This window comes from Syngnathoides biaculeatus, chromosome 14, assembly GCF_019802595.1.
Source record: "Syngnathoides biaculeatus isolate LvHL_M chromosome 14, ASM1980259v1, whole genome shotgun sequence".
Taxonomy (NCBI): domain Eukaryota; kingdom Metazoa; phylum Chordata; class Actinopteri; order Syngnathiformes; family Syngnathidae; genus Syngnathoides; species Syngnathoides biaculeatus.
In genome coordinates this window covers 2393671-2465759 of record NC_084653.1, presented here as the reverse complement: position 1 = coordinate 2465759, position 72089 = coordinate 2393671, and positions in this window count along the sequence as shown.

The window sequence follows — 72089 nt, the reverse complement described above, 5'->3', positions numbered from 1 at the left end:
GATATGCTTCTTACAGATCCACTCCTTGGTTTTCCTGGCTGTGTGCTTTGCATCATTGTTATGTTGAATGACCCAGCCACAACCCATCTTCAATGCTCTGACTCAGGGAAAGAGGTTGTTCCCCAAAATCTCACAATATATGGCTGCAGTCATCCTCTCCTTAATAAAATGCAGTCGTCCTGTCCGGTCTGCAGAAAAATACCCCCAAAGCATGAGGCTACCACTACCGGTTCACAGTAAGGATGGTGTTGTTGGGATGGAACTCATCATTCGTCTTCTTCCAAATACGGTTAGTAGAATTATAACCAAAAAGTTCCAATTTGCTCTTATCTGACCACAACATTTTCTCCAATGACTCCTCTGTATCATCCAAATTGTCATTGGCAAACTTAAGACGGGCCTTGACATGTGCTGGTTTAAGTAGGGGAACCTTCCGTGCCAGCATAATTTCAAACCATGAGGTCTTAGTGTATTACCAACAGTCACATTGGAAACGGTGGTCCCAGCTTTTTTCATGTCATTGACCAAGTTCTGTCATGTAGTCATGGGCTGATTCCCCAGCTTTCTAAGGATCACTGAGACCCCACAAGGTGATATCTTGCATGGGGCTCCACTCTGATTGAGATTGACCGTCATGTTTAGCTTCTTCCATTTTCTAATGATTGCTCCAACAGTGGACCTTTATTTCACCAAGATGCTTGGCAATTATTCCGTGTCCCTTTCCAGCCGTGTGGAGTGGTCCAATTTTGTCTTGGTTGTCTCTGGACAGCTTGTTATTCTTGGCCATGTTACAAGTTTCAGTCGTACTGATTGTATGGGGTGGACAGCTGTCTTTATGCAGCTAACGACCTCACACAAGTGCATCTGATTCAGGATGATACATGGAGTGGAGGTAGACTTTTAAAGGCAGACTAACAGGTCTTTGAGGGTCAGAATTCTAGCTGATAGACAGATGTTCAAATACTTATTTGTAGCAGTACCACACAAATAAATTGTTAAAAAAATTATATATTGTGATTTCTGGATTTTTCTCTTCATACTATTGCTCTCACAGTGGGCATGCACCGACGATGAAAATTTCAGACCCCTCCATGATTTCTAGGAGGGAGAACTTGCAATACAGCAGGGTGTTGAAATACTTCTTTTATTTACTGTATATGTGAGCCGTAATTCCGAGGACGAGGCACCGGTTTACACATCTGCTGATTGCGGCAGGTGCACGCCGCATCGGGGACTAGCACACCCATGATAATAAGCCTCTGGTTTCCATCTTTAACACAGCTAAAGGAGTGCCCACCATAGCCACTGTTCGATTGCAAAGGTTGGCCTTGTTCCTGAGTGCTCACACCTAAAGCATTGATACAAGAGAACACAACATCATGGGAATGCTGACGAGCTTTCTCATTTGCCATGACAACTTACACAGCCAGTAAAGACTAAGGAAGCAGTGGACATGTTCCAGATAACACATGTGGATTCCCCACTAGTCACAAGTGAGGAGATCGCACAAGAGACATGCTGTGACCCTGTCTTGTCCAGAGTCTACAAGTTGACACTGAAAAGCTGGCCACGCCAGGGTGATTCATCCTTACCGGCCTATTCCAGTCACCGTAAACAGCTCACAGTGCATCAAGGATACATTTTGTGGAGGGTGAGGGTAGTTATACCACAAAAGCTGCACCAGAGGGTTCTCACTGTGTTACATGAGGGACACTCATGGCATGAAGCTTTGTATGGTGGCCTGGAATCAATGAACAGCTAGAAGACGTTCCCAAGACATAACTGGTTTGGGTTTAGTTAGCTAGGTTATAGTTAATACATACTCGTGAAAACCAACTTTAGTTTAAATGGTGATCTCTATGCTGGAACAGAGGAGTGTTATGTATGGCATATTGGGATGTATTTTATTTTATTATTGTGCATTGATAGTAATTGTGTAACATGGAACAAGCGCATCCGCACTGCCTCAGGCTAATGAAACGGCAACATCTGTGTCTGTGCTTATTGTGGCACATCTAAGATTGAATGTGTGTGTGTAAAGTAACAACGGAGTAAGAACAAAGACAACTGTGAACTGATTACCAGTTATTCGCTTGAGCCATATGGATTATTTAATTAACCTTTCACACTCACATATAATTCTATGGGTTTGAAACTTCAGTTGACCAAAACTGACTGTGACAACATTTCACCGTTGGACCCTAAGTAATGCTGCTTTTTATGGACACCTTTTTTTAAGTTTAAATGAAGGGTACTGCACTTGGCTAGGGTTGTCTGAATGAGTATGGGATTGTGAAAAGTTTACTAATCACTGGGATAAAGCATTGGAGCAGTAATAAAAAATAATCTATTTTATAAAATCTTCAAATATGTTATTTACGGTGCAATGACGTTTAATAACCATTTTTTCTTGGCCTTTAACTAGTTTTACAAGACTTCAGCAAATCTGGAGGTCATGAAATATGGACTTATTTTCTGACTGCACATGTTAAACTAAGTGACCAATATTTGCAGCCATTGCAAATATACTATCTGTGTGTTCTATCTTTATCCACATGCAGTAAAATGCATTACTTAGATATCAATTATTAAACCTTGCAATTAGACAAATGGGACATTTTTTGTTGTTTTTACAATTGTATTTTTAGCCGGCTTTATTTTTACTTACCTTTACTCTAGAGAGACCAGCACGATGGCCAGCTATTAGAAGAACATAAATGTCACAAAATGCTTTGAGATATGTACTTCTATTTCCAACACATACTATACAGCTTTTTTTCTGCAAATGTTTTCTATTTTTCCATCTGTTTCTGTTATTCTAGATCTCCGAGGCAAGCCACTAAAATGTGAAACGGAGGCATCCCAACAATCTCAATATTAATACTTAATACAGCAAAAATTCTTTTATGCACACTTTTAAATAGTTCAGAAGTTATTCAAATGGAATGTTTTTTTTTTCTTGGTACTTTGATTCAACCCAGTCATGTGTCATCCTATGAAAAGATTACTTTTGAACATGTCCAAAGAGATGACCAAACTTTTTTGAATTCTCTGATAAACACAAATCAAGTCACTGACGGTCCAAAAAATCCTACATTTTCCACGTGTATACCAAAAAAATTGATAAAACATGTCAAATGAAACACCTAATTAACCAGTGTTGCCTGGTAAAATACGTTTAGTATATTTCTATGTCATATTGATTTCAATGTTTACTGTCCACTTTATGATTCTGATATTTATTAAATGAAGTGTGTGTGTCCTTAGGGAGATCTATCTATCTATCTATCTATCTATCTATCTATCTATCTATCTATCTATCTATCTATCTATCTATCTATCTATCTATCTATCTATCTATCTATCTATCTATCTATCTATCTATCTATCTATCTATCTATCTATCTATCTATCTATCTATCTATCTATCTATCTATCTATCTTTAACAAATGTTCTTTTTTAAAAGAATTTTCCAGAAACCTATCTACAGTATATATGAATTAAAACCAAAGGAGTCAAAGTAGAGTAATTGGGGTACATTGTTTGGCCCAAAAACATCATAAGAATGGCAGCTCTGTTGACACAATTATCTGGGCTGCAGTGCTCGCCACTAAGGATGCCGTTGACTGAAAAAAAATTAAAACAACACAAACATATCCTGTCTCTTTCCCTTTTCTTCTGCTAGGCTTCTCATCAAGTTTAATCTTATTAGCTGTGAGAATGTAGAATAACACAGAAGGGGGCAAACTGCACTCCCACAGACCCTTAAATCTATTAACCTTTCTAGAAACTCATATTTTTATTCTTCTCTGTCGACCTCTCAGTGGCTCCTCAAACCCCAAGCCCCATAATGCCACATGAATACCACAGTGGGGAAGAAGCTCCATACCAAAGTAAAACACACAGGTTGTCCCTACTTTGCTCCCCAAGCTGACAGGGTCTGAAAAAGGTGAGTTTTGTCATCCTGACGAGATTTAATAAAATAAAGAAAGTAAACAACATTGAAAGTCAAGGCAATTTTAACAGGATTGTAGTTGATGGTTGAGCAGATTTCAGTAAATGGCAACATGAGCATAAGTCTTCTGAAGAATGACCAGCTTCTGAAAGTCTCCTGCAAGATGGAGAACCACACAAGACCAGCAGGTAGCCCCTTGATCCTTTATGTATGCAACATTGGGTGGGAAAGGCAGTAGGGATTGATGTTTTTTTTCACGGTTGTTACTATGGTGGTGGGAACCTGCTGCTGCTCTTTCTGTAAGTCATGAAGTATTCTGTTGGGCACCTCTGCTATTTGACATCTTGGGTTGAATTTATCAACTCCTGTGTACTTTAAGCCAAAACTGAAAGAAAAAGAATACAGGAAAGCTATCCTACTGTGACACAACAAACCCGTCTCAAATGGTAAAACACCACATGGAACATTCACCTCTGAAATTTAAGAGGTGATGGCTAGTTGTTTTCCCCATGTTTTTTTTTTCTCCTTTACACTCCTGTGATTTCCCTGAAACTAACTGCAGCAGCAAGCAGTGCTGGGTAACCTACTTTGAAAATATTGTGAGCTGAGCTAAAATTTACGCTCCCCATCACAGAAACACGTAACTAAACTGGCATCTATTTTGTGTTAGTTTGTTATTGTATTGTATTGTGTGTGATAAAATTGTCTTCAGCGCAATACTGTACAACTGCTCTGTTATATTTTGCTGGTTTAAACAAGTTCAGGGTGTACCCTGCCTCTTGCCCGTTGACAGTTAGGATAGGCTCCAGCACTCCCACAACCCTTGTGAGGATAAGCAGCTAAGAAAATGGATGGATGGATGGATGGATTATTATAAGCAGCACATAAGTATAATATAATTTGTGATCGACCAGGACATGATCAGAAAAAGAAAAAAAAAAGATGCCAGCCTATCATCCATCCTGTCCCTTGATTCAGGTGTGCCCAATATGTTAATCGCATCAATGGACTAACAGTTGGTTTGACTGTATTGTAGTATAGTATTGGCTTTTTCTGACATGTGTCACTGCACATGTGTACATAAACGTAGGTAGATCGTAGGACGTTGGCTGGTTGAAAAGTAGATCTCGGGGTAAAAAAGGTTGGGCACCCCTGATTTAGAGGTGATCTTAATGCTGCAAAGGTTCTCCCAGGTTTGTTCCCAAGTCCAGAATAATTTTTCTTTTAATTTCACTCCATTGAGCAGATGTCCACCAGAATTGTGTTTTCTTGTCGATTCATCCACTGTAATTCTTTTTCTTTTTCAATGATGAGGAAAATGAAAATCCCTTTACCACTTTGTTTTTGGAATCTTCAATTCAGATAAGATTTTTAGTGGTTCTGACTAATTTAAGGCAAATTACGTTTATTTGTATATAACAGAGGCGGCACGGTGTAGCAGCTGTGATGCATTGGACTGACAGTTCTGATTACTGGGGTTCAGGTCCCGGCCCGCTTACGTGGAGTTTGCACATTCTCCCTGTGCCTGCGTAGGTTTTCCTCCAGGCACTCGGGTTTCCTCCCACATCGCAAAAACATGCATCAATTGGAGACCCTAAATTGCCCTTAAGTGTGATTGTGAGTGTGACTGTTGTCTGTCTGTTGCCTGCAACCAGTTCTGGGTGTACCCAGCCTCCTACCTGATGACACCGAGGCTTGGCTCCAGCACTCACACAATCCTAGTCAGGATAAGCGGTTCAGAAAATGGATAGATGGATGGAATCAGCAGCTCCGCACCTGTGCTCGGCCGGCTCATTATCACTCATCATGCCATGTATTTAAGCCTTGTGTGTTGTCTTGCTAGCTGCCAGTTTATTGTTTGAAACTGCATTAGTCTGTGTGAGTATATGAGCTTCTTGTAATGTATTTGCCTTGTTGCCATGGCCCAGCATTCTTGTGCCACCTTAACATGTCAAGTCTTGTTTTTTTTGCCTACTAGTCACCCGACTTCATTTTGATTTTTTTGGACCTTGCCTTTTGCCAGGTGTTTTTGTGCCTTTGCCTTTTTTAACTGCTTACCTGTGTATGACCTCTACCTGGAATAAAATCATCCTCACCATTGTGTCACTGCCTCAGAGTCCTGAATTTGGGTCCAACCCATTGTTCCATGCTTGTGATAGAACAAAGTGGCCAGAAAAGGACGAAGCAGAAAAATGTGGCATCGCTGGTCATGCCGCCCTTCTGCCTCCCAGCACACTCAGGCTGTCAAGCAAGCGTCCCCTCTCTGAGTGGGCTGTGTCTTTTTGTCCTCTCCTTCCTTGTCACGTGTGTTATCCATGTGTTATGAGTATCTTCCGCACTTGACCCGTTGACTGCCATATGTGTTATTAGACACAGATTTTTCTGATTTTGAGAAGGACCTTGACTTATGTGACCGCCTGCCCGATTCTGAGTCAGATATAGATTTTGTATTAAGAAATAGGGAGGGAGGGTTTTTCCTTGACCCTGACCACCATCTGCCTCTCGCTCATGTCTCAGCAGAGCCTGACCCCAGACGCTACTTGCTCATGTCTCAGTGGTGCCATATCCCCAGCCGCCTCCTACAGCCGCCTCTAGCTCATGTCACGGCAGAGCCTTAACCTCAGCCACCTCTCGCTTATGCCTCAGTACAGCTTGACCCACAGCCAGCTCTCGCTCATGCCTCACTGAGCCTTGCCACCATCCGCCTCTCGCTCACGCCTCGCTGAGCCTTACCACCAGCCGCCTCTAGCTCATGTCTTGGCATAGCCTGACCTCCATATGACTCTCGTTCATTTCACGCCAGAGCCTGACCCCCAGCTGCCTCTCGCTCATGCCTTGCTGTGCCTGACCACCAGCCACCTCTCGCCCATGCCTCGGTGGTGCTAGACCCCAAGCCGTCTCTCACCCAGTGCTCGACTCTGAGCCGCCTCTCGCCCATGCCTCAGCAGTACTCGACCCTGAGCCACCTCTTGTCCCTGCCTTGTCAGTGCTAGACCCCAAGCCTACTCTCACCCATAAGTCGGCAGTGCTCGACCCCAAACCTCCTCTCATCCATTTCTCAGCGGTCCTCAACCAGCAGCAGCAGTAGCTGTCACCTCTTGACCATGCCTCAGCTGTGCTGGACCATCAGAAGAAGAAGCCCTTGCCTACTGAAAATGCCCTGGAGCTCCGGGGCTTGATTAGCAATAACAGACCCCGCCACCCAACCACGCCTCGGCAGTGTGGGAGCTTCCGTTGCCTCTCGAGCATGTCTAGGTGGTGCAGGAGCTGCCGCCACCTCTCACCCATGCCTTCGTGGTGTTTGACCTTGAACCACCTCTTGCCCATGCCACGGTGGTGCTTAACCCCGAGCTGTCTCTCACCTGGTGATCAACCCTGAGCAGCCTCTTGCCCATACCTCGGCAGTCCTTGACCCTGAGCCACCTCTTGTCCCTGCCTCGGCAGTGCTAGACCCCAAGCCTACCCTCACCCATAAGTCGGCAGTGCTCGACCCCAGGCCGGGTCTCGCCCATGCATTGGCGGTGCTCAACCAGCAGAAGCAGCAGCCACCAATTCTCACCCATTTCTCGGCGGTGCTCGACCAGCAGCAGCAGTAGGAAGCAGAAGCCCCCGCCTATCGACCATGCCCCGGCATTGTGGGAGCTGCCGTTACCTCTCGACCATGCCTCGGTGGTACAGGAGTTGCTGATCCCTATTGACCCCACCTTGGCGGTGCTCGACCAGCAGCAGCAGCAACTACTACCTCGTAACCATGTCTCGGCGGTGGTCGACCAGCAGCAGCAGCAACTACTACCTCTCAACCATGTCTCGGCGGTGGTCGACCACCAGCAGGACCAGCCACCGCCTCTTGACCATGCGTTTGCAGTGCAGGAGCTATCGCCGCCTCTCGACCATGTCTCAGCGGTGCTCGTCCAGCATCAGCCTCTGACTCTCTAACCCTGGGACCCTGGTGTTTGTCATCCTAGCCAACCGCCCGAACTACTCAGCCAAGCACCACACTTTGAGTGGACTGGACGACCACCAGATACACTGGGATGGGGTTTTGTGCCCTTTTCCGGGACCCCATCCACCCGCCCCTGGTCGGTAGTTTGTTTTTTGTTTTGTCACATCTGGGATCCACACACTGGGAAGGGGTCCTTCAGGGGAATGGCCAGGCCACTGCTCTGTGCGCAGCTGCTTCTGGCAACAACTCCTCACCCGCAGCTCATTGTCACTGATTATGCAATGTATTAAGGCCTTGTGTGTTGTAGTATTGGCTGCAAATTCGTTGTTTGAGACTGCATTAATTTGAATGAGTATACAAGCTTCATGTAATATATTTGCCCAGTTGCCACGCCCATGTGTTCCTGTGCCACATTAGCCAAGTATAATCAAGTCTTGTTTTTTGCTTTATAGTTATCAGACCTCATTTTCATATTTTTGGACCTTACCTTTTGCCATTTGCTTTTGTGCTTTTATCCTTTAGAACTGCTTACCTGTGGATGACCTCTGCCTGGAATAAAACCACCCTCAACATCGTGTCAATACCTCAGAGTCTTGCATTTGGGTCCAACCCCTTGTCCCATGCTCATGACAGATTCAAGTGGGCAACATTTCACATACACATACATTCACATACAGTGAAGAAAATATGTATTTGAACACCCTGCTATATTATATATATAATGACTTGACTCGAGACAACTAAAGTTGCCAGTTTTATGACTTGCAGCTTCAGACCTTGTAGCTAAAAGACTTGACTTGACTTTGATTTGAACGACATGACTTGAGAAGTCATCTGTTTCAGAGTTGGAACGTTCCATTTTAATCAAGACAGTTTGCCTAGGAAGAATCCATTTGGGGGATCCTTCGTGTCAGCCTAGCAACCTTGCGCATTTGACCCGGTGAAGTAGATACCTGCATGAACACCAAGAGAAGGAGGTCAAAAGATTATAAAATATACTGTAGATTCAAGGAATATGCCCATCCATCCATTTTCTTTGCCGCTTATCCTCACAAGGGTCACGGGGAGTGCTGGAGCCTATCCCAGCTGTCAATGGGCAGCAGGTGGGGTACACCCTGAACTGGTTCCCAGCCAATTGCAGGGCGCATAGAGACAAACAACCACACCTAGCGGCAATTTAGAGTGTCCAATTAATGTTGCATGTTTTTAGGATGTGGAAGGAAACCGGAGTGCCTGGAGAAAACCCGCGCAGACATGGGGAGAACATGGAAACTTCACACAGGTGGGGCCTGGATTGAACGTGGGTCCTCAGAACTGTGAGGCCAACGCTTTACCAGCTGAACCACTGTGCTGCACCTGAATATTCAATAACAGACAATATTTTTATTTATAACAAAAAAACAAACACAAGGACTTTTTTTTCTGGTCCAGTGGTTAATGACCTATAAAAAGTTATTCTTGAGGCGGGAGATAAACTATGAAGATAAATATATGATGTACATAAAAAGACAGTCACTTTGTTTATCAGTACAATAAATGATCAAGAAATAATGCATACATAAAAAACACTATATGTTGTTGATGAATTTGCAAAAAGAGAAATAACCTGCATGGTTTGTATCTCGTGCATTCAAGACACAATAATAAGGATGTATAACTTCATCCATCACTACAAAATTCACAAAGACAGGTAAGCTAATTTAACAGTTTATCTACCTGATGAAACGTTAAGTTTCATAGAATAGTTTGGGACCCCAAAAAATGTGTTTGTGAACGTTTTAGTGCAGCTCAGTAATGTAATTAAGGGTGTGACACATGAACAGAATACTCGCGGGCGAAAAGATTCCCGAAGAATGGAGGAAAAGTGCACGAGTTCCCATTTTTAAGAACAAAGGCAATGTTCAGAGCTGTGGGAATTATAGAGGAATAAAGTTGATGAGCCACACAATGAAGTTATGGGAGAGAGTAGTGGAGGCTAGACTCAGGACAGAAGTAAGTATCTGCGAGCAACAATTTGGTTTCATGCCTAGAAAGAGTACCACAGATGCATTATTTGCCTTGAGGATGCTAGTGGAAAAGTACAAAGGTCAGAAGGAGCTTCATTGTGTCTTTGTGGATCTAGAGAAAGCCTATGAAAGAGTACCAAGAGAGGAACTGTGGTACTGCATGCGTAAGTCTGGTGTAGCAGAGAAGTATGTTAGAATAGTACAGGACATGTATAACCCAGCAGAACAATGGTGAGGTGTGCCTCAGGTGTGACAGAAGAATTTAAGGTGGAGGTGGGACTGCATCAGGGATCAGCTCTGAGCCCCTTCCTGTTTGCAGTGGTAATGGATAGGCTGATGGATGAGGTTAGACTGGAATCCCCTTGGACCATGATGTTCGCAGATGATATGGTGATATGCAGTGAAAACAGGGAGAAGGTGGAGGAACAATTAGAAAGATGGAGACATGCACTGGAGAGGAGAGGAATGAAGATTAGCCGAAGTAAAACAGAATATATGTGCGTGAATGAGAAAGGTGGAGGGGGATGAGTGAGGCTCCAGTAAGAAGAGATAGCGAGGGTGGACAACTTCAAATAGTTTAGGTCAACAATCCAGAGCAATGGTGAGTGTGGTAAGGAAGTGAAGAAACGGGTCCAAGCAGGTTGGAACAGCTGGCGAAAGGTGTCTGGTGTGTTATGTGACAGAAGAGTCTCTGCTAGGATGAAGGGCAAAGTTTATAAAACAGTGGTGAGGCCGGCCATGATGTGCGGATTAGACATGGTGGCACTGAAGAAACAACAGGAAGCAGAACTGGAGGTAGCAGAAATGAAGATGTTGAGGTTCTCACTCGGAGTGAGCAGGTTGGATAGGATTAGAAATGAGCTCATTAGAGGGACAGCCAAAGTTGGATGTTTTGGAGACAAGATTCGAGAGAGCAGGCTTCGATGGTTTGGACATGTTCAGAGGCAAGAGAGTGAGTATATTGGTAGAAGGGTGCTGAGGATGGAGCTGCCAGGCAAAAGAGCGAGAGGAAGACCAAAGAGAAGGTTGATGGATGTGGTGAGGGAAGATATGGGGGCAGTTGGGGTTTGAGAGGAAGATGCAGGAGATAGGCTAAGATGGAAAAAAACATGACACGCTGTGGCGACCCCTAACGGGACAAGCTGAAAGGAAAAGAAGAACAAGAAGATTGCATGTCTGTGATATTATGATTATGGGGATAAAAAAAAAGTGTGTTCTACCATCAGTAAGTACAATACAAATTGTGCGTAGTTACAGTGTATATGTGAATATAATTTTCACGCAACTCGATCTGTTTACTGATATGTCACCATTAAAACATCAATTGTTGTGTCAGCTCTCTGATGAAGCGATCTGCACTGTTTTTAAAACTGAGATCACAGGAGATGAAACATGACTTTCCATCCATCCATCCATCCATCCATCCATTTTCAACTGCTCAGGTCGTGGGGGAACTAGCTTCATCAGGGATAACCAAACTTCACTTTCCCCAGCCATTTCATCCAGCACTTCCAGAGGGATCCTGAAGCATTCCCAGGCTAGCCGAGAGACATCATCTCTCCAACATGTCCTGGGTCATCGCCGGCGTCTATTTCCGGTGGGACATGCCTGGCCCACCTCACCAGGGAGACGTTCGGGAGGCATCCAGATCAGATGCCCCAGCCACCTCATCTGACTCCTCTCAATGCGGAGGAGGAGCGGTTCGACACTGAGCCCCTCCCAGATGACCGAGCTTCTCACCCTATCTCAAAGGGAGAGCTCGGACACCCTGCAGAGAAAACTCATTTTGGCCGCTTGTATCCGGGACCTTGTTCTTTTGCTCATGACCCACAGCTCGTGCCCATAGGTGAGGGGAGGAACGAAGATCGACTGGAAAATTGAGAGCTACACCTTTCGGCTTAGCTCCCTCTTTACCACAACGTAATGATGCAAAGTCCACATCACTGCAGACGCTGCACTGATCATCCTGTCGATCTCCTGCTACATTCTTCCCTCACTCGTGAACAAGACCCCAAGATAGGTCTGGATTTCATCCCCGACCCGAAGAGGGCATGCCACCCTTTTCCGACTGAAGACGATGGTCTCAGATTTGGAGGTGCATTGCTCCTCCTGAATCCGAGATCCGGCTTCCCAACGGACCTATACCAATAGACCTTACCAGGGAGGCTGAGGAGTGTGATCCCCCTATAGTTGGAACACACCCTCCGGGACCACCCGCTACCAATCCAGAGGCACTGTCCCCGTTGTCCACGCGATGTTGCAGAGGCATGTCAACAAGGACAGCCCCACAACATCCAGAGCCTTTAGGAAATCCGTAGGACTCACATACACCCCCGGGGCCCTGCCACCAAAGACCTTTTTAGCCACCTCGGTGACCTCAAACCCAGAGATAGAAGAGCCCTCCTCAGAGAACCCAGATTCAGCTTCCTCATGGGAAGGCATGTCGGTGGAATTGAGGAGGTCTTTGAAGTTTTCTCCCCACCAACTCACAGCATCCTGTGTTAAGGTCAGCAGTGCCCCGTCCTCAGGATACACAGTGTTGACGATGCACTGCTTCCCCCTCCGAGACGCTAGACGGTGGACCAGAATTTCCTCAAAGACGTCTTGAAGTCATTCTCCATGGCCACACCGAACTCCTCCCACACCCGAGTTTTTGCCTCAGTGACCACCGAAGCTGCATTCCGCTTGGCCAGCCAGTACCTATCAGCTGCCTCAAGAGTCCCACAGGCAAAAAATGGCTGAGAGGACTCCTTCTTCAGCATGACAGCATCCCTCATTGTTGGTGTCCACCAACGTGTTCGGGGGTTTCCGCCACGACAGGGACCGACCACCTTACGGCCAAAGCTCTGGTTGCCCACCCCAGCAATGGAGGCGCATAACATCATCCACTCGGAATCAATGTCCCCCAATTCCCCTGGAACGTGAACAACACTCTTTTGGAGGTGGGATTTGAAATTCCTTCTGACAGGGGAATCTTTCAGCTGTTCCCAGCAGGCCCTCACAATTTGTTTGGACCTGCCTCGTCGGACTGGCATCTTCCCCACCGTCGGAACCAACTCACCACCAGGTGGTTATCAGTTGACAGCTCTGCCCCTCTCTTCACCCGAGTGTTCAAGACATGGTCGCAAGTCCGATGACACGACCACAAAGTCGATCATCGAACTGCGACCTAGGTTCTCCTGGTGCCAGGTGAACATGTGGACACCCTTATGCCTGAACACGATGTCCGTTATGGACAATCCGTGATGAGCACAGAAGTCCAGTAATAGAACACCACTTGGGTTCTGATCAGGGGGTGGGTGGGGGCGTACTTCCCATTCACACCCTTCCAGGTCTCACTGTCATTTCCCACATGTGAATTGAAATCCCCCAGCAGAATGATGGAGTCCCCAGAGGGAGCGCTCTCCAGCACTCCCTCAAAGGACTCCAAAAGGGTGGGTACTGTTAGAGTACCACCCTGCTGTTTGGTGCATAGGCACAAACAACTGTCAGGACGCTTGCCCCTACCTGCAGGCGGACGGAGCCTACCCTCTCATTCACAAGGGTAAACCCCAACGTAGAGGCCCCGAGCCGGGGTGCAATAATTATACCCACACCTGATCTGTGTCTCTCACTGTGGGCAACTTCAGAGTGGAACAGAGTCCAACCCCTCTCAAGAAGTGTGGTGCCAGAGTCCAAGCGATGCGTAGAGGCGAGTCGGACTATATGTAGTTGGAACTTCTCGACCTCACGTACCAACTCGGGCTCCTTCCCTGCCAAAGAGGTGACACTCAATGCACTGTTTTCCTCCCAAATCCCAAAAATATGCATTCAATGGACACTCTAAATTGCCCCAAGGTGTGATTGTAAGCGCGGCTGTTTCTCTCTATGTGCCCAGCAATTGGCTGGCAACCAGTTCAGGGTGTACACCACCTCCTGCCCGTTGACAGCTGGGATAGGCACCAGCACTCCTGCGATATAATCGTTTTTCAGGATGGACTTGTTATTCTCCCACTTCAGACCCTGAGAGACTGTAAATTCTAGGCCCTTAATGGTCTCGACTGTTGACACAGGGCTGTTGGACAATGTGAGGGGCAGCTGTGTTGAAGGATGCATCCTGAAGTACACGATCATCTCTAAAGTGTTTAGCATGTTCAGCTCTAGGTGGTGTTGGCTGTACCACAGCTCCAGCCTTTCTACTTCTTGTTGATATGCAAACTCATCACCATCTTTGATGAGCCAGATGACTCAATGTCAGGAGTTTGAGAGGTGGGTGCATTAGGGGGCAGTCTTTTGTGTAGAGAGAGAAGCACAGTGGAGAGAGGATGCAACTTTGGGGTGCCCCAGTGCTGATGGTATGTGTGGATGAGGTGGGCTCATTGAGCCTCGCCGGGTGTGTCCTGCCCGTCAGAAAGCTCTGTATCAACAGGCAGATGGCAGGGGAGGCGTTGAGTTGAAGAAGCTTGGATGAGAGGAGTTTGGGTATGATGGTCTTGAACACAGAGCTAAAGTCCACGAACAGGATCGTTGTGTAGGTCCCCACGCTGTCGAGGACTTTATTGGAGGAAGTTCAGTCCCATGTTGACTAAATCTTCCAGAGACCTGTTTGCTCGGGAAGCAGACTGCAGGACATCCAGCAAGGGACATGTGATGCTTTTGAGGTAGTCTAACACAAGGCATTGAATGGACTTCATGACCACAGAAGTCTAGGCGACACGCCTGTAGTCATTCAGATCCAAGATTACAGGTTTCTTGGGGACCAGGATGATGGTGGAGTGTTTGAAGCAGGATGGTATTTTGCACACTTTCTGTTGAAGATCTTTGGAAAGACTGGAACGAGTTGGTCCATGCAGACTAGTTGGGAAAACAAGGTCTAGGCCTGCCACTTTGTAAATCTTTCCTTTTTTTGAAAATTCTTCTCACATCCTGTTCGTGGATAGTCATCACAGAAGCCAGAGATGTGATGGTGGCTGTGGTGTGCCTTGGTGGGTGTAAAGTGTGAAAGTGTCCTTTTCAAATCTGCAAGAGAAGCTGTTTGCTTCCATGACAGGCACCACAACCACCTCACAGCCACAGCTCTGGTCAGCCACCTCAGTACTGGAAGCGCAGAACATGGTTCAACTCAGAATCCCAACATGCAGGTACCAGGCGTTCGTCTTCAAGCCGCACCTCCAGACTTGGCTCCAGAAATATTTTTTGGTATTTTAGTGACTACTGTGCGTGTTTTGTTTATTTGTCATTATTGTTCACATGATTTTGGGTACATGTGTAAGTCTCAAGACATTAACAAATTTCCCAACACCTCATCTAAGGTTTTATGATTGTTGAAAATGTCACCCAGGAAAGGATGACATATCCATCTCTTCTTCTATTTCCTGTGTGAAAGGGTGATTATAGTGGAGTCAGAGTGTGCCTTTTTCCCAATTTAAAACAGTTCCCAGGGATCTTAATGATATGTATGTGGAATTGCTCAGTCAAATAAGGACAAAGAATAAAAACACTTTTTTTCTCTGCTACAAAATCCAAGCCGCTCAAATGTTGGCTGTCTTATAAGCTACTCCTCATCAAGCCTCACATACTGCTGGTCTGGCTCTTCCTGTCTCCTCTTCCGCCTTGTTCAGTAACAATTGTTTGCAACCACCAGGTGCCAGTTACTCCCCCAGAAGCAGAATACAGAAAAGGTGGTGCCCTTAATTTAAAGAAAATGGAATCCTTTTATTTCACAGAGGCAGAAATTTACCCTCTTATTTTCTACCTTTCATATGACAACTCTACTCCAGGGGCCCCTCCTCCCATCCACACATCTGCTAAGACTGAAAATTGCCAGAGAAGGCCTGCTTCTCCTTAGAAAGTGGGCTGATACTAGAATTTCTCTTAATAAAATAAACCAAGAGAGCCTCAGACCCTGGATAAATAAGCGGAACATTTGGCCTGGGTAGAAACCAGTGCTTGCTGTCTGAATAAAGTATTTGATTGTATCTCTTCCCCACTGATTAAAAGGATGAATAAAACATAAATACTAATAATCCCTCTAAAATGATCCAAACAAAAAAAAAAAAGAATATTTCACATGGAATGAATCTGAGAAATAATTACATTAATTTAAAACATTGCTGTTCTTTTCATATGGTAATAAAATTGATTATTTAGTTTCCCCTGCAGTGAAGAATGTTCTTTTGTGGGGAAAAACAATAGAAAAGGACATGATTGTGAACAGGGGGCAGCAGCGTTTATAATACCAGTAACTCGTTTCAAGTAATGCAATTTAACTGATTACCACTTCTTTTGGTCCAATGATAAGTAAGGGATTACATTCATATATTTACTCACAAGCGCTCCAATTAATGAGTTTTAAAGTTGGGAACGATGCTTGAGAGATTTTTAATGTTATTTTTTGCTTTATTTTGTGAGATCAAATTTCAGGTATGAGCAGGCACTAAACTAAGCCCCCATGGAAGTTAACCGACAAAAAATACAGAGCAATAAAAATAGAAGGCCGTTGTGGAACTTCAGTTCATTAACAAACAGCATTCAGGACAGATTAAAAAAAAATTGCTTGGGTTCATGAACTATGCTTCTGTTCATGAGCAGTCTTGGCATCCACACGAAATGCTCAGATGTGCCTTCTCTCACAAGACGTGTTTGCACTGAGAGACATTCACTTCGCATTATCACGTAGAATGACTGCACTTCTTGCAAACTGATAGGTGTGAGTGAAAGGTTTTACAATGTTTAAAATTAAACACCGTTACATTTAGTGTATCATACATATTTTCTTTGTTGCTGTTCTCCTCTCTTTATGAAGGAAAAAAAAGCATATATTAATTTAATAAAATGATTTTGAAATAATTTGTAGGAGCTCCAAATATGATTACAGAGAATAATTTGTGAAACATGCAGCAATATATACGCCTAGCTTATAAAATACCAGTAGTGTCCACTGAAGGCCTTCAAAGCCTTCTCTACTGGCTTAAAAACTACCAGAAGAACAGACCTAAAAACTTAATGCAAAAATTATTTAATTACAGGGAGTCCTCGGATTAAAACAGTCTCGACCTAAGACGTTTCGACATTACAACGCCCATCCCCATCTGGCATTTTGTCTGGCTAATGCTTGTTTGTGTTTGTGCACCAGGAGTATCTTTGCATTTTATGCCCTCCTTTTTAGACATTATTACCCCAAAGAAGAAAGCTGTCTTTAAGCAATGCTTCTGCAGCCAAAAGAAAATCCATTACCATGGTAATGATGCTCAAGATCATAAAAAGATTGGAGAAAGGAGAGACACCAACACCACCAAGGCTTCAGTCGGTCGACCGTGGTCACAATTATTCAAGACAAAGCCTATATTTTTGCGCATGTGATGAAGGGTTCCGTTCCCCTTGTCGAATATAATGATCACAAAACAAAGTTCTTTGATACTTGTTGAGATGGAGAGGCTTGAGGACCAGGTTCCTTCGTAATAGCTAAGCACAGGCTCCCCTTCTTCTTCTCCATCCACTTTTCAGCAGTAATGGTAAGTACATCATCTTGTTTATTTCAATGTATTTGTCTTTATACAAATGTTTTTGTCCGCCCCTTTTATTCATGCACATATATTCTGTTTTACTTCGGCTAATCTTCATTCCTCTCCTTCCCAGTGCATGCCTCCATCTTTCAAATTGTTCCTCCACCTGCTCTCTGCTTTCACTGCATATCACAATGTCATCTGCAAACATCATGGTCCAAGGGGATTCCGGTTTAACCTCATCTGTCAGCCTATCTATTACCACAGCAATCAGGCTCAGCGCGGATCCCTGATGCAGTCCCTCCACCTTTAATACTTCTGTCACACCTACGGCCCACCTCACCACTGTTCTGCTGCCCTCATACATGTCCTGGACTTTACTGACATTTCTTCGCCACACCAGACTTACGCATGCAGTACCAAAGTTCCTCTCTTGGTATTATGTCATAAGGTTTCTCTAGAGCCACAAAGAGACAATGTAGCTCCTTCTGACCTTCTCTGTACTTTTCCACTAACATTCCCTGGGCAAATAATGCATCTATCGTATGGTACATTTTGTAGGCATGAAACCATACTGTTACTCGTACATACTTACTTCTGACCTGAGTCTAGCCTCCACTACTCTTTCCCATAAATTAATTGTGTGGCTCATCAACTTTATTCCTCTATAGGTCCCACAGCTCAGCAAATCGCCTTTAGTCTTAAAAATGGGAACTAGCACACTTTTCCTCCATTCTTCAGTCATCTTCTCTTCTATGCATGTACACTGTATTGTCTGTGCCAAAGTGTAATTTTAAAATTACACACCATTATATCATGCACTTTATACTTTGGCTTCAGACCAGACCTTTCCCACTTGAAAAAAAGAAAATCTCATCCATTTTCACAGCTTTTTCTTCGATTATTGACATACTCCGACAGTCATTGCATCTGAAAACAAGCATTTCTTTTTTAGCTTTCTCCATTGTTATCGAAAGTAAACATAAGCAGCGTATCTAGCTCATCTTTGCTCTACGTTGCCCCGGCTGCGTTACTAACTAGAGCAACAGTGGTGGACGCTGTCATTATAAAACACATTGACGGGCTGCATAAGTACTGTAACATTTGTAATTATGAGTGTACGTCTTTAAGAGCGGTAGGGTGGTGTAAGGTAAACTAGGAAAAAGAGTGTGTGGCAGAGCAGTGGTCGTTGTTAGAGAAAGTTCCGTGTGCTGCCTAAAATAAACCAGTGGCTTCTACTTTTCAATTTTTTTACAGTCTGTATGTGATTTTTGCCATTAGATGTAGCAACTAGTCATCCCTCACTCATTGAATCACATTGCAAAATACAAAAAACCTAATATCTGTATGTAATAGTTTCAATTTGCATTGGATTTTTTTTTTGCCTGCCACACAAAATATCTGTGCGGAGAGACCGCGTCAGCGGTGCGCAGTTGCGCATGCGTGCAGTTTAGAGGGAACATTGGCTGACGTCTGGGCAGGAAGCCAGGAGCATGACAGTACCACCCCCCCCCCCCCCGCCCTCAACGGCCGGCTCTGGATGACCCAGGAGCATCAGGTTGAGCCGCGTGAAAGTCCCTGATGAGGGAGCGGTCCACGACGAAGCGGGAGGGGATCCAGGAGTGCTCCTCCGGACCATATCCCTCCCAGTGCACCAGGTACTGGACCCCCCTTCCTCTGCGGCGGGAAGACAGCAGCTGGGTTACAGTATACACCGGCCCACCGTCCGCCATGCGGGGGGTCTTGGCCAGAGGAACCAGCGACGAAGTGCAATTCGGACGAAGTCTGCTGACGTGGAAGGTAGGGTTAATGATCAGCGACCGGGTTAATGATCTTGGAAATCGGGAACGGGCCAACGAACCTGGGAGCCAGTTTGCGGGATTCCCTCCGCAGCGGGAGATCTTTGGTGGAGAGCCACACTCGCTGTCCCACCCTGAGCTCTGGTGCGGCCCTTCTCTTGCGGCCCGCTGCGGACTTGTAGCCGCTGCTCATACGCAGAAGTGTGAATTGCGGACCCCTGTCCGACACGATGTCCTGGGGTAGCCCGTGTTAACAGACGACCTAGTCCAACACCATCTGCGTTGTCTGCTTGGCCGACGGGATCTTCGTAAGCGGCACGAAGTGGACCATCTTGGAGAAACGGTCCACTACAGACAGCACAACTGTGTTCCCTTGGGAGGGCGGCAGGCCGGTAACGAAGTCCAGCGCAATGTGTGACCACGGGTGGAAGGGGATGGACAGCGGACGCAACTCGCCTACAGGTCGTAAGCGAGACGACTTATTGGCTGCATTAACCGGGCAGGCATTGACAAAGTCCTTCACGTCCTTGCTAAGGTTGGGCCACCAGAACCTCTGTTCGACCACTGAACGGGTCTTCGCCATACCCGGATGGCAGACCGTCTTGTTGGTATGAGCCCAGTTGACAACGTCTCCCCGCAGAGACTGAACGACGAAAAGGCGGTCCGACGGACAATCCGCGGGCGGCGGAGCCTCTCCCAGGGCCTCCTTCACCCACGACTCGACCACCCAAGTGAAGCCGGACACGAAGCACGCCTCTGGCAGGATAATAGCGTCCTCTGAGTCCGTGCGCCCTCCCTCGTGGATCCGTGAGAGTGCGTCTGGCTTGCCGTTCTTGGAGCCTGGGCGAAGGACAGAGTAAAGCGGAAGCAGGTGAAGAACAGGGCCCACCTGGCCTGGTGGGCGTTCAACCGCTTCGCGGACTTCAGGTATTCTACGTTCTTATGGTACGTGAAGACCACGAATGGTACTTGCGAGCCCTCCAGCCAGTGCCGCCACTCCTCCAATGCGGTCTTGACCACCAGCAGTTCCCGATCTCCCACGTTATAGTTCCTCTCTGCCGGGGTCAGCTTCCTAGACAGAAACACGCACGGGTGGATCCGTCCGTCCCTGGGACTCCTCTGAGACAAGATGGCTCCGATTCCTGAATTAAATGCGTCAACCTCCACCATAAATAGGTTATCTGGGTCCGGAACAATGACAATGGGCGCAGCAGTGAAACTTGCCTTAAGCCAGCTGAAGGCCTCCTGGCAGGTCCCGGACCACGCGAAGGCGGTGTGTGGCGAGGTGAGCGCATGCAAAGGAGCGGCCACGGAGCTGAAGTTCCTTATGAACTTCCTATAGAAATTAACGAATCCTAAGAACCTCTGTACGTCCTTCCTGCTGGCGGGGGTAGGCCACCGCAGCACCGCGTCGACCTTCCTGGGGTCCATACGTATCTCTCCTTCCGCCAGAACGAAGCCCAGGAAGGACACGGATGCCCGGTGGAACTCACACTTGTCCATATTTACAAACAATTGGTGCTGCAACAGACGTCGGAGCACCTCTGACCTGTTGAATGTGAGAGGTTAGGTCTGCCGAAAAGATAAGAATGTCATCCAGGTATACAAAGACAGATTTATTCAGGAACTCCCGAAGCAGGTTGTTAATGAAGTTTTGAAAGACGGCCGGGGCGTTGGTCAATCTGAAGGGCATCACAAGATACTCGTAATGCCCCGTGGGAGTGTTAAAAGCCGTCTTCCATTCGTCACCCTCCCGGATCCACACCAGATGATACGCGCTGCGCAAGTCCAGCTTGGTGAAGATCCGGGCTCCTTGGAGGAGTTCAAAGGCTGTAGCTATCAGGGGCAAGGGGTACCTGTTCTTGACTGTGATGTCATTCAATCCTCTGTAGTCGATGCAGGGTCGCAAAGTGGAATCCTTCTTCTTAATGAAAAAAAACCCTGCACCGCACTGGTGAGGATGACGGGCGAATGAGTCCGGTTGCCAGGGACTTCTCCTCATTGCCTGGTGCTCCGGTCCTGTCAAAGAGAACAGTTTCCCTTTGGGGGGTGAGGTACCCGGGAGGAGTTCGATGGCACAGTCAAAAGGCTGATGCGGCGGCAGGGATCTTGCTTTTGACTCCGAAAAAAACTTCCTTCAAATCATCAAATCATAGCAAGAGGGTACCGTGGCTAATTCGGAGGCGGTGCTCAGCTCAGCAGCTTGGATCTCTCCATCCTCCCCGGCGGCGCAACACTGCTTGTGACTGTCCTCACTCCATGCCATAATCCGACCCGTGACCCAGTCAATGTGGGGGTTGTGCCTCTTGAGCCACGGGCTCCCCAGGATTATATCACTGTTGCTAGAATTGAAAACGTGGAAACTAATGCGCTCCGTGTGCGTGTCCGGAAAGTCCATCCATATGGTTTGCGTGCGGTGTGTAATGCGGCAGAGGAACTTGCCGTTGGCAGCGTAAGCAATACGAGGACGCTGTGTGGGAAAGGTTGCCGCCCGCAACGCTTCGACCACGCGAGGATGTATGAGGTTCGCATCCGCATCCAGAGTCAATGAACGCGGTCACTAAGCACGAGTGAGTGTCTGTACCGACTGTGAGGTTCAAAAGCGATCGCCCCGACTTAGCGCCAGTATGCCCCACACTCACCGGCGTCGACATCCCAAGGTCGGGGCGCTTCAGCCGAGCCGGACAGCGGGCGATTACGTGTCGCAGACGTCCACAATAGAAACAGCGCCCTTCTTGTCGCCGACGTAAGCGCTCCTCCGCTGGGCTGCCGAGCCCCCCCACTTGCATGGGTTCCGACGTAGAAGGCAACGTGGGTGGGCGGGCAGCGACCGTCTCCTCCTCCCTCAGGCCGTCCATCTGACCCTGCACGGTCAGGCGCTGATCCACCTTGAGGGCCAGTGCGATGAGGGCGTCCAGCGAAGGCGGAAGATCCATGGCAACGAAGTGGCCACGGATCTGTGGGGAAAATCCCTGATAGAAGGCGTCATGGAGGGCCTCCTCGTTCCACCGGCTCTCGGCAGCCCGCATCCGGAATTCAATGGCGTAGTGAGACACGTCGCGACGGCCTTGGCGAATTGTCATGAGCAAGGACGCCGCCTGGCGTTCCGGAGCCGCGTACTGGAATACCTGGGTGAGCGCGCAGACGAACCTCGTCCATGAACGGCAGATCTCCAAGTTGCGACTCCACTCTGCAGTGGCCCACGCCTCCGCCCTCCCCGTCATGTGGGAAATGACGAAGGCGATACGGGAGCGGTCCGTGGGAAAAGCGGACGCTTGCAGTTCAAAATGGAGATCACACTGCGCCAGGAAGGGCTTGACGTTGCCGGAGTCGCCTGAGAACCGTTCTGGTCGGGAGAGTGGAGTTATTCTGGCACGGGAGGGCTCCGTAACAGGCGGAACGGCCATCGTCGGCATAGCAGCCGCGCTAGCTTGAGAGGCTAGCCACGGTTCCAGCCGGGCACAGAGCTCATGGATACGTTGATTAGTAACCTGGAGAGCAGCCTCCTGCTCGACCAGGCGTTTGCCCTGGACTTGCAGCGAATGACGGATGGCTTCACAGTCGGCTGGGTCCATGTTATGACCAGATCGTTCTGTCACGAACGGGGCTCGAGGGTGGACCCAAATGCATGACTCCAGAGACAAGCAGGCAGTATAGAGGAAGCCTTTATTCGGTCCAAGGTCAGGGATTAGGCAGGCAGTCCAAACAAGGCAGAAGTAATCGTGCGGCAGGCTCAAGAGTGGGGTCAAGGGACAGGCGTAGGTCGGTACACGGAGAGCAGAAGTCAGGCGAACGGGAGTGCGGGAATGACGCATCAAGGATGACGATCTGGTGAAGGACAAGTCGTCCCCCAAGTCCTATATATACTGGGAGGCACCAGCTGGAACAAGGTGCAGGTGTGCTCAGACTAATTGGCCTGCCACACCCAGCCTGGGCAGGAAGCCAGGAGCATGACAGGAAGCCAATGTAAAGACTTTAGAATTGGAGTTCATTCCTCTGACTGGGGCGGCACGGTGGATCAGTTGGAAAGTGTTGGTCTCACACTTCTGAGGTTGCGGGTTCAATCCCCCACCCACCTGTGTGGAGTCTGCATGTTCTCCCCATGCCTGTGTTTTTCTCCAGGTACTCCCATTTCCTCCCACATCCCAAAAACATGCAGCATTAATTGGACACTCTAAGTTGCCCCTAGGTGTGATTGTGAGTGCCTCTTCACATTTGCTCAATTTAGCTTTTAGAATCCAATTTTCTTTTTCTACAGCACCGCCAGACTGGCAATGGTAATTATAATGTGTTTTGAGGTCATATTGTTGTCTATCCGAAACCTGAGTCATCACTTCAATTACAATGTGCTTCCCATGGTCAGAAGAAAGCTTTTCAGGAATTTCCCATCTGGGAATAACAACGCTTTTGCCACTGTAGATGCTGAACCATGCTTCACTGGAAATACTTAAATTCATTTTGAAAACATATTGATCATAACTAGACAATATTTCATGTCTACACAGGGTGTTCATTCTATAACATCCATCATTACATGTTAGAATGGCCGTGTAGGTGGTGGATGTGCCGCCTGTTGTGTGAGTGGCCGCGTTTTACCAGAATTGAAGTGAGCACATGTGAGGCAAGATTTCCAAAAAAAACGGCTGTGAAACCGGAAAACCTTTTTTGTAAACCATTGGGATAGCACTGCAGAAAGCTGTCACAAGCATGCAATAAGGGGAAGAAGCCAAATGCAGGACTCTGAGGCAGTGATATGATTTTGAGGGTAGTTTTCAGTACGGCAGAGGTCATACACAGGTGAGCAGTCAAAAAAGGTAGAAGCACACAAACACGAGGCAAAAAGGCAAAGTCCAAAAATTCATAAGCGAGGTCCGATAACTACAAGGTACAACATGAATCATAAATAAGCCTTGACTAGGTGGGACAGAAACGCTGTAACTCGGGAGATAGAAGAAGGTTTCATACTTACGCACAATGTTGCTATGTCGTCCACAATGAACTGGCAATTAAACCTTCTTTTTCTACTTTTCCTTTCAAGCTTGTCCCATTAGGGGTCGCCACAGCGTGTCATGTTTTTCCATCTAAGCCCATCACCTGCATCTTCCTCTCTAACACCAACTGCTCCTGTAGTTTCCATTCTAACACTCACTGCCTTCATCTCTACCCTCACAACATTCATCAACATTCTCTTTGGTCTTCCTCTCACTCTTTTGCCTGGCAACTCCAGGCAATGTCCATCCTCGCTATCTCTTCTCCCGAGAGCCCCACAATTCCCCCTCCACCCATCTCATTCACGCACATATATTCTGTTTTACTTTGGCTAATCTTCATTCCTCTCCTTTACAGTGCATGCCTCCATCTTTCTAGTTGTTCCTCCACCAGATTGCTGCTTTCATTGTACATCACAATATTATCTGCAAACATTATGGTCCAAGGGGGATTCCAGTCTAACCTCATCTGTCAGCCTATCCATTATCATAGCAAACAGAAGGGGCTCAGAGCGGATCCCTTATGCAGTCCCACCTCCACCTTAAATTCTTCTGTCACACCTACAGTACACCTCACCACTGTTCTGCTGCCCTCATACGTGTCCTGTACTATTCTGGCGTATCTCTCAGACACACCAGACTTACACATGCAGTCCCACATTTCCTCTCTTGGTATTATGTCATAAGGTTTCTCTAGAGTCACAAAGACACACTGTAGCTCCTTCTGACCTTCTCTATACTTTTCCACTAACATTCTCAGGGCAAATAATGCACCTACAGTATGGTACATTTTCTAGGCATGAAACCATACTGCTACTCGTACATAGTTACTTCTGTCCTGAGTCTAGCCTCCACTACTCTTTCCCATAACTTCATTGTGTGGGTCATCAACTTTATTCCTCTATAGGTCCCACAGCTCTGCAAATCGCCTTTAGTCTTATTAATTGGGAACTAGCACACTTTTCCTCCATTCTTCAGTCATCTTCTCACCCGCTGTTATTCTGTTAAATAAGTTTGTCAAAAACTCCATAGCTACCTCTCCAAATTGCTTCCATACCTCCACAGGTATGTCATCAGGACCAACTGCATTTCCATTTTTCATCCTCTCTCGTGCCTTTCTAACTTTCCCTTTCCCAATCATTGCATTTCCTGGTCCTTCACACTTGCCTTTTCTACTCTTTATTCTCTCTCATTTTCTTCATTGATCAACTTGTCAAAGTATTCTTTCCATCTATTTAGCACACTACTGGCACCAGTCAACACATTTCCATCTCTATCCTTAATCACCTTTACCTGCTGCACACCCTTCCCATCTCTATCCCTCTGTCTGGCCAACCTGTAGAGATCATGCTCTCCTTCTTTCGTGTCCAACTTGGTGAACATGTTGTCATATGCCTCTACTTTAGCCTTTACCACCTCTACCTCTGCCCGATGTTGCATCTCAATGTATTTCTTTGTTCTCTCCCAAGTCTTCTCAGTGTCCTACTTCTTCTTCTGTAACCTCTTTCTTCATATGATTTCCTGTAATTTGGGGTCCCACCACCAAGTCTCCTCCCCTTTCCTACCAGGAAACACCCCAGGTACTATCCTGCCTGTCTCTCTGATCACTTTGGCTGTAGTAGTCCAGTCTTCCGGGAGCTCCTCCTGTCCATCGAGAGCCTTTCTAACCTCTTTCCGAAAGGCCCCAGAACATTCTTCCTTTCTCAGCTTCCACCACATGGTTCTCTGCTCTACATTTGTCTTCTTAATCTTCCTACCCACCACCACAGTTATCCTACACACCACCATGCTATGCTGTTGACCTACACTCTCTCTTACCACTACTTCATAGTCAGTAACCTCCTTCAGTTTACATCATCTGCACAAAATATAATCCACCTGCATGCTTTCACCTCGGCTCTTGTAGGTTACTCAATGTTCCTGCCTCTTCTGGAAAAATGTTCACTGCTGACATTTTCATCCTTTTTGTAAAGTCCACCACCATCTGTCCTTTAAAGTTCCTTTGCTGGATGCCGTACTTACCCATCACTTCTTCATCGCCCCTGTTTCCTTCACCAACATGTCCACTACAATCTGCACTAATCACAACTCTCTCTCTGTCTGGGATGCTCAGAACTACTTCATTGAGTTCCCTCCAGAATTTCTCTTTCAAGTCTAGGTCACATCCTACCTGTGGGGCATAGCCGCTAATCATATTATAAACAATACCCTCAATTTCAAATTTCAGCCTCATCATTCGATCTGATACTATTTTCAACTCCAAGACATTCTTAGCCAGCTCTTCCTTTGAAATAACCCCAACTCCATTTAGTTTCCTCATCTACTCCATGGTAATATAATCTTAAACCCTGCTCCTAACTTCAAGCCTTACTACATTTCCACCCGGTCTCTTGGATGCACAATAAATCAACCTTTCTCTTAATCATCATGTCAACCAACTCCTGAGCTTTTCCTGTAATAGTCCGAACATTCAAAGTCCCAACACTCAGTTGTAGGCTCTGTGAATTACTCTTCTTCTCCTGCAGACGAATCTGCTGTCCTCCTCTTCTTTGTCTTCGACCCACAGTAGTTGAATTTCCACAGATACCCTGCAGGTTAACGGTGCTGGGGTGGGCGTCGTCAACCCGGGCCACGACCCATCTGGTGTGGTATTCTTTAGATCAGGGATCTCAAACTGGCAGCCTGGGGGCTATTATCAACCTGCAAGATAATATTTTGTGGCCCCACCTTAATATCAAAGTTTAAAGATCATATGACCCTTGAGGTTGTTTTTTTTTTTTTTTTTTTTTTTTTTTTTAATGGATTGCTCTTTTACAGTTTTGTGTCCGGCATTGTTAAACCTACTGATCATGGTGGGGTGTTTGGCTCTCGGGAATGATATAGATTGGGCTCTCTGGGTCCATAGCAGAAAAAAACATCTTTCAGTCAGTGAAATTTACAGCACCAATGCCATTGAGTTTTATTAGTACTTTTGCACACAATGTGTTTCCACCAGTGGCCTTGATGATCTTATTTTGTGTCAAAAAAATGTAGGAAATATATTTGAAAAAATTGGATTTTCAAAAAAAAAAATTAAAATTTAAACACCATGAGTGTATCTGCGGTCCAGGCTCAGCCAAATTTTGCCTTCAGCAGCCCCAAGGTAAATTGAGTTGAAGACCCCTGCTTTAGATGAACGCTGATATTTGTTTGGCACAGTTTTACGACAGATGCCCTGCATGATGGAACCTTCTGCATTTATCCGGGCTTGGAACTGGCCTACAGATTGTACTTGCTTGTGCCCCCATAGGGCTGCAACCCCAAAACATAAGTGTAAATAGCCTTTCTAAGGTCATGCAACAGCTTTTCCATTGGATCGAAGTCCAGACATTAACTAGGCCACACCAAACCCTTTTTTTTTAAAGCCATTTAAAGCCAAAGTCAATTGACTTGCTTGTCTACTTCTGGAGTGTTGTTCTGTTTAAGAAACCTTGCGAACTTCAGCTTGAGGTCACAAATGGATCTCCGAATTTTCCTTCCAGATTTTACAGTGTAAAGAGCCGACTGTATCACTCTTTCAAAATCTTCCATGTCATTCAGGGGAAAGGCAGGCCCACACTATCACACGATCACCAACATGTCTGACTGTTGATCTGATATTCTTTTTCAAAGATGCTGTTTTACATTTAGGGTATATGTAATGAGAAACACATCAGAAAGTAAAACTTTGCATCACCAGTTCATGGAATATTCTCCCAAAGTTTTGTGTAATCATGTTTTTTTTTAATTAATTTGTTTATTTATTTATTGCAAAAGTAAGTCAAGCGTTTATGTTGTTTTGGGTCAGCAGTGGTTTTTGCCTTGGAACGTTGCCGTGGATGCAAATTCTGCTCAGTCTTTTTTTTATTGTGGAGGGAAGTGAGGCTTGCAGTCTTTCGATGTTGTCTTTTGTAATCTTCTGAATGAGTCATTTCTGTATGCTTGGGGTAATTTTTGTGGGCTGTCCACTCTGGGTAGTTTTACCACTGTTTCATGTTTTCTCCATCTGTGGATAATGGCTCTCACCATGTTTTTGTGGCATTCTAAAGTTAAAATCATACATTGTGACTTCTGGATTTTTCTTTTTAGATTATCTCTCTCACAGTGGACATGGACCAACGATGAACATTTCAGTTCCCTCCATGATTTCTAAGTGGGAGAACTTGCAATAAATATAAATACTTATTTTCATTACTGTATTTATGTTCAAATCACACTCCCCCCTGTGTGGAGTTTGCATGTTCCCCCTGTGCCTGGGTGGGTTTTCTCTGGGCACTCAGGTTTCCTCCCACATCCCAAAACCATGCATTATTTGGAGACTCTCAATTGCCCCGAGGTATGATTGTGTGTGCGAATTTTGGCTGTCTCTGTGTGCTCTGCAATTGGCTTCCATCCAGTTCAGGGTGTACCCGCCTGAGGCCCAATGACAGCTGGGATAGGTTCCAGAACTCCTGCGACCCTTGTGGGGATAAGTGGCTCAAAAAATGGATGGATGGAATTTTTACTTACAGTGAAGAAAATAAGTATTTGAACAGTTCTCTCACTTAGAAATCATGGAGGGGTCTGAAATTTTCATCATGGGTGCATGTCTAGTGTGAGAGAGATAATATAAAAGGAAAAATCTAGAAATCACAATCTATGATTTTTAACCATTTATTTGTGTGATACAGATGCAAATAAGTATTTGCACACCTGAGAAAACCAATGTTAATATTTGGTACAGTAGCCTTTGTTTGCAATTACAGAGGTCAAACGTTTCCTGGAGTTGTTCACCAGGTTTGCACACACTGCAGGAGGCATTTTGGCTCACTCCTCCACACAGATCTCCTCTAGATCAGACAGTTTTCTGGGCTGTCACTGAGAAACACGGAGTTTCAGCTTCCTCCAAAGGTTTTCAATTGGATTTTGGTCTGGAGACAGGCTAGGCCACTCCAGAACCTTGATATGCTTCTTATGGAGCCACTCCTTGGTTTTCCTGGCTGTGGGCTTCAGGTCATTGTCACGTTGAAAGACCCAGCCACGACCCATCTTCAATTCTATGACTGAGGGAAATAGGTTGTTCCCCAAACACGGTTAGTGGAATTATGACCAAAAAGTTCAATTTTGGCCTCATCCGACCACAAAACTTTCTCCCATGACTCCTCTGTATTATCCAAATGGTCATTGGCAAACTTAAGAGGGGCCTTGACATGTGCTGGTTTAAGCAGGGGAACCTTCCGTGCCATGCATGATTTCAAAGCATGACGTCTTAATATATTACCAACATCCACCTTGGAAATGATGGGCCCAGCACTTTTCATGTCATTGACCAAGTCCTGTCATGTAGTCCTGGGCTGATTCCTCACCTTTCTAAGGATCATTGAGATGCCATGAGGTGATATCTTGCATGGGGCTCCACTCCGATTGAGGTTGACCGTCATGTTTAGCTTCTTCCATTTTCTAATGATTGCTCCAACAGCGGACCTTTTTTCCACCAAGCTGCTTGGCAATTTCTCCTTACCCCTTTCCAGCCATGTGGAGTTGTACAATTTTGTCATTGGTGTCTTTGGACAGCTCTTTGGTCTTGGTCATGTTACCTGTATCAGTCTTACTGAATGTATGGGGTGGACGGGTGTCTTTCTGCAGCTAATGATCTCACACAGGTGCATCTGATTCAGGATAATACATGGAATGGAGGTGGCCTTTTAAAGCCGGACAAACAGGTCTTTGATGGTCATAATTCTAGCTGATAGACAGGTGTTCAAATACTTATTTGAACCTGTATCACACAAATAAATCGTTAAAAAAAAATCATACATTGTGATTTCTGGATGTTTCTTATTAGATTATCTCTCTCACAGTGGACATTCACCTACAATGAAAATTTCAGACCCCTCCATGATTTCTAAGTGGGAAAACTTGCAATTATATCATGGTGCTCAAATATTTATTTTCTTCACCGTAAGTGATCTCTTGATTGAACAGGTCATGATGTGATTAGGCCCGTGTGTGGTCAGTGAAAATAAACTTGCCTTTCCTTAACATTTGATTGGTCACAGTTAATTTAAGAAGGTGGGGTATGATTATCTTTTCACACAAGGGCGGGTAGGTTTGAAAAGCTAGCTTTGAAAACTTCTTTTTATGTTTACTTCAGGGAGTCACTGATGGTGTAGCGGTACATTCACCTGACTTTTGTGCAGGCAGTGTGGGTTCATGTTCAAGCGGATGGTTGTTTGTACAGTGGTACCTCTACATATGAAAGTTTCAACTCATGACAGATTCAGGTTACGAAAGGCCTCCCCGGAAAATGTTTGTCTGTAGTTACGAATGAAATTCAGGATATGAAAGGGAAAAAATGGTGCTCGATTCCACCAAACATAAACATCCTGTACTTAATCTTGGTTTGAAAGTGGCACAATAGAGCTTCTCTCCCATTGGCCACCACCAGAGCATCTTACTGGCATCACATTGGCTAGGAGAGATGTACATGATGTACATCCTGTCACTTGGTATTTATGGTGCAGTAGAGCATCTCTCCCTATTGGCTATCAAGTAGCATCTTCCTGACATCACATCCATCCATTGGTTTGGAGCAACGTCAATCATTTTTTTTTTGGGGGGGGGGGGACATCAATCTGTACCTGTGACGCACTTCCTGTGTCTTCGTCACGGAATCCATTGTCATATGGTTGTGCACACTCGTACAGTACAACTTCACGGGTTTATTCCTCTTTTTTCACCATGGGCCCCAAAAAATTGATGGCCAGTACCAGTGAGAAGAAGACAAGAGTTGTTTCGTCCAATAAAAAAAAACAAATCATCAAGAAATACAAAAAAGACATGCGTGCATGTGGCTTGATGCTGCTGCTACTCGACGGGATTTTGAGAGGTTCAAAGTGGAGGTTTAGCCTGAAGTTGGGGAAATCGTTTCGCTAGGCTATTTACATGTAAAATGTGTGTCTGCTTATAAAAGTTTCAGGTTTTGAAACAACTTCTTGTTTCATAATTTGAGGTTCCACTGAATATATATGTGTCCTGTGACTTACAACCAGTTCAGGTTGTAGTTTGCACACTATGGAGAAATGGGCCTGCACATGTTCCTTGTATGAAAGAAAAAAAATATGACCAAGATAAGTTTGCAAATAAAATATGTACAACACAACGTACATAATGTAAGCTTTGTGCATTAACATTATTAACCCAAAAATTTAACTTGACAATTTAACTTGTTAATTTATTATTATGATTAAATCTGTTACCAATGTGAAACAATTTAGAACCAATTTATACATGCAGACTAATTGTGTCACTTCAAAGTGATTAAGCTGATTAATTCCATTGAGTGTGAAGAGATTGCATTTTCTATCCCATGGCATTTTTTTTTCACACACAAAATGAAGCATTCAGAGATCCTAATCTCTCAATGTAAAATAAGCCCAATGTCAAACGAACATTTGTTCTTTCGTGTTCATTGCAAAACCACATACATTCTCCAGACAGAAAGATCTGTCTGTGCGACCAGACTCAACAGATGTGTAGTAAGTGAGGGATAGTGACACTACGCAAGCTGTCTACCATACATCAAGGGCTGTATGACGCCCTGTTTCACTTGATGTTTGTTCTCCTGCAATTGCAGGCATCTTGAAATGCATCTCCTCCATCACTCTACAGGCAGCAATATTGTTGTACAGAAACTACTTAATTCTTAAGTGGTAGGAAATGGGAGTGTGGGAAACAAAGGAACATGATATGATCATGCTCTATTAGTGTCCTTTGACAGCTAAAAGACTAACTTATGAACTGAATTAATTTTCATTTAATTGTCCTTCCCCTGTAATTAAATGACAAATCATCCATCCATCCATTTTCTTAACTGTTTATCTTCACAAGGGTCGCAGGAGTGCTGGAGCCTATCCCAGCTGTCAACAGGCAGGAGCCATGGAACACCCTGAACTGGTTGTCAGCCCATCGCAGGGTGCATAGATACTAACAGTCACACTCACAATCACACCTAGCGGCAATTTAGAGTTTCCAAATTAATGTTGATTGTTTTTGGGATGTGGGAGGAAACTGGAGTTCCCAGAGCAAAACCACGCAGGGATGCGGAGAATATGCAAACTCCACACAGGGAGTGCCGGGATTGAATCCGTTTCCTCAGAATTGTGAGGGAAAGCATTCCAGCTGCTCCACCATGCCGCCATGACAAACCATAGTATATATATTTTTAAGATTCAATTTATGACCTACCTTCTTCCCCAAAAACCTCCAATACCATTTCAAGGTTGACAACATCAAAAGTAATGCAAGTATGCCAAATTTTATAAAGACTTTTCGGACAAAAAATAAATGGATTCATACACCTGAATTTTACAAGTGAAATGACCCTCTGTCTCTTTGCAACATGCCAATTCTTTATTTCCCCATTTAGTCTGAGTTTTCAATTTCACTGCGACATTTTGCCTTTCTTTTCCACCTGTGACAATATATCCAGCATTAAGTCTTGGGAGGTTAATGGAGAATGTCATAAGGACACTGCAATAGCCATACATCAACTAACTGTCATATTTATGCTGAGCTTTCATATACCATTTTCTTCACCTCACCGTCTGCTCAGAATCAGCACATTGCCATTATTATCAGCATCTTCAGATAGGATGATGGCATACTCCGGTATGTAGAGGCTGTCCATTGTGGGATTCTCACTCTGATGCCACTATGCTTTCTCCATAGATGAAATATCTTGTAGTAAATTCTATCAGCCATATGTGGATCAGTTTGAAGGTGCGAGTCAGACCAGAAGTGAGTTGTGAGCAGCAGTGTGAATAAAAATCAGCTTTAATGGCCAAGAATGTCATGACACACAAGGAATTTGTTAAGAACAGAGAAGAACAAATAAACCAACAAGATCGTATAACACTAGACATTTCAATTAATCGGGGACTATTTCTTATAAAAGGCACAGTTGTGCAAAGATGCAGTCTTCTAGCATTTAGAGCAGAGTATGTCAATCCCTCACATTATTTTAAACTTATACAGTGTGCCTTTCCCCATTTCCGGTTCACTGTTATAGACCAGGGGAAGGATAAGTGTGCAAAGGGTGCAGTTTAAAGGGATGAATCGTCCACAGTATATATTACTAATACTAATACTGATTGGACCAGGAGGGTGTGACGGTGTGTCCCAACAATGGCAAAACAAAAATGTGTTCAAATTGTAGCCATACTGTATTATTTTCCAGCACACAGAGAATCTGCATTGTGTGCTTGTAGTTCTAGAGAAAGGATAGGACAGGGTACCCAGAGCAAGAGTGGTATGGCATGAAGAACTCTGGAGTGGTAAAGAATTAAGTTAAAACAGTACAGAAGATGTATGAGACCTGTAAGAAAGTAGCAAGGTATGTTGTTGGTATCACAGAGAAGTTTAGGATGGAGGGTATTAAATCAGGGATTCACTCTGAACCCTTTCCTATTTGCGAATACTTGACGACACTGAGGAGTTGTGAAATATCAAACAATTCCTTTCAAACCTATATTTCCACAATTTTTCAGATGCACTCTCTCAGGTTTTACACACAGTTCTAGAGGATCTGCACATCAGCACACTTCAATTGTCACGCACTCCAGACAAGTTCACCAAAATGACATATGGCTTTATGCCTATGCTGGTTTCCCTAGAATTACCGGTGCGATGGATGTTGTCAGGTTTACCGGTTAAAGATTTATTTAGCAGGACACAAAAAAGAAGCAAAGACATCAGTTCAAGTTTGACAGCTCACGAGGAGAGAGGAGAGGAAATGTCTCATACATTTCACCACTGCACTCTGATTATCCTCTCCTCAGCACCACTATTTATTTGATTTCAAACACCCCTTATTTATATGGGTGTTCCAAAAAGGAGGTGAGGGAGCAAAACATAGTTTGTATGTTTGTTTATGTGTGTGTTCATCTTCTAGTAATTTAAGTTTACTTCCTTTTTTTTGAATGTTTTTCATCATTTGTCTATCTCTCATTGTGTGGAAAATATTGGTAATTTGTATGGTCTCCCAAACAATGTTTCGAAAGGAGTGAGACCTGTTGTGCTTGTAATGACTAAATCTAGATATTGTGTCCATTGTCTGTGTATTTCTTCCATGCATTTCTTCAGTCAGTTTTTAATTGTACTATTCACTCTCTCACTTTGTGGATGGTAAGAACAGTGGTGTTTATAGTTCATGTGGAACATGAGTCCAATTTTGTCAATCACTTTCTTTACAAATCGTATTCCACTTGTATGATGTCTTTGCATCATGCTTTAGAAAGTGCATCAGGTTGTTTATCTGGGAATATTTCAACCCATTTTGAAAAAGCATTGATGATGACTAAACAGTATTATTTTCCTTTCCCTGTAGATGTAACCATTTTGGCTATTTTCTATTGCCTGTGTAGATTGTGATACCACTGTGAATACAGCAGCATCTGGTCTCAGATTGTTTAACACTGTCCAATAAGGTGATTTTTGAGATAGTTCAGTCGTGCCAAACCATCTGGTTCTTTTTCTGTCCAATCAGAAACGTTTCACGCTTTCTAAATGAAATTGTCCCAAACTCTTCCACTCCCGTTCAGTTTGTTTACACAATTATGTGTGTGCTGGTGTCCACTCCTTTTGTTATGCATTTAGTTTGTCAGTCAGTCTTGTTCCTCCCGCCACTACTGATATACCATCTGAGTAGAGATAATCAATCTTGATTTTGGCTGGAGTACCTGTGATAAGTCTATCTTATACTACGTAGTCACATGCAGTGAGTATCTCCCTTTTTCATCTTGTGGTTGTTCAGGCATGTGGTCGAGCTCTTTGCAGCAAGAGAATTTCTGTTTTTGTGGGTTTATTTGGAAGGTCTAAGGAGGAACGATAGATTGCTGGGTTTCAATTTTGTAAGACATTCAACTGTCCTCCAATAGTTCCTTTTTACTTCCATATTTCCTGTCAGAGAGGGAACTAAGGCCAGTCCTAGTTTCAGCAAGCCATTTCTTCCTAGCAAACGTACGGCGCAATCTGGGAGCATTGGTTGTGAGATTTTGATGGGAAGATGGCTACTCCTGTTTTGTTTTTCCAATGGCAGTATAATTTGCTCTTTGTCTAAATCTAGCAGATTTTTGTGTGGTTCTTATTTTATCCTCCAGGTTAACTATTTTTTTTTTTTTTTTTTTTGCGTGTTGACCTGGCCAGCAAAAGCCATATTGTGGTATCCATAAATTTAGATATTTTATTTTAGGACATTGACGTTCTCCAAAAGTCGAGTCCTTACAACTTAATTTTTATTTCAGATCTTCTGTATCAACTATTTTGCTGTTTGTTTTTCCCATGTTGGAGACTGTGGCTCACCAAGAGTGACTGTACTGCCTCCCCCTGAAAAGGGTGAAAATTACTTTCTGTTTGAGGAAATTCTCAAGCTTCTACCACAAGTGGCATAGAATTCTTGCCTCTGCTTCTCCAAAACAGTTGTCACTTTAATTTCCTGTTCAAATGTGGTAGCAAACCTTCACTAATACTTTTACACATGCACGTGTTTCACAGAGTTAAAGTATGTACAGGACACCATATATAGACTTTTCGCTCAATAGGAACTAGTATTCTCAAGGTTTTGGTTCAGCAGCAGTCACCTAGATGCACATTTCATTCATTCCTCATGAGTGTGTGTTTCCTATTCACCAGAGATGTCTTCACTTCTTTGGCTTCCTGTCTCCAGAGGCAGAGCCGAGGCCCAGTCGTGGCCACAGTCTTTGCCCCAACGTTGACTCAGCCCCTGGAAACCTCAGGTATCTTGGGATCCGGCTCAAAGGACCAATGTATATGTCAGGTTTACCATTCATCCATCCATTTTCTTCACCACGTATCCTCACGAGGGTCGCAGGGAGTGCTGGAGCCTATCCCAGCTGTCAACGGGCAGGAGGCAGGGTACACCCTCAACTGGTTGCCAGCCAATCGCAGGGCACATTGAGACAAACAGCCACACTCACAATCACATAAGGGCAAATTAGAGTGCCCAATTAATGTTGCATGTTTTTGGAATGTGGAAGGAAACCAGAGCAACCGGAGGAAACCCACACAGGCATGGGAATAACATGCCAACTCTACACAGGCGGGTCCGGGATTGAACCCGGGACCTCAGAACTGTGAGGCCAACACTTTATCAGCTGAACCACCGTGCGGCCTTCGGGTTTACCAGTTGAACATTAATTAAACAAGACACGAAAAAGACGAACTGTCGAATACAATTCACGACTGCACTCTCTGATTACCTTCCCCTCAACACCTCTATTTATTTGGTTTCAAACACCTCTTATTTCCATGGTTGTTCCAAAAAGGAGTCAGGGAAGCAAAACACAGTTGGAATACAATCTATCTGTTTGTTTATGTGTCTGTGCATGTGTGTGGAAGATTGCTGAGAACATGTGTGGTCAGGTTTTCAATCATGTCTTGAACAGACAACAGTTGGTCATGGTTCTAATAGTTCTGCTAATTAGATGTCCTTGTTCTTGTGCTATGTCCTGTTTAGCAGCTGCCACAAAAAGTATTATTCATTTCAAGCAGAAGCAGTTTTTTTAATTGCAGCAAATGTATGATAATTATATTTACAATTGAAGAGTTTGTTTTCAAAACGAGTCATAGGCATTTTTTTCAGATTTACGAAACTCGCGCCAAAATTATTCATTCGGAGCTGGATAATTTTGGCGCGAGTTTTGTAAATCTGAAAAAAATGCCTATGTCTCGTTTTGAAAACAAACTCTTCAATTATTCCTATAGCCAGCTCTACATCCTCGCCAGGATCCTCAGGGGTGCATGGGAGTATTTCCAACCAGTCTACATATGTTTTGTGGACTTGGAGAAGGCGTTCGACCGTGTTCCTTGGGGAGTCCTGTGGGGGGTTCTTCGGGCGTAAGTAGTACCGAACACTCTGATATGAGCTGTTCGGTTGTTGGACCCGTTACCGGTGAGAGCTGGACCTCGCCAAGGTTCCCTTTGTCACCAATTTTGTTCATAACTTTTATGGACAGAATCTCTAGGCACAGCCGAGGTGTAGAGTGTGTCTGGTTTGGTGCTCTTTGCAGATGATGTGGTTCTGTTGGATTCGTCAAGCCGTGATCTCCAACTTTCACTCGAGTGGTTCACAGCTGAGTGTGAAGCGGCTAGGATCAAAACAGAATCAACACCTCCAAATCTGAGACCATGGTCCTTAATCGGAAAAGGGTGGTGTGCCCTCTCCGGGTCGGGATGAGATCCTGCCCCAAATGGAGAAATTCAAGTATCTCAGGGTCTTGTTTATGAGGGAGGGAAGAATGGAGCTGGAGATCGAAAGCCGGATCGGTGCAGCGTCTGCAGTGATGCAAACTTTGTATTGGTCCATTGTTGTAAGGAGGGAGCTAAGTCGAAAGCTCTCTATTTACCAGTCGTGCTACATTCCTACCCTCACCCATGGGCACAAGATGTGGGTCATGACCGAAAGAACAAGATCCCAGATACAAGCGGCAGAAATTTCTTTCCTCCCCAGTGTCTCAGTGTCGAGCCGCTGCTCCTCTGCATTGAGAGAAGCCAGATGAGGTGGCTGGGGCATCTGATTCGGATGCCTCCCGGACGCCTCCCTCATGGGGACTTCTGGGCATGTCCCACCGGAAAGAGACCCCGGGGATGACCCATGAGATGCTGGAGAGACTGTCTCTCGGCTGGCTTGTGTCAGATTCCGATTATCCGCAGGACTAATCAGGAAAATGTCCTGACCCACTCTCCAATTAAAGGGTTAAGCTTCCCCTTTACCCCAGCCAACTCTAACACAATATACACCTGGGGATGCGAGCTTTCTAAGCCGGTGTCGAGAAGAATTCACCTAGGTGAACTAACTGCCTTTAGTTTTACGAAGCCAATCCAGTCTGCCCTCACTTATTAGCCCTTATTGAGTAACCATTCAGTGTAAAAGGATAATAAAGTAATCGCTTCGCTTTTACAGCAGCTCTTATGAATCGATTGTACTTGTCATTGACCAAGTAAGTTTAACAATCCTTGTTAGGATCGTATGGATTTGTTAATCATATTAAGCCGGAGTTTATCAATGAGTTACTTTATGAAATGGAATTACGACTAGATGTTATTAACGTCATTGACGATCATTCATTAAAAATGTTGACTGGTAGAAATGAGACAACTCATAAGAATGACAACAATAGATGGGAGTGAAATCAAGATATTTAATCAGATGATAATAATCGTTCAGATAATATCCATAAATTGACAGTTACTCCCGCCAGATGCGGGGTACATTTGCAATGTTGAGGCGTAATTGAACATAAATCAATTTGTGTTGATGCTGCACAGCCTACCCAAGCCTAGCCTAGCTCAGGAGAATAAAGCAACGACTGTAATCAAATATTTGATGAGGAGGTAAACATTCAATAGTGAGTACTCACACGACCTGCAAAACCCATGTTTCGTTTACAACGAAGACCGTGAGTACTTACTTACTTCTTCTTTTTCTTTCGGCTTTTCCCGTTAGGGGTCGCCATCATCTTTTTCCATCTTAGCCTATCTCATGCATCCTCCTCTCTAACACCAACTGCCCTCATGTCTTCTCTCACCACATCCATAAACCTTCTCTTTGGTCTTCCTCTCGCTCTTTTGCCTGGCAGCTCCATCCTCACCACCACTCTATCAATATACTCAACATCTTCATTTCTGCTACCTCTAGTTCTGTTTCTTGTTGTCTGTTCAGTGCCACTGTCTCTAATCCGTATATCATGGCCGGCCTCACCAACATTTTATAAACTTTGCCCTTCATCCGAGCAGAGACTCTTCTGTTGCATAACACACACACACACACACACACACACACCTTCCACCAGTTGTTCCAACCTGCTTGGACCTGTTTCTTCACTTCCTTACCACACTCACCATTACTCTGGATTGTTGACCCAGGTATTTGAAGTTATCCACCCTCGCTATCTCTTCTCCCTGGAACCTCACTCTTCCCCCTCCACCCTTTTCATTAACGCACATATATTCTGTCCACATCACTTCAGGCACTGCACCTATCCGCCTGTGGAACTCCTGCTCATTCTTCCCTCAATCCTGAACTTTTTCTTCTTCTTCTTTTTCTTTCGGCTTGTGCCGTTAGGGGTCACCACAGTGTGTCATCTTTCTCTATCCAAACCTATCTCCTGCATCTTCCACTCTAACACCCACTGTCCTCATGTCCTCCCGAAAAACATCAATCAACCTTTTTTCTTTGGTCTTCCTCTCACTCTTTTGCCTGGCAGTTCCATCCTCAGCACCCTTCTACCAATATACTCACTCTCTCGCCTCTGAACATGTCCAAACCATCGACGTCTGCTCTCTCTCACCTTGTCTCCAAAACATCCAACACCACAGACATTTTTTTTTTTTCCATGGAGTAGATGGGAAGAGAAAAGGAGTAGGAGTTATTTTAAAGAAAGAGCTGGCTAAGAATGTCTTGGAGGTGAAAAGAGTCTCAGATCGAGTGATGAGGCTGAAATTTGAAATTGAGGGTATTGTGTGTAATGTGATTAGTGGCTATGCCCCACATCTAGGATGTGATGTTGAGTTGAAGGAGACATTTTGGAAGGAATGAGACGAAGTGGTCCTGAGTATCCCACAGAGAGAGAGAGTTGTGATTGGTGCAAATCTCAATGGCCATGTTGGCAAAGGAAACAGGGGTAATGAAGAAGTGATGGGTAAGTATAGCATTCAGCAAAGAAACTTTGAGGGTCAGATGGTGGTGGACTTTGCAAAAAGGATGGAATTGGAAGTGGTGAACACTTATTTCCAGAAGAGACAGGAACCTAGATGGACCTACAAGAGCAGATGTAGGAGCACGCAGGTGGATTATATTTTGTGCAGACGATGTAATCTGATTGTAAGGTTGTGGTGGGAGAGGGTGTAGCTCAACAGCATAGGATGGTGGTGTGTAGGATGACTGTGGTAGTGGGTAGGAAGATTAAGAAGACAAAGGTAGAACAGAGAATCAGGTGGTGGAAGTTGAGGAAGGAAGAATGTCATCTGACCTTTTGGAAAGAGGTGAGACAGGCTCTAAATGGACAGGAAGAGATCCCAGAAGACTGGAATACTACTGCCAAGGTACTCAGAGAGCCAGGCAGGAGAGACTTGGGGTGTCTTCTGGTAGGAAAGGGGAGAAGGAAACTTGGTGGTGGAACCCCAAAATACGGGAAGTCATCCAAGGAAAAAGATGAGATTAAAAAGAAGTGGGACATGTAGAGGACTGAGGAGAGGTCGAAAGAATACACTGAGATGCGACGTAGGGCAAAAGTAGAGGCTAAACAAGAGGCATATGACGACATGTACACCAGGTTGGCTACGTTCGAGGAAGAAAAGGATCTCTACAGGTTGACCAGACAGAGGAATAAAGATGGGAATGGTGTGCAGCTAGTAAAGATGATTAAGGATAGCGATATGAAATATGTTGACTGGTGCCAGTAGTGTGCTAAGTAGATGGAAATAGTACTTTGAGAGGTTAATGAATGAGGAGAATGGGAGAGAAGGTGGAGTCAAAGAGCCAAGCGTGAATGACCAGGAAGTGGCAATGATTAGTAAGGGGGACTTTAGAAAGGCACTGAACAGAATGAAAAATGGAAAGACAGTTGGTCCTGATGACGTACCAGTGGAGGTATGGAAGCAATTTGGAGAGGTGGCTGTGGAGTTTTTAACCAACTTATTCAATAGAATACTAGCAGGAGAGAAGATGCCAGAAGAATGGCGGAAAAGTGCGGTAGTCCCCATTTTTAAGAACAAAAGCAATGTTCAGAGCTGTGGAAACTATAGAGGAATAAAGATGATGAGCCACACAATAAATTTATGGGAAGAATCGTGGAGGTTAGACTCAGGACAGAAGTACGTATCTGCAAGCAACAGTGGTTTCATGCCAAGAAAGAGTACCACAAATGCATTATTTGCCTTGAGGATGCTCGTGGAAAAGTACAGGGAATGTCATAAGGAGGTATATTGTGTCTTTGTAGACCTAGAGAAAGCCTATGAGTACCAAGAGAGGAACTGTGGTACTGTATGCGCAAGTCTGGTGTGGCGGAAAAATATGTTAGAATAGTACAGGACATGTATAAGGGCAGCAGAACAGCGGTGAGGTGTGTCGTTGGTGTGTCAGAAGAATTTAAGGTGTAGGTGGGATTGCATCAGGGATCCACGGTGAGCCCCTTCCTGTTTGCGGCCGTAATGGATAGGCTGACAAATGAGGTCAGAATGCTATGGCAATCCCCTTGGACTATGATTTTCGCAGATGATATTGTGATCTGCAGTGAAAGCAGGGACCAGGCGGAGGAACAATTTGAAAGATGGAGGCACACACTGGAAAGGAGAGGAGTGAAGATTAGCCAAAGTAAAACAGAATATATGTGTATGAATATGAGGGGCAGAGGAGGAGGAGTGAAGCTTCCGGGAGAAGGGATTGCAACAACAGGAAGGAGAACTGGAGGTAGCACAAATGAAGATGCTGAGGTTCTTTCTTGGAGTGAACAGGTTGGATAGCATTAGAAGCAAGCTCATTAGAGGGACAGCTAAAGTTGGATGCTTTGGAGACAAGGTTAGAGAGAGCAGACTTAGATGGTTTGGACATGTTCAGAGATGAGAGAGTGAGTATATTGGTAGAAGGGTGTTGAGAATGGAATTGCCAGGCTAAAGAGCGAGAGGAAGACAGAAGAAAAGGTTGATTGATGTTGTGAGGGAGATCATGAGGACAGTGGGTGTTCAAGAAGATGTACAAGATAGGCTACGATTGAAAAAGATGACACGCTGTGGTGACCCCTAATGGGACAAGCCGAAAGGAAAAGAAGAAGAAATCAATAAAAGAAGATAGTAATTCATATGATAATACTAAGGGTAAAATTGAGTATATAATAATATGAATAAAAAGTTATAAAAATGAAATAATGTTAAAAGTATTCAAAAGCATTAGGTTATTGGATAAGCATAACTTTTTGAGTGAGCCTTTTCAGGGTGATCAAGTCCTATGAAGCTCAAAGCCCAATTTAATAATAAGGAATTTTAGGGTTAAGGAATAATTGAAGAGCCAACTCGCCCTTGTTTACTGTCCATGTAATATCGATGGTATTACTCTTCAATCACCTGATTATAGCGGTCTATTTACTCGTGCCCAATTAAAGAGGAAGAAATAAAAAATAAGCACCCCAAGTTGCTTGAAGATTTCCTCCCATCAGCATGTTCCCAAGATATTACAAAAACAAGAGCGTTTGTCTCCCTGCCTTTGTGATACAGACAGAGAGTCCCATACTTCCGTGTACAAGGCTTTCATAGCTTTTTTGGAGAACATTCTAGAATCTTTACTGGCTTCTCCGCCCCCAGTGGGAACTACTTTTTGCTATTGTGTAAATTACCTTTCGCCATCCCTGAGATGCCTTGACATGCCCCTTTTTCAGCTCACTCAAAGTAGGTCACAAGTGCTTTGTAAATGCAACCACTACTTTTCATAACACTACATTCATGTCACAGCAATAAGCAATAAATATATCTGGTAAATGCAGCCGCTAGCTTCCTTAACATTAAGTTAATTTCCAAGCAAGAAGCAATAAATGTATAAACTTTCTTGTGAATACAATTCCCTCATGCATTCAACAGGCGTGTTCTTGTTGGTCATACATCGTGTGTCGCCTTGTCTGAGAGAGATAATCAAACACAGGTTACATCTATAACACAAAGTGTCATGATCCTGCCGCTCCAGCACGAGCTGTGCGGGTGCCCGCACGAGCTGTGCGGGTGCCCGCGTGGGTGCCCGCGTGGGTGCCCGCGCAGGTGCGCTGATTAGGCACACACCTGCGTCTCATGCGGGCTGATTCGTCTGTGTATTTATATCACCCCGATGACGACTGGTTCCCGGCCAGTTTGTTGAGCTTCATGTCCCGTTCCAGCACTCTCGTATCGCTGATCGACAACCTGTGTGTACCGACTTTCACCTGTTCTCCGACCAACCTTGTAAGCCTGACTCCTTTGATACTTCTGCCTGCCTTGATGCTTCTCCTGTGTACCGACTCCTGCCTGCCCGCTCACCTGCTCTCTTCACCCGACGCCCCAACTACCGCTGCTGCACCGGACTACCTGCTCGATCCCCGACCTCGGCATATAATAAACATTTCTCCTTGAACTACCTTGCATCGTCCGAGTCCTGCATTTGGGTCCTACCCCCATTCCGATGGGACGTGACACAAAGCCGTTTCAGAGCATTACTTAATACTTTAATATAAGAGAGATAAAAAGAATGTAAAACAGCATGTTGTGAATCTCAAAACTGTATCAAAGTAAACGTGTGATCAATGAGTGCAAGCATCCTGTTTTGCAATTCAAGGGTGTTGCAAGCATCCTGTTTGCATGGAAAGTTTGCTCAGCGTTCTCCAGTAATTCTTGCTGTTACAAACCACAGGGTGTGATCAATCTTTACAAACAGTCCTGCTGAAATTTTATGATAAAAACATCAAGCATATGAATTCAAAGATATGAAATTAATCATGTTTAAGGTTACTGACTTTGTTATGTGTATGTATTATCGTAAGTATTGTGAGAGAATAAGTTATTGAGATTACTTTTGCTGCGCTGGCAATCCAGATGAAGTACAATTTGGGTTAGCAACATTTAGTGTCTAACCTAATTGGTTCTAGGGCTCAGCTCAACACTTGAACACTGGTTACTTCAGCTAATTACTATCAATTGCCCCATCGTTTTATGTGGCATGGCAACCTGTTTGACACTTGGGAACACCTCGGGATCCCTCCGGAAGAACTGGAAGAAGTGGCTGGGGAAAGGGAAGTCTGCGTATCCCTATTGAAGCAACTTCCCCGCAACCTGACCCGGAAAAGCAGTAGAAAATGGATGGATGGATGGATGGATGGATGGATGATGGATGGATGGATTATTTCTCTTGATGTGTTCTGTAATTTGGTAATATGTTTGTTTTCCACTTACACTTGTCCAATTTTTTCCAATGCTTTACCTAAACCCCCCTTGCTTTCTTAGATAACTATATACAATTTTTAAATTTTTAAATTTTAAATATAATTTTGTATGTATAACAACACAAAGGGTGTGTAGCAGACACACACAATAAACAGATGCTATGCCCTGATGGAAAAAGGTGTCCAAATTAATCCTCATTTCTGATAAACACGGCGTCCTTCCCTGGCTCTCCCCTGAGCCAGACAGTCACAGGAAGCCTGGTTTATGTCACCCAGACCTGCCCTAGAAATCTTGGTGTCACATTATCTAACAACTGACCTCCTTCAATCAAGAGGCCTTGGTGTGGAGAAGTTTGAGAGGACCGCTCTCCAAATGTGACTCTCGGAGTCAGATCGACAACAATAGATTGAGAGAGGCCTCAGATAGGACAAGTACTCGTGGACCTATAGTTGGGTTTAATTGCTGTCTTTGTATTTTACCAAATCAAATACAGGGGGAAAAATGTTTTTAGATTAAAAAATGCACACAAGGCGCTGACAAGCATTCTAGGATAACTAATGGAACACAAGCATCACCCACTAGCAGGCAGCTGACAAATTAAATGATGATGAAGATATAAAGACAGGCCCCTGCTTCTAGCGAACTAAGCTCCAGAGATCAACAAAAGACAGAGACTACTCAAATAAAAGGTGAATTAGCAGATTTGGCTGACCAACCACGTCATGATCAAATGCTTGAATTCTGGGAAGAAAATTAACGAGCAACACTTCTTCTACATCAAGTTTCTGCTGACATCCAGCAGCTCACTGAACAGACTGAAACACTCAAAGTAAAAAATTCAAAGAGATGGACAAGTCCCACAAGCTCAAGACACAGATGGTGGTCCTGTAGACAGACCTTTTTGGAATTATTGTTTTATCATGCATTTGTTTCTATCATCTTTGCCCAAATCATTCTCTTTACGTGTGTGACCCAGCGACACCTTGAGGAGTGATGCACCCCCTTGCTGACTTCAAAGCAGATACTCCTGAACACCATTGTTATAACAATGGACAGAATGTATGTGCGTTATTCATCATTGTATTGGTATTCACCATTGTTAGAAATGTTCACTTTAGTATTCATCTCTGTATTGTGATTGCCATTTGTTCCTCCATTTGAATTTGTAACCTTCTTACATTTTTTGTCCTGAGAAATTAATTTAAAGAGGTACACGAGTAAGGCTGACTGGAGTTGGAGTTGCAGCTGGTCAGCCAAACCTGTCACACCTACACCGATCACTGGATTAAAGACTGTCCTACAGCTCCTCCACCTCAAAGTCCAATTCAAGGACGTGGTGGCTGGTCCAACAACCGAGGGGGTCAACGCAGAGGCAGAAATTACAGCTTTGGCGGCCCACCTTGGCAGCAGGATGGAGAGCAGCAGGTTGGACAATACCACTAGGGGTACCCGGGAAGCCAGGGGTCCAGTGATGCAGGTGCCATAATCCCCATCTCTGTTGCGGGGCGAAAAGTGAACACTCATTGATACAAGAGCAACACACTCCTCACTCAACATCTCACTCCCGGACACATTATTGTCACAACACACTGTGCAATTGATGGGCTTCTCAGGGACTCAACAGGCCCAGCAACGGATTCAACACCGACTGACAATCTTGGATGAGAGACCTTTCACCATTCGTTTATAATGCCGGCAGCTGACACCGTCTGCCACTCTGGACGATGGCTTTTGACACCTGAGAGTGAACCAACTCCAACCAGAAACACCGCTCAAACCTAGTCTCATACATCAATTTCTGTTGTGGAAGCCCTGGTTAAATACTCTTGGGGCTTACCTATCTCCACTAGATCCATACCATTGCACACTATATTACGACAGCAACCACGATCTAGTATACTTGGAAAACTTTGCATACATACAAGGTGATGCTTGGGACATTACATCCACACATATAGACGCAGCAAGAGAGGGTGTAGCAGCATCTGCTCTCTTACACCAGATCAAATGACATGGTTCAAAATGCAGGAAGAGTCAGTACCCCACATTTCACTCGCTCTGTCTCCAGGACACAAGGCCCGGCAGCTGGGACCGATGGTGAAACGACTGACTCAAATGACTAACTGGGAGGACAGACTACTACCGAACGTACAGAACTCCAAATCTGCAGATGCATACCGCATCATTGTTCCTGACGTACCCCCGACAAGTAATATGACCATATTGAACAAACTGCCTAAATCATTTTGGTCCTCTGGACCCTTTGATGTTGGATATTGTACTTAGACATCAGACATTAAAATTACTGTTTTTCCAGGATCTCATGTTTACAGACCTCAATATCCTTGGCCCGCGGCTGTTAACCAGGACACTCACTGGCTTGTGGAATTCTGGAGTCCTGGAAACATCCACCTCCTCTCAGACCAGTTCTAAAAGCAGATGGTAACACCTATTGTAGAGCACATGATTTTAGAGCTATTAATGATGTAATGATCGCACCATTGTTACCTGTACCAGAACCCCACAGAATGTTGTCTACCATCACACCTGATTTGAAATACTACTTGTCCCACTCGCACCCGAGTGTAAGACACTTGTTTGCATTCAGATATCAGGGACACAATCTGCAGTACACCAGGTTGCCACAAGCTTTAAAATTCACCTGGAATCTTTAATCAATGTTTGAAATCATTGCTGTAGGATCTAGAACTCCCAGACGGATGTAAACTCTTGATGTATATTGATTATCTCCTGTTGGCAGCCCCAACAGCAGAGTCGTGTTTGTCTCTAACGAAACTTGTTTTTCCTCGTTTGCATAAGTTGGGATCCAAAGCCTCCAGAAAGAAGCTTCAGTGTTGTCGCAAATCAGTGACCTTCTTGGGCAGAGTGGTGACCTCTGAAGGATCCACAAGGTCCTCGGAGCATTGTTCTTGTTCTATTCTACAGCACAAACATCCTGGCACGATAAAAGACATGCTGGCTTTTCCTGGTTTGTGCGGCTACAGCAGACACTATTTTCCATGCTTTGCTTTCTGAACTTGGCAAATGGATTAAAAGGGTTTAAAGGTAATATGTTAAAGGGATAAAACTCGATGGGGGAAAAGAAAATTAATAATTTGAATTGGAAGAAAAGTGTCCAGGGCAGAGAGAATACTAGTGAAATGTAAATGACAAAAAGTTCTCTCAGTATGTGGGCTGCTGCCCTTCAAACACTCCCTTTGACCTCAGGAGAGACTTGAGCCATGTAGCAGTACAGAGCAGCGAGACAGAACAACGCCCTGTGACATTAGCCACTGCCGACATCTACTGGGCAAGAGTGGAAGAGTGGTTGGCTCGGAGCTGAACACTTTTGAACTCTCTGGTCACCTTGGGTTCGCAACCTCAGATTTTATGATATGGTAACTCATTGTATGCATTGAGCTCTGTACTATGACAGATCAGGGGATGAGATGTATCGTGAGCCATTTCAGGAAATTTAAAACAACATATGGAAATTGAACAGGGGTGATTTGTTTGCAGGCAAACCAGGTGTCACTTGTTCGGTGTTCCTGACTCCTGAACAACTCAAATGGTACAGGATGGCGGATCCCCCGGATCCTTCTATGCCTCCTTGTCACCCATGTCTCCTTGATGGTTTCGCCTCAGCACACAGCGAAGGATCTCGGTCCGTTTGTCCTGGCATGCACACAGGCCACTGATTGGCAAAATACATTTTACTCTCTATTCCTCTATTTCACGTAACTTGATGCGTATTATATTCATTCTAACACATTTTTACCCACTTCTGTTTTGGAGCACCAGCTTCTGGATAGGCATCATGGATGTGAAACAATCGACAGCGATTTTGCTGGTCAACTTCATGATTCCCTTCCCACATCGCTGTGGTCCATGGATCCCACTGATGTTGGTCTCTGCAACGTATCACCTGTTGTGTTTCAGATGAAACCAAGACCTTTATGACCAAGACCTATATGTTCCCCAATACTCTGTAAAATAGGCTGGGATGATTGGCATTTCAGAGACAATTGACGGCTTGCTCAAAGCAGGGGTGCTGTGTGAAATTCCTGGCTCTGATTTTAACACCCCCATCTTGTCTGTTGAAAAGAAAAACACTGGACAGTTTTGCATGGTCTATAACCTGCGAGCAATTAATGCGGCCATGTTAACCCTCAGTTTGCCCGTCCCAAATTACATCAGCCCACACTCATTTCACTCGTATTGACTTGGCTAATGCTTTGTTTTGCTTCACCCTTTAATGAAGCAATTTTTTGCTTTCAAATGGAATGGTGTTTGCTATTCCAACAATCACCTGCCTCAAGGCTTTCTCCTTTCACCTGGACTCTTCAATGACTGTCTTCTTCAGTTGCTGTCTCCGCTTGAATTGCCTCATGGGGTTCTCCTGGTGCAGTATGTGGATGACCTCTTGCTGGCAGCTCCATCTGAAACTTCATGTCTCGAAGCCACTAGGTCTTTGCCTTGTCATTTGTCCTCTGTTGGACTCAAGTGTTCCAAGTCCAAACTCCAGATTGCAACTACTCCAGGCATCATGTTCCAAACATTGCTGAACTCACTCCGCCACTGCGACGGATGGTCAATGAACAAGGTATGCGCAATCTTTCTAACACTCTTTGTTGGACCACGGAAGCAAACTCTTCCTTCATCTTCTTGAAACAACATCTTCCCACTGCCGCAGCTCTTGCGATTCCTGATTACAGTCGCATGTTCTATCTTGACGTGTCTGAAAAGATCAGCAGTGTTTCTGCTGGTCTTTATCAGAAAGGGCAAAGAGGAATTCGACAAGTTTGTCTGTATGCATCAACTCCATTGGAAAAATATGAGCAAAGATACTCAATTTGCGCTTCTTTCGCATCTGCTCTAGCCATAGTGATTCAGAAGACATCTGACATTGTTCTTCATCACAAGCACCATTGCCTTAGCGCTGGACTTTAACAAATAGATGACCAGGACAAGCACATTGTCACCAATGTAAGCAAAATTCTAAACACTCCCAAACTTAAGTATTCTGACTGCACGCCATCAATCATTTCTCAAACTACATTGGAAATTAAAAAAATAAAAATAAAAAGACTATTGACACTAATCACCCTCCAGTTAACTTCTTAAATTAGCAACACATTCAAGAAAGAAGGATCACCAATGCTCGTATTGCGGCCAAGCTCATGGTTTTGCAAAGCTACCATGTTCAAGTCTGCTATGCTTAAAACTTCAAACTCCCCTCCCACCGCTACTATTTTTTTCTTTTCACATTTTTATATACAATCAGAGAAAGAAAGAAAATAGGGAGAGATAAAAAATCATTAATTTACATTAATTGACAGTGGGATAATAATAGCTTTTATAAATGACAGAATAGGAGGGCTTCTCTCATTTCCAATTATCTAATCTAGTAGGTCATCCTCAACCAAGTTTATACCTGAAGGTGAGCAAAAAAAAAAAAAAAAAAACCTTAAAGGTCAAGTGTCATCCCTATAAACATTCTAAAATAGATATTGTAATGAAAAATACATATAACATTATAACAAATATTATGAATAAATATTAAATAAATATAAATCAATAATAATACATATTTGAAGTAAAAAAGAATATATGGGTGTGAATGAGAAAGGTGGAGGGGGAAGAGTGAGGCTACAAGGAGAAAGATAGCGAGATAGCGAGGGTGGAGGACTTCAAATATTTAGGGTCAACAATCCAGAGCAATGGTGAGTGTGGTAAGTGAAGAAACGGGTCCAAGCAGGTTGGAACAGCTGACATGCTGACAATGACATGCTCCAGCGACCCCATCTGGCTCCTCTCAATGCAGAGAAACAGCAGCTCAACATTGAGCCTCTCGGATAACCGAGCTTCTGATCCTATCTTAAAGGGAGAGCCCTGACACCATTCGGAGGAAACTAATTTCGGCTTCTTGTAGTCCAGATCTTGTTATTTCAGTCACAGCGTACAGCACATCACCATTGGTGAGGGTAGGAATGTAGATCGACAGTTAATTTTAAAACTTTGTCTTTTAATTTAGCTCCCTCTTTACCACAACGGACCAATACAAAGTCCACATTACTGCAGACGCTGCACCTATCCGCCTGTGGAACTCCTGATCCATTCTTCCCTCACTCCTGAACTTTTTCTTCTTCTTCTTTTCCTTTCGGCTTGTACCATAAGGGGTCACTAGAGCGTGTAATCTTTTTCTATCTAAACCTATCTCCTGCATCTTCCTCTCTAACACCAACTGCCCTCATGTCTTCTCTCACAACATCCATCAACCTTCTCTTTGGTTTTCCTCTCACTCTTTTACCTGGCAGCTCCATCATCAGCACCCTTCTATCAATATATTCACTCTCTCGCCTCTGGACATGTCCAAACCATCAAAGTCTGCTCTCTCAAGCCTGGTCTCCAAAACATGCAACTTTGGCTGTCCCTCGAAGGAGCTCATTTTTCATCCTATCCAACCTGTTCACTCCTAGCGAGAACCTCAACATCTTCATTTCTGCTACCTCTAGTTCTGTTTCTTGTTGTCTGTTTAGTGCCACTGTCTCTAATCCATATATCATGGGCGGCCTCACCAACATTTTATAAACTTTACCCTTCATCCTAGCAGACACTGTTCTGTCACATAGAACACCGGACACCTTCTGAGAGGTATGATTATAATAAACACACACACACACCTTCCACCAGTTGTTCCAACCTGCTTTGACCTGTTTCATCACTTCCTTACCACACTCACCATTACTCTGGATTGTTGACCCAGGTATTTGAAATTGTCCACCCTCGCTATCTCTTCTCCCTGGAACCTCACTCTTCCCCCTCCACCCTTTTCATTCAAGCACATATATTCTGTTTTACTTTGGCTAATCTTCATTCCTCTCCTTTCTAGTGCATACCTCCATTTTTCTAATTGTTCTTCCACCCGCTCCCTATTTTCACTGCAGATCACAATATCACCTGCGAACATCATGGTCCAAGGGGATACCAGTCAACCTCATGTATCAACCTATCCATTACCACAGCAAACAGGAATGGGCTCAGAGCTGATCCCTGATGAAGTCCCACCTCCACCTGAATTTCCCCTGTGACACCTACGGCACACTTCACCATTGTTCTGTTGCCATCATACATTTCTTGTACTATTCTAACATATTTCTCCACCACACCAGACTTACGCATGCACTACCACAGTTCCCCTCTTGGCACACTGTTATAGGCTTTTTCTAGATCTACAAAGACACAATGTAGCTCCTTCTGACCTTCTCTGTGTTTTGTCACAAGCATCCTCAAGGCAAATAATGCATCTGTGCTACTCTTCGTAGGCATGAAACCATATTGTTGCTCGCAGATACAGTACTTCTTTCCTGAGTCTAGCCTCAACTACTCTTCTCTTTCCAATAACTTCATTGTGTGGCTCATCAACTCACTCATCAACAACACTCCAAAATATTTGAACTCCTCCACTTGTGGCAGGATCCCATCCCAACCCAGAGAAGGCATGACACCCTTTTCCGACTGAGGACCATGATCTCAGATTTTTTCATTTTCCAAATCAATTAAAATATGGTGAAATTATTATATGCTAAATAGGTGACAATGAAATTGTCCAGCCATTTTACTTTAATCCTGTCTTTTGAGAAATTAGGAAATGTTGTTGTGTTCAGTGTAATCACAGGATCAAATTATCCAGGGTTGTCGAACCTATTTTTGTCATGGGCTATATTCTAGTAACAGTTTTCTTCAGAGGGCCGTTATATCTATGAAACCATATGTGTTGAATCATCCCATCACATTATTACAGCTACACAACTAAATAATTGCTGGTTATCCATTAATTTCTTTAATTTTGAAGTCAGAAACAAGGTTGATAGTTTCTTCTCCTGTTGTTCAAGTTACTGCAAAAAAAGGGCTCTGCAACAAAATAAATACCTGAATAAATTCCTGCAATATTTCGACATTGCTTCTTAAATGTGACAATTTTACCAGGTTATCTCAACCAGAGCAAAGCATTCTTCATTGCAGGCAGAGCAAAGCATTCTTAATTGCAGGCAGAAACAGTTACTTAAATGGAGCAGAGCAAAGCATTCTTCATTGCAAGCAGAAACACTTTTTTAATTGGAGCAAAGCAAAGCATTCTTGATTGCAGACAGAAACAGTTTTTTTAATTGGAGCACAGCAAAGCATTCCTCATTGAAGGCACGAGCAGTTAACTATATTTACAATTATTTCTACATTAGCCCTCTAATTATCCAATATTTGCTCGCATCCTCACATCTTCTAATACATCACCCTTTAGGCTTTATTCTACAGAATCATATTTATGAAAATAAAGTTACACTCGGAGGAAAATATAGCACTAATCACTTGTAATCTTCTGGATCAGAGAACAGGTCTGGAAGAGAAGTCATAATATATTCATCATGGTCTACAATATCACTGTCATTACCCTGTTGTGACTATCGTGGACATATTTCTGACAATTTTGAATTTGTTGAGGCAATAGCAGTGGTTATAAGTCGGTTAGGTAATGGTTAGTCAACTTATACTCATCTGGTATGCCTCTTGGGAAGCCAATTGCATCAATGTATGTCGGATCTCCATCTTTCCATGAGGACCTTCACCTTCAGGAGAAACCGAGGGGAGGTCCAAAGATAGATGCGGCCAATTGTATATCCTCTGCTGTGGATGGAAACACAAAGATAAGAGCAGTGATACCAGTTCACACCATCCTGGTGCATTTTTCAGTGTGTCATACAACTTTTGACCAACAAACCAGCACCACACATCGCTGCGTGGGAGCAGTGGGGCAGTTTGCCGATGGATATCATGTCACCATATTTTGTTGGGACTTCCTGCCTGAACACCTGCCCCTGTAAAGCTAACACAGGAGAAGTTAGCCAATACAACAGTAGTGGAAAATATCAGTTTATCATTTACTGCCTTCGTTGTTGGATAAACACTATTCCATTTCTGACAAGTGGTATTCGGAGTTGTTTTAGTCATTACCTCCATGGTACTCTGTGTTGAGATTTCTTCTGGATGACACGTAGTAGTGGCCTAGGGCCCATGCATGTGATGCAACTATAGTTTACCCTATTAGCTGCATTTTACATTAATAACAACCAGTTGTTTCCCATTTGTAAAAAAAAAAAAAAAAATGTTCCTCCCGTTTTTTCGGTTAAAATATTTCAACACCTTCCATAGTATACAGACTTTTTGTATGGCATTTGGGTTTAGGGTACCATTAAATTGGGAAATGGTGAGATGAAAATGGGGATTTCCTTGAGCATAAGCCCATAGATGGAATCCCCAGCAAGATGTGGTAGAAGGCGTAAAAGCTGGGGGAATAATTGAACTGTTAGTTAAATTTACCTGTATTGTAAGCCCTATTTCTATCTAAAGCAAGGTCATTAGGTGTTTTTGATGCCGAGCATATGATGATGTTCCCCAGGAGGGGGTCCATCTGTTACCTTCGTCCACCACCAGGGTGTTCCCCCCTGGAGTCTCGTACATTATTTGTGAGATACCATTTATATGATCCAAAACCTATTACTTGTACCTTTGTTTGATTGTTCAATTAGACTCGGCCAAGGATTTCAAATAGTACTTAACTGATTCATTGGGAGGCACACACGGACTCCTCCCCTCATGCTCCGGTGACTGCCGCATAGTTGTTTATCAATGTTATTTGAAATGAGGTTGCGCCCAACGTTCCCTCAAAGCTGTGTAACTGCACATTTGCATACCTGTTGCACACTCTCAGCACAGATGAAAACAGATCCACTGCAGTGAACTACAATCTGACCGTCTTTTTTTTTTTTTTTTAAACATAGCAGCATGCTGCCTCTTACAACGAGCTGCTGCTCGGCCACACTGGGCCACACATTCTACTTCCTACTTTACCTAACTCTGCCCCCCTCCGGCTCTTAAAAGGGTACACTCATAATTACGAACACCATCCAAAACAAGTGCTTTACTTAGCAATACAGTCTGGGCATCGTAGAGCAAAGACTAGTTAGACATGTTGCTTATGTTTACTCTCGATAATAGTGGTAAAAGTAAAAAAAAAAATGGTGTTGCTTTGATGAATGTCGGAGTCTGTGAATAATGGAAGAAAAAGTGGTGAAACTCGATGAGATTTTCTCTTTTTGAGCAAGAAAGATCTGTTCTGAAGCCAAAGTAGAAAGTGCAGGATGAGATGGTGTGTAATGTTAAAATTCCACCTTGGCACAACCTGAGGATGAAAGCACAGATGATACAGTACACAAAAACTAATTCTGTATTTTAAATATAGGAGGCAACATAACATTAACCCTAAGGCTATTTGGGACAATCATTCAGCTTTAAACATGCATTGCTAAAGATATTCTGCAAGCAACAACTCAGTTTTACACAAAGAAAAAAGGGGAAATCAATGGAGTTAAAAAAATAAATAAATGAAACAAAGTTGAAAGCGCCATTTCAAATTTATAGTTCATAGTTGGCTTGCTTTGGTTGGCAATGTATTTTTTTTTTTTTTTTTGACATTTTCAGTGTAAGCTTGCAAAAACACAAAATTGTTCTTAAAAATGCTCTGATGGGAATGTAAATGCTGTAATTTGAATCTATGAATGAGCCATGTAACTTTAATGGATGACACTGATGTGTCCACAGTGTATACGTCTGATGTTGCTCATAGTGGTCAAAGGGGGTGCTCACGGGCTTAGTGTGTTTGCTCAGATGTAAAAAAAAAAAATAGAGGGAAAATTGGTTGTGCCTCTTTATATTAGGTGTGGTAGGCATAGTTGATTGAGGATAATTATCAGTCCATGTTGCAGTCCAACATGCTATCATATTATTTAGCCATTTTGAAGTCATGTCGACTAAGTTACCCTAAATGAGTCAGGTGTCTTTTAAATCTTCACCAGACTTCGGGTATTTTCAGATAATGTAAATCTGCACCTTATGCTGGACTTTGCTCACCTTTCCCTTTGGGTGACTCAGCTGAGATGAACTTTTTACAGCGTGTTTCTTTCTGCTATTTTGTCCATGTCGTTGAGTTCCTCCTCTTTCTATGCCAGTGTTCAGGTAAAACATCATGTACAATAGATGTTAATTCATACACAGACATAGGATGAATAGACAAATGGCAACCTTCTCCTTCTCCATTCGGCTTGTCCCGTTAGGGGTCGCCACAGTGTGTCATCTTTTTCCATCGAAGCATGAATCTTCTTCTCTAGCACCCACTGTCCGAATGTCCTCCCTCACAACATCCATCAACGTTTTCTTTGGTCTTCTTCTCGTTCTTTTGCCTGGCAGTTCCATCCTCAGCACCCTTCTACTATTATACTCACTCTCTTGCCTCTGAACATGTCCAAACCATTTAGTTCTGCTCTCTCTAACCTTGTCTACAAAACATCCAACTTTGGCTGTTCTTCTAATGAGCTCATTTCTAATCTTATCCAACCTGTTCTCTCCAAGTGGGAACCTCATCATCTTCATTCCTGCTACCTCCAGTTCTGCTTCCTGTTGTTTCTTCAGAGCCACCATCTCTCATCCGTACATCATGGCCGGCCTCACCACTGTTATGCCCTTCATCCTAGCAGAGACTCTTCTGTCGCATAGAACACCAGACACCTTCCACCAACTATCCCACCCCGCTTGGTCCCGTTTCTTCACTTCTTTATCACACTCTCAATTGCTCTGTATTGTTGACCCCAAGTATTTGAAGTCATCCACCCTCGCCATCTCTTCTCCCTGGAGCTTCACTCCTCATCCTCTGACCCTCACATTCACTGTTTTGCTTTGGCTAATCTTCATTCCTCTCCTTTCCAGTGCGTGCCTCCATCTTTCTAATTGTTCCTCCGCCTGCTCCCTGCTGTCACTGCAGATCACAATATCGTCTGCAAACATCATAGTCCAAGGGGATTCTAGTCTAACCTCATCTGTCAGCCTAGCCTATATTACCGGAAAACAGGAAGGGGATCAGCGCAGATCCCTGATGCAGTCCCGCCTCCGCCTTAAATTCTTCTGATACACCAACGCCGCACCTCACTGCTCTTCTGCTGCCTTCGTACATGTCCTGTACAATTCTAACATATTTCTCCGCCACACCAGACTTGCGAATGCAGTACGACAGTTCCTCTCTTGGTACTACTATGTAATAGGCAGTCCTCAGTCCTCTCTCTGTCCCACTTTTTCTTCGCTAATCTCTTTCCTTAGATGATTTCCTGTATTTTGGGGTACCACCACCAAGTCTCCTTCTCCCCTTTCCTACCAAAAGACATCCCATGTACTCTCCTACCTGCCTCTCTGAGTATCTTGGCAGGAGTATTCCAGTCTTACGGGAGCTCTTCCTGTCCATCTAGAGCATGTCTCACTTCTTTCCAAAATGCCACACAACATTCTTCCTTCCTCAACTTCCACCACCTGATTCTCTGCTCTACCTTTGTCTTCTTAATCTTCCTACCCACTACCAGAGTCATCCTACACACCACCATCCTATGCTGTCGATCTACAGTCTCTCCCACCACTACCTTAGAATCAGTAACCTCCTTGAAATTACATCACCTGCACAAAATATAATCCATACGTACCCTATTTTGACAATGTGATGTTAAATCCTCTCTCATTTAATAGTGTTTTGAGAAGATTTTTATCGACAATTGCGAATTTTCAGGGGCATTGCCATTTTTGAAAGTCACAAGACCTATGTGCTCGGATGTGATGTGTTAAGTGCCGTTCCAAACGCTTGATTCCATTGGAAACCATTATGCGCAGCGCTGATTTCTTGGATTCCGCCTCAGCCTCCTGAAAGCGCGACACACGGCCTGCCGCCGGTGCTTGCTAGTCAGACTCCACGTCATTCCTGTCTGCCGCCGAAGCTCGCTCATCAGATTCCGTGTCATTCCCTTTTAAACAACCATCCGCCGGCGTTTCCGGGGCCTTTGTTTACGCACTCATGTCAGAGGCCTCCAAGTAGTCAGACTCTACGTCATTCCGCCCGAAGAACCATCGGAATTTTCAACATTAATTACAGCCACAGGTTCAAATCTGTATGGAAGTATTCCTCCGTCTTCCCGATCAACTGATACTGCTATTTCTTCATCAGATGAAGATAAATACGAGAAACCGGTGCTGGGCATAAATGGTGTCCGATGTAAACAAGCCTTTGTTGCACCGACCCAGAAAATTCGTAATTGTCAATAAAAATCTTAGGTAAGGTTGTTAGCGCGCTAGACTAACTTGGGCCGAGCAGCTTCAATGCGGATAATATGGCTTGTATTTGGGTACTAACATAAGACTTGTTAAATTTCCTTTAAGTCCTCATGTCCATCGTTGTACACGTTGTTTAGGTTGTTCACGTTATGAAGTTACTCACATTCGATGTTTCTTCAACAGCACGGTTTGATCGCAAACGCGACTCATTGTTACCCAGCTAAGCTAAGGTGGTCTGGGCCTATGAGCAAGTTTAAATTGACGTTTCCACTCACCCAACTTCCTCATAAGTACTCATGGTCCTCATTGTATACTAAATGTAGGTTTTGCAGGTCGTGTAAGTACTCCAGATTGATGTTTACCTCATCAGCAAATATTTGATGTTCCCGAGTTAGGCTAGGCTAGGCCGTGCAGCTTCAACGCGAAAGAATATGGCTCCAGTTTGGGTACTAAGATTATACAGATGATTTTAGTCCACTGAAGTCGTCATCAGAGGCGTGCCACTCCCCAGTATTCACAGCATTCTGTCCAAATTTAACAGGATTTAGTTATTGAACGGTCGTTCAGGTCAGACCCAACTTGATTTGTTGTCACCAGTTCGTAAACTGTAAAATGAAATCGCAATAGACAAGTAGCAGTAATAAAGTTATTAAAGCACAGTAACTTGTTACATTTTTTTCCCAGTCTGATGGTGTAGTGCAGGGGTGTCAAACTCATTTCTCTTGCAGGCCATGTTGTAGTTCGAGTTTCCCTCAGAGGGCTGTTTTGAGTGCAGGCAGCGTTGGATCGATTCCCACTCAGTGATGGTGTCAATATCTGGTCTGCAACTGGCTGGCGACCAGTTCGGAGTGTAGTCTGCCTCCGCCTGAAGATAGCAGGGATAGGCTCTCTCTCCGAATAAATAGAGAAGGGTTGTGTAAGGAAGGGCATCCGGTGTAAAAAAAAAAAACTATTTGTGGGATGTTTAGTTAGTAAATTATTCTGTGTCAAACATTTGTTGAAATTTTCAATGTAAGTTTGCAAACACATTTTTTTCTGAATAAAAGTGTTTGGACGGGAACTTGAATGCTGTAATCTGATTCTTTTAATAAACTATGTCACTTCAATGGATGACACGTCTGAACTTGGTCATAGTGGTCAAAAAGGGATCACTCAGCGGCTTAGTGTGTTTGCTCAGACACTTATAAATTAGAGGGAACATTGCATAGGACATGGTGAATTTTCTCTGTCGGCAAACTGGTGATGGCCAAGTGAGGGAGGGAAGGGGTCCCTAATGGGACGTGCAACCACCCTCTCAATTCACTTCATCATTACAGACATAAGTGCAACCAGCTGATAATCATTCGGACTGTCAGTGGCTGGCTTTTTGGGGAGGATTGTTGCCAATTTCAGGCATGAGGGGATGATTTATTGTTTCAGGGAACTAAATTTTTGTGAGGACACGTGTCAAATGATCACACATGCTTTCAGTACCCTCCCAGGCACTCCATTTGGGCCGGCCCTCTTCCTGGTGTTTACAGGGAGCACATGTCTAACTTGGTATTCCTGAAGTGTTAGTGTGCTGCCGACGGGTGGTGGATGTGGTGAGACTAAATCTGATCTATTAGTCTTGAAGCATGTCTTATGCCCATATTTAGTCATGACTGCATAATTTACCAGCGGAACTCTGCTCTGTAGCCAGATGTGTCCTTGAGGGATATCTGCATCTTCACACTTGTGATCTGCTCTCTACAGCCACGTCTGTAACTCATAAGTGCCCAGAATATTCTGTAAGTAAAAACTTTGAAGAAAACGTTCAATGTCTCCAACCTTTATTTGGATAACCAACATTCTCACTCCCCGGAATTAAACAAACACGCAGAGGAAAAAAGCGTCCTCCAACAGTTTCAAAGCAGGAAAAGAAACACTTTAATTCCTCTGCTAGCAAGGTATCTGTGTTACCACACATTAGGTTATTCTTGTAGTAAATGATTTGTTTTTATCCCACCCCTTTTGTTTTGGAGTTATTTTCTGTGAAGTATTCATCAATGTTCATTTTATAGGCTTCTTGGTGGTTCTCTTCAAATCAGCTCTAGCGGCGGTGTACTGTGCCTTGTCCCCTGATCTGAAGGGGGTGTTACAGCATCTCAGGAATACCTGAGTCTTTAGGGTCATCCAGGGTTTTCGATTGGGATAATTCCGGATCGGTCTATTGACTGTTCCAGTGTCTAAGCGGTTTTTGATATTGGACAGAACAGTGTCTGTGTATTCCTGGAGATTGTGGTCTTCAAGAAATTCCTAAGCAATGTGTCAAAAACAGTCCTGCAGCTGAGAGACTGCATTCTCAACCACTGTTGTAATCATCTTTTTTTTGTGGCCTTGTTTGTCTTAGCAGGATGGTGTATGTGGGGGTGAGGGAGATGCAAATATGGTCGGATCCAGCAAGATTGGGAAGGGTTGGTGGCCCTGTATGCATGTTTAATGTTGGAGTAGACATGATCAAGGGTTTTATCCCCTCTGATGACATTTCACATACTGGACAGATTTGGGCAGAAGAGTTTTTAAACACACTTGAGTGAAGTCACAAACAACAATAAACACTCTATCGGGGTGGGTGCGGTGCTGTTTCTTTACAGTTGTGATCAGATGGCTGAGTGCTGTGCTAATGTTAGCATCTTTTTTTTTTTTCTAGAATGACCAATGATGAAATAGAATGACTGAATAAAGATCTACCCACTACAAAAATGCAAAATATATTTATAAGTATATTTATAAGCATAAGTATATATTGGGATTCTTTATGTGGAAATGTATGCCTTGTGTGCCTTGCATAACCGTATGAGCCAATATTGCACAACACAACATAATTAACTATAAACGTTTTGTGTAACCATAGGAATAAAAATACACACCTGGATTTTGTCACTCACGTCAGTGGATTTGTCCAACTGCAGTGAGGAACACTCACAATCTCCGATGTCCTTCCACACATCAGTCATGTCCTTCCACACATCAGTCATGGCTTCACCGCACCATGTAACTGTTCTCCTTCACGGTGGTGGCTTTCGCTGTTGATCTATATTGTGTGAAAAGTGACTGCTGTGCAGCCGCGAGTTGGGATTTTAGTTCATTCACTTTTCTCATTATCAGCTTGCTTTACGGTGGAATGTCGGCGTCGTAGTTTCCAGAAACGGTTCGAAAATGCCGCTCTACATTTCCCTCTTTGGTATTACAATAGTACACTGGCAGATGAGAGAAACTCACTTCGAAAATGACATGATGAAAAATAAGTCCGCCTCCCTTCAGTATGGAAGTGATATGTTTTTGTCTTCTTCTTTACTCCAGCATCCATACTTATGTTTAATAAGATTTCTTAAGCAAGGGCTTAAAATAGGGGGGAACTCGCTGACTAGTGTGTTTTCCAGTACTAAGTGTCATTGTTTACACATGCGCGGTGAGCTAAAGGTCAGAAAAATACAGCTTTTTTTTTTCCAGCACGCCGTCGCGATCGACCCAAACTGCCTCATGATCAATCACAATTGACGCATTGAGCACCCCTGAGATAGATTAGCGCTGATATCAAGTTTGTGTGTGGCGTCTGTGTCTTGCAGTCTTATCCAATTGATTTGCCAAGGCGAACACTAATTACCACTAATCCCAGTCAGAGGACATAGCAATTTGTGGCATGTCTTTCCCTCACTCCCATAGGCCATTATCTGCTGTTTCATTAAAGAGAAAGCAAGAAGCAGTCTGACCCCATGACTTGTTGAGTGACAAGACATGGCACAGGGAGATGAGCAAAGCAGCAAATCTCCACTAAGCTAAAGCAGCTGCGACATGTACATTTAGCCAGTATCACACATCTTGTGTTCTCCCAACATTTTCTTGGCCTAAGAAAATGAACACTTGTTATGAATGTAGGGCTATTTCTCCATCACGATGCTTATGTTTTAGGACCAGCATTTAAGTATTTGTTTATGTCCTGGTGGCACGCTGAAACAATTGGTTTGTGAGCATAAGCCTCACAGTTCTGAGGACCGGGGTTCAAATCCCGGTCTCGCCTGTGTGGGAGTTTGCAGGTTTGGCCAGTACCTGTGTAGGGTTTCTCCAAGCACTCTGGTTTCCTAAAAAACTTACATTCATTGGAGACTCTAAATTGCCCTTAGGTGTGCTTTTGAGTGCAAATGTTTGTTTGTTTCTATGTGATCTGCGTTTGGCTGGCAACCAGTTCTGGGGTACGTCAATTCCTACCCGAACATAGCTGGGATAGGGTCCAGTAGTCATGTGACCCTTGTGAAGATAAGCGGTTCATAAAATGATGCATGGATGTTGATGTCCTCTTGTTCATATGGGTGGCAGTGTAAAACATTGATATCAAACATATGGCCTACGGACCGAAACTGGTCCACTCACGTGTTAAATCCAGCCATGTAAAAGTAAAAAAGTAAAGTGCTACTCAAAAAAGAATAGCATTTTGAGTAACGAGCAAAGTAAGACAAAGTAATGAGTCTACAGTTCCTTGTTTTTTACCACCAACATTCGCCTTTCCATCATCAATCGCTCACTCAAAGAATTACTTTTTAACTGGTGATTCAAACAAAGACCAGATCAGTTGTGTAGAAGCCTTCCAGTGAGACTACTAATTTTTATCACAGATTGCGAGAAAGTGATTTGGAAGTGAAGTGTTTATCAGACAATGGACAATGGCTGTGCAGTACCGTATAAGTGGACAAGTTAGGACACGAAAGAAGGAGAAAAGGTTGTCTACAGGTTGGCCAGACAGAGGGATAGAGATGGGAAGGATGTGCAGCAGGTAAGGGTGATTAAGGATAGAGATGGAAATGTGTTGACTGGTGCCAGTAGTGTGCTAAATAGATGGAAATAATACTTTGAGAAGTTGATGAATGAAGAAAATGAGAGAGAAGGAAGAGTTGAAGAGGCAAGTGTGAAGGACCAGGAAGTGGCAATGATTATTAAGGGGGAAGTCAGAAAGGCACTACAAAGGATGAACAATGGAAAGGCAGTTGGTCCTGATGACATACCGGTAGAGGTATGGAAGCAATTTGGAGAGATGGCTGTAGAGTTTTTGACCAACTTATTCAACAGAATACTAGCGGGCGAAAAGATGCCTGAAGAATGGAGGAAAAGTGTTCTAGTTCCCATTTTTAAGAACAAAGGGGATGTTCAGAGCTGTGGGAACTATAGAGGAATAAAGTTGATGAGCCACACAATGAAGTTATGGGAAAGAGTAGTGGAGGCTAGACTCAGGACAGAAGTAAGTATCTGCGAGCAACAGTATGGTTTCATGCCTAGAAAGAGTACCACAGATGCATTATTTGCCTTGAGGATGCGAGTGGAAAAGTACAGAGAAAGTCAGAAGGAGCTACATTGTGTCTTCGTGGATCTAGAGAAAGCCTATGACAGAGTACCAAGAGAGGAACTCTGGTACTGCATGCCTAAGTCTGGTGTGGCAGAGAAGTATGTTAAAATAGTACAGGACATGTATGATGGCAGCAGAACAATGTTGAGGTGTGCCATAGGTGTGACAGAAGAATTTAAGTTGGAGGTGGGACTGCATCAGGGATCAGCTCTGAGCCCCTTCCTGTTTGCAGTGGTAATGGATAGGCTGACAGATGAGGTTAGACTGGAATCCCCTTGGACCATGATGTTCGCAGATGATATCGTGATATACAGTGAAAGGAGGGAGCATGCAGATGAGCAATTAGAAAGATGGAGAGATGCACTGGAAAGGAGAGGAATGAAGATTAGCCGAAGTAAAACAGAATATATGTGCGTGAATGAGAAAGGTGGCGGGGGAAGAGTGAGGCTACAGGGAGAAGAGATAGCGAGGGTGGATGACTTAAAATATTTAGGTTCAACAATCCAGAACAATGGTGAGTCTGGTAAGGAAGTGAAGAAACGGGTCCAAGCAGGTTGGAACAGCTGGCGAAAGATGTCTGATATGTTATGTGACAGAAGAGTCTCTGCTAGGATGAAGGGCAAAGTTTACAAAACAGTGGATAGGCCGGCCATGATGTGCGGATTAGAGACGGTCGCACTGCAGAAACAACACGAAGCAGAACTCGAGGTAGCAGAAATGAAGATGTTGAGGTTCTCGCTCGGAGTGAGCAGGTTGGATAGGATTACAAATGAGCTCAATAGAGGGACAGCCAAAGTTGGATGTTTTGGAGACAAGATTCGAGAGAGCAGACTTCGATGGTTTGGACATGTTCAGAGGCGAGAGAGTGAGTGTATTGGTGGAAGGGTGCTGAGGATGGAGCTGCCAGGCAAAAGAGCGAGAGGAAGACCAAAAAGAAGGTTTATGGATGTGGTGAGGGAAGATGCAGAAGATAGGCTAAGATGGCAAAAGATGACACGCTGTGGCGACCCCTAACGGGACAAGCCAAAAGGAAAAGAAGAAGAACAATACAATTTAACTGGCATGTTAAACGTGCAATCCATTGTGGATCAATTATTCATATCAAAGTGTGAGGTCATAACTTGTTCTTGGAGGGTATGGACAGACTCAATGAAGGATGAACAATATTTAGCTGAACAAATATTTATGATGGAAACTATTAACTTTATACGTCGTATGGAATCTGGACTGTGAGCTGGTTGAATGCGCTACATGGCTCACATCACATACTAAGGGCTTCCCCCATCAATCGTTCACAACTTTGCTTGTTACTGAGCTGGTTAACCTTGTTGCTGGGAGCAAAAGGGTTTGCTCACTTTTCACAGAAAAATTATTTTGTGAGCAATGGTGAGTGTGTGTGTGTAACTTAATTTCACATTTATGTTCACACACACACGCACGCACACACACACACTTGCACACACACACACACACACACACACACAAATCAAGTCTACATAAAGTTTCTCATTTAATGTGGCTTCACTAATATTAAGTTATTGCTGCATCTTGATTATCATTCAGTAGTTCATGTGGTATACATAAAGTAATGGTGTCACGAGCATGCGGAGAGGGACAGCACCCAAATGCAGGACTCAGAGGCAAGGACATGATGTTGAGGGTGATTTATTTCAGGCAGAAGTCATCTACGGTTAAGCAGTCCGAAAAGGCGGAAGCACAAAAACACGTGGCAAAAAGTCAAAGTCCAATAATCCTGAAACAAGGTCCGAAGTACAAGGCAAACCTTGAAAGGAAGAGGCACAAAAATGTGAGGCTACAGGCAAGGACCAAAAACATGAAACGAGGTCCGATGACTACGAAGCAAAACTTGAAAACATGAACAAAAACATGACTTGACTATGGTGGCACAGGAATGCTGTAACGAGGGGAACACACTACAATACACTTGCGTACTCAAGCACGATGATGCAGTGTCAAACACCCACAAACACAACGAACTGGGAAATGCAAGAGACAAACTCAAGGCTTAAATGCCTGGTCTAATTAACGTCCATACAGTGCAGGTGTGGAGCTACTGCCAGAGGCAGCTCCGCCCAGGGCAGTGGCTTGGCCTTGCCCCTGACAAATGGGCACGATTAAGATAATACTTTTTTTGTGATATTCCTGCTATTTGACAGCCCTGTGCTGTGACATGGCTGTGAAAACCCATTCCCGATGGACCTGGTACTTTGAACTTCACCAGGCAGAAACTGCAGTCGCTGTTCTTGAACTGTAAGCTATTCTACTCACTGCGTGAGTTTGCCTCTTTCATCCTTGTCTGTGTCTATAGTTTGCCTCAAGCTAGCATGAACACTGACGATGTAAACGAGAGAGGAAAAAACATCCAGACACCCTTCATTATTCATGATTATGAGACTTTAGCAGAGCTCTCTCAATCAGAAACTCCCTAAATACAATCAGCACATATACCACCTGACCAGGAAAAATAACACTTTAAAAAAATTTACATCGTGTCATTCCTCATGCTTCCCTAGGCTCCTCTGATCACTGGTAAATCTTCTTAATACCAACATACAGACAAGTACAGTGGTACCTCTACTGACAAAATTAATTCATTTCGGAAGTTGTTTCGTAAAGTGAATTTTTGGTAAGTAGAAGCACTTTTTATATTTAAATAGCCTAATCCGTTCCAAGCCCCCTGTCATGGATGTGTCCTTCCTCAATCCGGTACGCACCTGTTCCGGTGATTAGATGCGCCCATCTGCGTCTTGTTGTGCTGATTACGGACAAGATATATTTCCACACATGTGCTCTGGTCCTTCGCCAGATCATTGTCACTTAATGTCACATTCCCGCAATTCCATGTCATTGTCTTTGATCCCCTGTGTACTTAACCCTGCCTCGTTGATGACCTTGCCTCTCCGCCTTGTGATTCTGACACTGTTGCCTGTTTGGACCGCCTGCCTGTGTAATGACCTTGGACGGAATAAATATGCTCCCTGAACTGTACCTGGTCTTGTGAGTCATGCGCATTGGATTCAGCCTGAAGTTCTGGTCATGACACCCCCACCAAAAATAACCATTACATAATGTAAGGAATAATAAAAATGATTTTCATTTACCTTTGGTGTTGGTCGACTATGTAAAGAGAAGGGTGAGTGAAAGAAAAAGGCATCGTGAGGGACGGAGGAGGAGGAAAACGTTTGACTGCTGAGAGAAAACATACATATGAATGGACGCATACACACAACTTAAATCAACTAAAGTTTTTTGGGGCTAGTGGTGAATAAAGATGAATAAACTTGCAAAAAACACATGAAAAATTCATGAAAAAATTGTACTTTACTCATGTGTGGTAGTGTTTGACAGTGTGTGAAAATGCTAGCTTGATTTGGTGACAGTCAAGTGTCCAAGGGAAACGAAAAGCATCATGGGTAAAGATTGACATCCCCCCTAGCCAAAGGGATGGCAGGACAATGCTCAGGTGATTGCCAATAAGAGATCAGCTCGATTGCGCTACACAAACTAAGATTCAGGATGTGCATCATCGGTAAAGATTGACATCCCTACTAGCCAAAGGGATGCCAGGACAATGCTCAGGTGATTGCCAATGAGAGAGCAGCACTATCACACCACACAAACCAAGATACAGGATGTTTACATTCAGTGAAATTTGAGGGCTATGAATCCAGCGACCATTTTTTCCTGTCGCATCCTGAATTTTTCATCGTAACTAGAAACAATATTTTTCCTAGGAGGTGTTTCGTAACCTGATTTTTTTTTAAACTCGAGACGTACGTAAGTAGATGCACCATTGTCCTTAATTTCTTGAGCCCTTCAGTAAAGTGAGTGGAAAAAAGAGGACCAACAAGGCAAAAAAAGAACTTCAAAGCTGTTTTGACTGCACAGACTGGAGTGTCTGTGAAAATCCAAGTAGTAACCTAAACAAATATATGGATGTTATTCCATCATATATCAGTTTCTGGGAGGAGGTGTGTGTACCTATAAAAACTTTTTGCATGTGCAATGACAATAAGCTGTGGTTTACGACCAAAGTTAAAGGAGGCCTTTGTCAAAAATTATAGGAATGGGAGCACACATTAAAAGTAATAGATGAGGGTTCAGTGTTTCTTTTAATGCCAAAATTATCCACAGATTTCAGATAGAAACATCTCTAAATTGGAAAAGTATTATTGAAATTCCTCTCTCGCTCAGACATTCCAATGACCCCTGGCTGGAAAACTGACAGCAAATCAACGTTTGCCACGCCTGCATTGCTTTCTGTTCTGACTCCCCATTGCTCATGGATACGTTTCACCCAACAGAGAACATCCACTATCTGGCATTTTGTTGCCGATTTTTGTGAAAAATAATTACAAACAAACAAAACAAAAATAACATAATGTACAATGTTCAAGCCTATGCGTTTGAGCCAGAATTCACGTGACGTGTTGGAGAGGGGACGTGATGCTGACAAAGGAGCACAACAATCACATAACATGGACCTCGGAGATCTTCCAGACAGGCGCATTTCGAGAGACTGGTGTTCATGTCCTCTTTGTTATCTAATGCCGTCTTGGCGAAATGCCAGTGTTGTGTTGGAATGAAGTTGGATCATGAACAAGATGTCTGAATAACTTCCTCAGATAGATAGAAAGTTGTTTGTTTGGATGAAGACTTGTCACATATCAATTTACTTATGATCCATGTGAGTTTGATGAAAGGACCACTTGTACATCCAGTGGAAAATCGGTGAGTACACATTTTTAACGGTCTTTGAATGCTGTGGGAATGCTGTGTGAATGCTATGTGAGCTATATGAATGCTATGGGCTATGTCCAAAGTTTACCAAAAAAAAAAAAATATTTTCTGAGTACGGCATACGACTATCTAATGGTCTATTTATATCTGGAATATAAAATGCACCAATAAAAGTGACTTCCCTAAAGTGATTATACGTATATATCCATGCATCCATTTTCTTAGCCAGACGAGGGTCGCGGGAGTGCTGAAGCCTATCCCAGCTGTCAATGGGCAGGAGGCAGGGTACACCCATGCAGACACGGGGAGAACATGCAAACTCCACACAGGGAGGTCCGGGATTGAACCCAGGTCCTCATAACTGTGGGGCCAATGCTTTACAGCTGCTCCACCGTGCCTTCTCATAAAACATCTTGTTGCTTCCACCGGCATAATTCCTCCAACCAGCAGACATGTTACCAGCTGTGACGTCCTCTTCAACTACTGTACTGGTCGACTGTGAAGTTTTATGTTGTTATTGTACACAAGCAACATTATCCCTCAAGGCCACCCAGACGCCTGAAGAGAGGACGTTTCGAAGCGCCACATAAATGCTGAAATTCTTTGGCCTTGTCACTCAGCCAAAGAGAATATTCCTGCCTACGTTGGGCATAAGGCAGTGTATACCATGAACTACTTGCCTGCCATTTGCAGGGCACAAGTAAACAAACAACCATTCACACTCACATTCACACCTATGGTGTCTTCAATTAACCTACCATGAATGTTTTTGGGATGTGGAAGGAAATTGGATCACTGTACCCAACAGACACAGGGTGAGCATGCAAACTCCTCAACAGCAAGGGCGGATTTGGACCCGGACCCTCAGAACTGTGAGTCAAATGTGCTGACAAGTCACGCAATGTGCTTCAGTTTAAAGATATCCATCCATCCATCATTTTATTTGCCCCTTATCCTCATGAGGGTCGCAGGGAGTGCTGGAGCCTATTCAAGAGGCGGGGTACACCCTGAACTGGGTGCCAGCCAATCGCAGGGTCCATTGCGACAAACAACCACACTCAAAATCACATCTAGGGGCAATTTAGAGTGTCCGATTAATGTTGCATGCTATTGGGATGTGGGGGGAAACCGGAGTGCATGGAGAAAACCCACGCAGGCGGGGCCGGGATCGAACCCGGGTCCTCAGAACCGTGAGGCCAATGCTTTACCAGCTGACCCACGGTCTCTAGTTTAAAGACAATACTACTAAATACCAATGAAAATTATGTAAACTCCTGACTGAGGAAAGTAATGAAAAATGGTAAAAAAAAACCCCCCACTTTCTTTCATTCTGGCTTTTGGCAAGAAGATATCATTTTAGTAATCTTGTTGTTTCGTGTTTGGCTCAGAATGGCTGCATGAGTCAGGAAATATACTATGATCATAGAAATGTACTAGATTAAAAACGTAAATAACACTACATCACTGTGAAAAAATATACAAGTACCGTGTTTCAGGGATAAACAATCCTTCCCTTAAGCACTCTATTCCAATCAAAACACAAGCATTTTCTACTTGATAAAACCTTGTTCAATTTCCTATGCTCTGTATCTTTCAGATAGGCCTGACAGTGTTCCCCTATATTCTCTTTGACATGAATTACAAAGTGTTGCACAAGCAGTCCAACAGACTTTGGATGAATGCATTTTCTTCACTTAGAGACTGCAGTGATGCAGAGGAGAATGAAGTGTGATGTTTCTTAAGAACATTTATTGTTTTACAACATCAATGACGATGCATGCTGTGACCCATACTAATGACACTATAGATTATCTATAGTGAGTACCCTTTGGGAAAATCCAAAACTATTACAAATGTATTGATTCCAAGACTTGCTCCAAGATTGAACTGCCAGATGTTCCATTGGTCCCTGATATGATATCGATTTCTACTGCTTAGTCGCCAGCAAATAGTCTGGCTACCTGAAACCACATGGTCAAGGACAATGACTGGCAGTCCATCCCTCTTTACAAATGCTGATTGGGGGTTGAAAAAAAAGGCATCTAATCAACTTTAGGTTTCTGTGAAATGTGAGTATAACTGCACCCATTCATTATTAATGCAGTGCACTTCTGCTCTCACTCAGATCATTAGCCCTGCTTTGTGATGTGAACCGACTTCTCCATGAACCAGAAAGCCTACAATGCACATTGCCATAATTGACATTGACCTTATAGTTTTGCTAGTGTGTACAGGTACAGGTTAACAGGGTGGACTGACAGTGAAATTCTTTAATAATTCTTCAATGTACAGCACAAATGGTCTGCTGGTCAATGAAAGGTCACTCGAAGAGAAATTAAAGAAAAATCAAAGAAAGAAGAAGGAAAAAAACAGAAAATCTCTCTTCTTTTCACAGTAGTCTCAATTTTAATTAGGGAGCATTTAGACAATCCTAGTGGTGTCAGTAAGTTTAATGGATCAGCGATCAGCATTCTGCATAGCTCAAGACAAATGCCTTTGATCATCTCTTGAAGAGTTATCTAAAGTGAGTGTTTAAGGTGTGGGTGATCCCATAGGCCTCTGAATGCCAGCCAGCTAAGTTCAACTGTGACTACGATTGAAACCTACACTCTTCCTCAAGATACAGACACTGGGAATATGTTGACGACAAAGGACCAATAATTTGCTACTGTCACTAAAATATTTTCTCAAAAGTTGAGTCCTAAATCTGTGGAATTGTGAATATTATTATCAGTATTAAATCAAGACTCCACACTTTCAAGCTGGAAACAAAGGGCTGTGTGGGATGTTGTTAAGAAAAAGGAAAAAAAAATACTTTTAAGGCTAGTCCCAAGTATGTATATATATATTTTTTTACAGTAAATAATGATGAGGATAATGATACAGTAAATAATGGTAATGGATGGCTGAATCTATAAATTGTTTTCAAGAGTAGAGATTATATTCTCGTTTTCATTGCATAGTTTTTATGCAACATTGTTTTTTGACATGTAATACAGTGAAGAAAATAAGTATTTGAACACCCTGCTATATTGCAAGTTCTCCCACTTAGAAATCATGGAGGTGTCTGAAACTTTCATCATAGATGCATGTCCACTGTGAGAGATATGATCAAAAAAGAAAAATACAGAAATCACAATGTATGATTTTTTAACGATTTAGTTGTGTGATACATCTGCAAATAAGTATTTGAACACCTGAGAAAACCATTATTAATATTTGGTGCAGTAGCCTTTGTTTGCAATTACAGAGGTCAAACGTTTCCTGTAGTTGTTCACCAGGTTTGCACACACTGCAGAAGGGATTTTGGTTCACTCCTCCACACAGATCTTCTCTAGATCAGACAGGTTTCTGGGCTGTCACTGAGAAACACGGAGTTTCAGCTCCCTCCAAAGATTTTCTATTGGGTTTAGGTCTGGAGACTGGCTCGGCCAATCCATAACCTGAATATGCGTTTTATGGAGCCACTCATTGGTTTTTCTAGATGTGTGCTTCGGGTCATTTTTATGTTGAAAGACCCAGACATGACCCATCCTCAGTGCTCTGACTGAGGGAAAGAGGTTGTTCCCCAAAATCCACAATACATGGCCGCAGTCATCTTTTAGCCATCTACTTAATACAGTGCAGTCATGCTGTCCCATGTGCAGAAAAAGACCCCCAAAGCATGATGCTACCACCCCCATGCTTCACATTGGGGATGGTATTCTTGGGATGGAACTCATCATTCGCCTTCCTCCAAACACGGTGAGTGGAATTATGACCAAATATGTTCCATTTTGGTCTCATCTGACCACTAAACTTTCCCCCATGACTCCTCTCTATCATCCAAATGGTCATTGGCAAACTTAAGACACGCCTTGACATGTGCTGGTTTAATAAGAGGAACTTTCCGTGCAATGCAAGATTTCAAACCATGACGTTATAATGTATTATCAATAGTCACATTGGAAACGGTGATCCCTGCTCTTTTAAGGTCATTGACCTAGTCCTGTTGTGTATTCCTGGGCTGATTTCTCATCTTTCTAAGGATCATTGAGACGCCACGAGGTGATATTGTCAAGTTGTCTTTAACTCCCTCAGTTCTTTGCCCCAATTTGAAAAGGGTCTTGTTCTTCAAACACATGAACAACTCAAATCTTCCTCTTCTCACAGTTTACTGATGGTTAAGGTGGTTAGAGGGTGGTTGGAGGGTGATTAGAGGTTGATTAGCTTGAAAACCATAACTGATTGAATAAACCAAACACAAGCATCCATTTTGTCTCTATGAATACTTTAAATTAATTCAGAAGTTAGACAAACACAAAGAACATATCTTGTAGCTGAAATGACACAAATTAATCAATTATCATCCCAGTCCTTTCCCTACCAGTTACGTCTGACCGGAAACTGAGGGGTGCCTTCGGGTTTTTAGTTGCTTCTTGGCTGCTTCAGTTCTTTGTTAGTGATTTATTGCTTTTGCTGGTAGGCTTTCTTTGTTCCACACAAGCTCACATGCTGTCCATGAGCAATATGGCCACACCTAGCGTCTGACATGAAGTTTTGAAGAATTGTGTGATTGAGGTTTCTCTGCCCCCTGCAGGTCTGGAGGGGGACAGGTGCTCTTCCTGTTAGTTGACTTG